Below are 72,089 nucleotides of genomic sequence, written 5' to 3' on the forward strand. Positions count from 1 at the left end.
AAAAGAAAATAAAACTCCATCAAATTTTGAACAAAATGAGTTAGATTCCCGGTGGGCACCAAAAGTTGAGACTTTACTGAGTAATCTCGATGGGCAATTTGGAGGGGGTGGTGGTAGGGAATCCAAAGGAAAAATCTCTGAAAAAATGTGAGAAAAATGTTTCAAAGTTCATGGTGTTAGTAATTAGTTATGTTGCGGAATTTGCTGATTATTGAGAACTAAAGTATTTATTGAGAGATCACTAGTTATTCTCATTGTTGAGCCCACTTGCTGTTCGAAAACTACTTTATCAGGGGTTTATGCTTCCAGCAATGAGGAATTCCTCCAGCTAACACTTCAGGAATTTTTACTCAGCTGCAGCTCCATAGAGACACAAAGAGCAGCCATTTAAAATTATAGACAGAAAAGGAAAGGAGGAGGAGGGAGACAGAGGTGGAATTAACAGACGTCTAGCTTCCTATATCCGGAGCTATTGCAGCCAAGTTGCAACATCGGGCAAAGCATTGCTTCACTGATAACAGTAAAGAGAGGAATAATAATGCTGGAGATACCGAGTTCTGAATTGTTACACCGCAGAAGGAGGCCATTTGGCCCATTGCGTCTGCACCAACTCTCTGAATAAGAATGATGATTGGGTACCATTGTCTCGCCTTTTTTCCATAACCTCCTTGCTTCTAATTAAACACTTATCTCTGGACAGCAGTTTGGCTATCTATTTGTTTTCAGAGTCACAAGAAACATGCTGTCAGTATGCAATGGGTTAATGTGGTTAGTTAACTTGAACTTTGGCAAGTCCAACCCACAAAGTAGTTTCACTCTCATAATATTGATTAAAATACAGAATAATTGGGCCATGTACAGCAGTAAAGATTCATTTCCTCATTGTGTTGGGTTGGCTGATCTGTAATAAAATGTGATGTTTGACCTCTCTGTAGTGGATTGGAAAGGAAAACAATCTGACTCTGGGCTGTTATTATGCATGAGATGAAAGCAAAATGCTTCTGATGCTGCAAATCTGAAAGAAAACACCAAAAGTGTCGAAGGAAAAAGGCAGGCCTGGCAGCATCTGTGGAGAGTGAAACAGAGTTAATGGTTCAAATCCAGTCTGACTCTTCTTTGAAGAAGATCCTAATCCTAACTCATTGGTGATATAATTTGGTGTTTGAAATAAATTGAAGAAATCCTGTTAATTTGCATGAATTTTCTCTGTATTCTTTCCTCTACAATAAAAGATAAAGTCACCACAGTACCACTGGACCATAGATTGTGTTCTCATTAGAGAAAGACAACTGGTAGTGGTTTAACCTGAGGGTCACCATGTCTTTGGTTAAAAGGGGAAATGCTGAGATGGAGAATCCGTCATGGTAACTGCAGTCAGTGCAGAAATTGAACTCGTTCTATTGGCATCATTTTGCATAACAGACCAGCCATCCAGCCGACCGAACGAACTGACTTCCTCCTCTACAATACATGCTCTACAGAAATATTGGTATCTCAGTCACAAGCTTAACAAATTAATTGCCTCTGTTGCTAAATACACTCTGGGTATATTTAGTGTTACAGACTGAATGCTCTCTGATGGATATGGTTAGTGTTACAGACTGAATACCCTCTGATGGATATGGTTAGTGTTACAGACTGAATTCCCTCTGATGGATATGGTCAGTGTTACAGACTGAATTCCCTCTGATGGATATGGTTAGTATTACAGCCTGAATTCCCTGTGATGGATATGGTTAGTGTTGCAGACTGAATACCATCTGATGGATATGGTTAGTGTTACAGACTGAATACCATCTGATGGATATGGTTAGTGTTGCAGACTGAATACCATCTGATGGGTATGGTTAGTGTTGCAGACTGAATACCATCTGATGGATATGGTTAGTGTTACAGACTGAATACCCTCTGATGGATATGGTTAGTGTTGCAGACTGAATACCATCTGATGGATATGGTTAGTGTTACAGACTGAATTCCCTCTGACGGATATGGTTAGTGTTACTGGATGTGCAATTCTATCATGTGATGATCACTCTTGCGTAAAGGATCCTTTACTATAAGCTCATTATTGCTACAACGTGATGAAACTCAAAATGTTTCCATCACTTTATAAAAGTAAACACCATTAGTCTTTGCAAGCTGCCTTGGAGATAAAGATCCCAGTGGTCCATTAAGAATTCCCTCTAATGGATATAGTTAGTGTTACAGACTGAAAGAGTAGTTTCATTGGACTATGTGGCCAATGCAAAGCCCTCCAATGTTATGTACAGAATTACACAGGTAGAACTTCAAGCTAGTGGTAAGTACAAAACAAGCAGCATTGCTTCAGTGGCCTGCTCAAAGTCTTACTCAATATTCAGTTCCATTCATTTTCATCTGAAGTTCTCTTCCAGAAGCTTCAGCATATAATCCAGGCAGGGGCTTCAATTGACAGCTCTGGGGAAGTGATCCCATAGTCAGCTGGTCAATTCTGAACTGTTGAGTCTGATAGGAAAATGATGTTCCTCGAGCATTCCCATTTAATATAGATTTAAGGTGAGAGGTAGAAGGCTCAGGGGAAGAGTTGAGAAGAATGGTTTTTGACTCTGAGGGTGGTGGGAGTCTGGAACTCACTTCCTGACAGAGAAACCTTTGTAACATTTAGGCAGCATTTAGATATTCACTTACATTGCCATCCAGCCTCTCTTTACAACTTAAACCCTTCATTCTCAGCAACATTTTTGTAAATATTTTCTGAACCCTCAAAGACCGATGCCACAGCTAGAGGTCCACAAGCTTAATGGGGAATGTGCAGGGAGCATCAACCACTCCGACATCAGAGGGCTCTAGGGTCTGCACTTAGGACAACATGAGGGAAATAGTGGATGGATCTTCTTCAACACCGCAGCCTCAATCTCGCCAGCCAAAGCAAGTGCCATTGATTGTCAAGCAACCTATATTAACAGGATCCTAATGGAATGAAAATCTTCATAATACAAATCATTCAATAGTATTTTGAGTTTTTTAAACTGATACAATGGTATAAAAGAACTTGCCATTAAGTTAAATTCCATCTTCACTGGCTTGCTATACCCTCTGCACATGTAGCATGCTTAGGGTTGTTTTTCTTATTTCTTTCTGTGCCTATGGACAGCTCAACAACTGGAATACCATCCTGAACATTCAAGCCTACTTTGAGGAGTATTGTTGTTTGTATATGCTTGTGATAGGTTCGTTTTGCTGCACACTAGCCTTCATGTTCTAACAAGCATCTCAATTCGGCACGGTTAACTGCAAGGTCTATTGTGGATATGGTTGCTTGTTGTCTATCGTTCTTAATGGACCACTGGGATCTTTATCTCCAAGGCAGCTTGTAAAGTTTAATGGTGTTTACTTTTATAAAGTGATGGAAAAAGTTTGAGTTTCATCACGTTGTAGCAATAATGAGCTTATAGTAAAGGATCCTTTACACAAGAGTGATCATCACATGATAGAATTGCACATCCAGTTTGAGGGTCAGAAACATGGGTCTAACATTAATGCCTTAAGATCAAATAAGAGAAATGATCGCAAAATTTGTTTTAACAAGCACTTGACAAGGTTCCTTATGGTAGACTGGTTAGCAAGGTTAGATCTCATGGAATACAGGAAGAACTAGCCATTTGGATATAGAACTGGCTCGAAGGTAGAAGACAGAGAGTGAAGGTGGAGGGTTGCTCTTCAGACTGGAGGCCTGTGACCGGTGTTATGCCACAAGGATCAGTGTTGGGTCCAATGCTTTTCTTCATTTATATAAGTGATTTGGATGTGAACATAGGAGGTACAGTTAGTGATTTTGCAGATGACACCAAAATTGGAGGTGTACTGGACAACGAAGAGTGTTAACTCAGTTTACTACAGGATCTGAACCAGATGGACCAATGGGCCAGGGAGTGACAAGTGAAGTTTAATTTAGGTAAATGTGAGGTGCTGCATTTTGGGAAAGCAAATCCTAGCAGGACTTATACACTTAATGGTAAGGTCCTAAGGGAGTGTTGCTGAACAAAGAGACCTTGGAGTGCAAGTTTATAGCTCTTTCAAAGTGGAGTCACAAGTAGGTAGGATAGTGAAGAAAGCATTTGGCATGCTTTCCTTTATTGGTCAGAGTATTGAGTACAGGAGTTGGGAGGTCATGTTGTGGCTGTGCATGACATTAGTTAGGCCACTTTTGGAATATTGCATGCAATTCTGGTCTCCTTCCTATCGGAAGAATGTTGTGAAACTTGAAAGGGTTCAGAAAAGATTTATAAGTTTGCTGTCAGGGTTGGAGGATTTGAGCTATATGAAGATGCTGAATAAATTGGATCTGTTTTCCCTAGCGCATCAAAGGCTGAGGGGTGACCTTATAGAGGTTTATATATCATGAGGGGCATTGGTAGGGCAAATAGACAAGGTCTCTTCCCTGGGGTGGGGAAGTCCAGAACTAAAGGGCATAGATTTAGGATGAGAGGGGAAAATTTTAAAGGAACCTGAGGGGCAACATTTTCACACAGAAGGTGGTACATGTATGGAATGAGCTGCCAGAGGAAGTGGTGGAGGCTGGTACAATTACAGCATTTATTAGGCATCTGGATGGGTATATGAATAGGAAGGGTTTAGAGGGATATGAGCCAAATGCTGGCAAATGGGACTCGATTAGATTAGGTTAACTGGTTGGCATGGACGAGTTGGACTGAAGGGTCTGTTTCTGTGCTGTATATCTCTATGACTATGAAAAGCTGGAAAATGGGATTAGTGTGGTCAAGCTTTGTGGACCAGCATCGCAAGACTAAATAGCGTCTTTCTGTATTACAAAGATCTATGAGTCTGAGACGTCAGTAAAATGTCTTGATTTCATTCAAAGAAGCAAAAATAGATATTTATGAAATCTTAGTAACAGCTGTGCAATCCAGAATTGCAACAGCTTTAGCATCTTATTGAAACTTTGCTTTCTGCAGGAGTCTCCACTCTTGATTGACAGAGGCTGGCCAATAGCGCGATAGAGAATAGTTTCTGCTCTTAATTTTTCATCCAGCTGAAACTCACTTGTTGGTTTCTTGCTTTGCTTGGTGTGTTTGGTGGCATCAATCCTCTGGCAGATTAAATAAAATTTAATGAGCTGTCATCATGAGGCTATGATAGCATCTGGTAGAAGGTCAATAGGTTAGAGATGTGGACCAAAGCTTCCGGGACAAGTGTTCAAATTCCATCATACTGCAGTGAAGAGTTAACTTCAGACAGTTAATAAATTCAGAATAAAAAGACTAGTCTCAATAAAAATGATAATGAAACCATCATACAGTTATTAAAACACACACCTGGATATCTAATGCCCTTTAGGAAAGCCACATCCAGTTGTGAATACTGATTAACAATTAAACAATTGACTGCAGAAAGAGATTCCGCAAATGTCCCCATCATGAATGCTTAGGATTCCCCACCACAAAAGACAAGGCTTTAACCAGAAGTGCCAAGAGAAAGCATTCTTTCTCTACTCCTTAACTCCCTCACATTACACCAACGTGCCAATCTTTGGTCAATTCAATTCACTCAAAGTGATATCAATAAGTGGTTGCGTGCTTTGAATACAGCAAGCTATGAGCTATGACAAGCTCCCTGCTGTAGTACTGTAGATTTAAAGTCATGGAGTCATAGAATCATGCAGCATGGAATGGACCCATCGGTCCAACCAGTCCATGCTGAATATAATTCCAATCTAAACTACTCTCACCTGCCTGCTCCTGGTCCATTTCCCTCCAAACCTTTCATTTTTTTATGTACTTATCCAAATGTCTTTTTAATATTGTAATTGTACCCACATCCACATGCAAACCACCTTCTGTGTAAAACATTTGCCCCTCATGACTTTTCAAAATCTCTCTCCTCTCACCCTAAAAATGTGCACCCTACCTAGGGAAAAGACAATGACCATTAGCCCGATCCATTTCTCATCAGTATTTTATAAACTTATATAAGGTTACCTCTCAACCTCCTACACTCCAATGAAAAACATCTTGCCTGTCCAGTCTTTCTTGATAGCTCAAACCTTCCATACCCAGCAACATCCTGGTAAAACTCTTCTGAACTCTCTCCAGCTTAATAATATCTTTTCAATAACTGGGCGACCAGAACTAGACAGTGTTTGCCAGACTAAGCCTCACCAATATCCTGTACAACTTCAATATGACTTCCCAACTCCTATACTCAAACGACTGAGCACTGAAGGCAAGCTGTTTTTTTAACTAACAGACCATGTGTCCTCCACAGATAGCCATGCTGCTAGCCGTGTAATTCCAGTACACCCACAATTTCAGTAATTACCTAGCAAAGTGTAAAATTACCCCCAAAGCAGGACAAATAAGTCTGGCAGAGTACTTGCCCATCTTTCTATTTTATTCTTTGTAGGCACTGCTGGCTGGTCCAGCATTTATTGCTCTTCCTGGATTACCATGAGAAGGTGGTGGTGAGCTGCCTTTTTGAACCTCTGCAGTTCACGTGGTACAAGCCCACCCCATAACAGCAACATGATGTCAGCATGGTCATTGCTGAGAGGATGTTTCCCTTCATGTGAGAATTTCGAACCAGAGGGCATAGTCTCAGAATAATGGGATGCTAATTTAAGACTGATGTGAAGATATCGCTGTTGTACTGGGTTGGATAAGGTCACAAATCACAAGACGCCAGGTTATAGTCCAACATTTTAAAATGCTAGCTTTCGGACTACTGCTTCTTTAGCAGGTTACTAGCACCTGATGAAGGAGCAGAGCTCCAAAACCTAATGTTTTCACTAGTTGTGTGTTTTTTGACTGAATGTAAGACTGAAATATGGAGGAATTTCTTCTTTCATAGGGTTGTGAGTCTTTGATCTCCTTGCCACAGAAAGCTGTGGGGCACAGTCCTCATGTACATTTAAGGCAGAGACGATAGATTCTTGATCAGTGAAGGAAATCAAGGGTTATGGGGAAAGGTAGGAAACTGGATGTGAGGGGTGATTCTATTGAATGGTGGATCAGACTTGAGGATTGGAACAGCTTGCTCCTATTTTTATTTCTTAAGGCCTTTTCGTCTTCTGGCAGAGCTATCTGGATCTTATTACCATTTCATTTTGACTGTATATATGGGGACAAAGTATGAAATCCAGGAATGTAAGGTGAGTGATTGTGCTTAACATCAAAGCAACATTTACCCAAGTGGGGCATCATGGAGACTGGACAAATTTCAACCAAGGGCATCTCGCTCCATTGGTTGGGATAAACACAGAAAGTTGTGGCTGTTGGCAGCCAACTATCACATCCCCGGATGTCTCTGCTGGATTTTCTTGAGATATAGCCTAAGCCAAACCATCTTCAGCTATTTCATCAATGACCTTCCCTCTGTCACACAGTGAGAAATAGGATGTTCTGGGTAATCCAAGATGGAGGACAGAAAAAAATTGTTGCTGTTAGAGCTACTCCATTTTGAGGTGTTTTAGGTGTTAGAGGTGATTTCCTTGAATTCCAGGAGCGGCAACTACTGTTTTATAAGTGTTACATTGTTTTAGAACTTTGGGGATAAAAGATCAAAACAATGGCACTTTTAAAAGTAGGAAGTCAGACGAAAGGCAGCGAGCACATGGTCAGTGAAGGGGAGTGAGAAAGAAACCTACATTGCTAACTGACACAGCAGTAAATCTGCACAGTTACTGCCTTTGCTGTTTGAGTTCAAGTATCTCTGGACAGCCGAGTGCGTATAGGAAAATTAACTAACAGTGAAATTCACAGCTGACCTTGGAGGATTCTGCATGGGAGATCTCACAGTACAGGAACAGATAAGTGCATTCTTTGTAAGATGTAACCTTGCTGTTAATCTACAGTAGTGAGGAGAGTGGGATCTTTCTTTATTATATGTTTTACTGAGATCTGCCATTGATCAAATTTTAAAAATATAAACCATAAGTACTACGTTAGCCTGGAGCACTGTTTTTAGAGCAAAAAGACAGTGTGATTTTCTGGGTCTGTAGATTATGAAGCAGCAAAGATAACCCTTTGTAGAGTGATATGCTCTTCCTGTCGGATGTAGGAGTTTAGGGAAAGTTTCCATGTTACTGATGATTATGTCTGCAGGAAGTGTCTTTGGCTGCAAATCCTATCAAATCACATGGATTAGTTGGAGTTGCAGTCAGAGACAATGAGGAATTTACAAGAGCTAGGGGCTGTGATGGATGGCAGTTATGTGAAGGGGAAAAAATAACGAATATACAGTGAGGTAGTTGGATTAACTCCAGGAAGGTATAAGGGGTAGGCAGGTAGTGCAGGAGTCTCTGTGGCTATCCCCATTTCAAACAAGTATGCTGTTTCGAAAAATGTAGGAGGCGATAGACTCTCAGGGGAATGTAGCATGAGCAGCCAAGTTTCTGGTATGGAGACTGGCTCCAATGTAACAGGGGGTATGTCAGGTTCCAAATGATCAGTTGTGATAGGGGACTCTAGTTCGAGGCACAGACAGATGTTTCTGTGGCCAGCAGTGAAAAATCAGAATGGTGTGTTGGCTCCCTGGTGCCAGGATCAAGCATATCTTGGAGCGCGTGCAGAATGTTCTCAAAGGGGAGCAGGACCAGCAGGAGGTCATTGTACACATTGGAACTAATGACATAAGAAGGGAAAAGGATGAGATCCTGAAGGGAGAATATAGACAGTTAGGCTGGAATTTAAAAAGGAGGTTCTCGAGGGTAGTAATATCTGGATTGCTCTTGGTGCTACAAGTGAGTGAGGGTAGGAATAGGAGGATAAAGCAGATGAAGGCATGTCTGAGGAGCTGGTGCAGGGGAGAAGGTTCCATATTTTTGGATCATTGGAATCTCTTCTGGGGTAGAAGTGACCTGTACAAGAAGGTACTCACTCTCTCAGCGGAGCAGGTAACGGCTGTCTGGTGGTGTTTTTTTTAAGTTGTGGGTATAGTCCAGTTTTTGTTTTTTAACGGCTAAAATTTAAAGTTTTTTTTAAGCGCCTAGCGGACCCGGCAGCTGGTGTCGCGCTAGCTTACCTGGGAAGGTTTTTTTTTCTTATATAAGCGCGCAGGCGAAGAACCCGAGGCACTACAGGGGTAGAGCCTCCCGCCCGCCCTCCTCCTCTAACCTAATAATAAGACCTGTTGTGGTAAGCAGGTAAGTGCTGCATTTTGCTTGTTTGTTCCTTTAGATCTAGTTTTTTAAAGTTTACCTTTTAGAGGGATGGCAGCGAAGGCAGTGCAATGTTCCTCTTGCAACATATATGAGGTGAGGGAAGCCATTAGCGCCCCTGCTGATTACACTTGCAAAAAGTGCACCCATCTCCAGCTCCTCCAAGATCGTGTTAGGGAACTGGAGCTGGAGTTGGATGAACTGCGGATCATTCAGGAGGCAGAGGTAGTCATAGATCAGAGCTTTAGGGAAGTAGTTACACCGAAAGTTATAGACAGATGGGTGACAGTGAGGGGGAGTGGGAGGAAGCAGCCAGTGCAGGGACCCCCTGCAGTCATTCCCCTCAAGAACAAGTATACCGTTTTGGATACTTGTGGGGGGGATGATTTACCAGGGGTAAGCAACGAGGTTCAGGCCTCTGGCATGGAGCCTGTCCCCGTTGCTCAGAAGGGAAGGGTGGAGAAAGGTAGAGCGATAGTTATTGGGGACTCAATAATGAGGGGCACAGATAGGCGGTTTTGCAGGGGCGACAGAGACTCACAATTGGTATGTTGCCTCCCAGGTGCAAGGGTACGTGATGTCTCTGATCGTGTTTTCCGGGTCCTTAAGGGGGAGGGGGAGAAGCCCCAGATCGTGGTCCACGTTGGAACCAACGACATAGGTAGGAAGAGGGGTGAGGATGTTAGGCAGGCTTTCAGGGAGCTAGGTTGGAAGATCAGAGCTAGAACGAACAGAGTTGTTGTCTTTGGTTTGTTACCCGTGCCACGTGATAGAGAGTCGAGGAATAGGGAGAGAGAACAGTTAAATGCGTGGCTACAGAGATGGTGCAGGAGGGAGGGATTCCAGTTTCTGCACAACTGGGGTTCTTTCTGGGGAAGGTGGGACCTCTATAAACAGGATGGTCTACACCTGAACCTGAGGGGCACCAGTATCCTTGGGGGGAGGTTTGCTAGTGCTCTTTGGGAGGGTTTAAACTAACTCTGCAGGGGCATGGGAACCTGGACTGTAGCTTTAGGGTGCAGGACCTTGAGTGTAGGGAGGTTAGGAACAAGGCATCGATCTCGAAGGAGGGTGAATGTAAACAGGAAGGTGGCTTGAAGTGTGTATACTTCAATGTCAGAAGTATAAGAAATAAGGTAGGTGAACTTGCAGCGTGGGTTGGTACCTGGGACTTCGATGTTGTGGCCATTACAGAGACGTGGGTAGAACAGGGACAGGAATGGCTGTTGCAGGTTCCAGGGTTTAAAAGTTTTAGCAGGGTCAGAGATGGGGGTAAAAGAGGGGGAGGTGTGGCATTGCTTGTCAAGGATAGTATTACAGCGGTGGAAAGGACGGTGGAGGAAGACTTGCCATCTGAGGTAGTTTGGGCTGAGGTTAGAAATAGGAAAGGTGAGGTCACCCTGTTAGGAGTTTTCTACAGGCCTCCTAATAGTCCGAGAGAAGTAGAGGAAAGTATTGTGAGGATGATTCAGGAGAAGAGTGAAAGTACCAGGGTGGTTGTTATGGGGGACTTTAACTTCCCAGATATTGACTGGGAAAGCTATAGCTCAAGTTCGTTAGATGGGTCGGTGTTTGTCCAATGTCTGCAGGAGGGTTTCCTGACACAATATGTGGACAGGCCAACAAGAGGTGAGGCTATACTGGATTTGGTTCTAGGTAATGAACCAGGCCAGGTGTTAGACTTGGAGGTAGGTGAGCACTTCGGGGACAGTGACCACAACTCGGTGACTTTTACTCTAGTGATGGAGAGGGATAAGTGTGCACTGCAGGGCAAGAGTTATAGCTGGGGGCAGGGAAATTATGATGCGGTGAGGCATGGCTTAGGATGCGTGGATTGGAAAAATAGGCTTCAAGAGAAGAACACAAATGATATGTGGACATTGTTCAAGGAACAGCTAATGCGTGTCCTTGATAAGTATGTACCAGTCAGGCAGGGAGTAAAGGGTCTTGGGAGGGAGCCGTGGTTTAATAAGGAATTGGAATCCCTTGTGAAAGGGAAGAGGGCGGCCTATGTAAAGATGAGGCGTGAAGGTTCAGTTGGGGCGATTGAGAGTTATAAGGTAGCCAGGAAGGATCTAAAGAGAGAGCTAAGAGCAGCGAGAAGGGGACATGAAAAGTCCTTAGTTGGTAGGATTAGGGAAAACCCAAAGGCTTTCTATAGGTATGTCAGGAATAAAAGGATGACTAGGGTAGGTATCGGTCCAGTCAAGGATAGTAGTGGGAAGTTGTGCGTGGAGGCGGAGGAGATTGGAGAGATACTAAATCAATACTTTTCGTCAGTATTCATTCAGGAACAGGACACTGTTGCTGATGTGAATATTGAGTCACAAGTGATTAGAATGGATGACCTTGAGGTATGTAGGGAAGAGGTCTGGGGAATACTGGAAAGGATGAAAATAGATAAGTCCCCTGGGCCTGATGGCATTTATCCTAGGATCCTCTGGGAAGGTAGGGAGGAGATAGCGGAGCCATTGGCCTTGATTTTATGTCGTCATTGTCTACGGGAATAGTGCCAGAAGACTGGAGGATAGCAAATGTGGTCCCCTTGTTCAAGAAGGGGAGTAAGGATAGCCCAAGTAACTATAGGCCAGTGAGTCTCACTTCTGTTGTGGGAAAAGTGTTAGAGAGAATTGTAAGGGATAGGACTTATGAACATCTGGATAGGAATAATGTGATCAAGGATAGTCAGCATGGTTTTGTGAAGGGCAGGTCGTGCCTCACAAACCTTATTGAGTTCTTTGAGAAGGTGACCAAGGAAGTGGACGAGGGTAAAGCAGTAGATGTGGTGTATATGGATTTTAGCAAGGCGTTCGATAAGGTACCCCATGGTAGGCTAATGCAAAAACTACGGAGATATGGCATTGAGGGTGCATTAGAGGTTTGGATTAGGAATTGGCTGGCTGGAAGGAGACAGAGGGTAGTAGTTGATGGTATAGGTTCATCTTGGAGTGCAGTTACTAGTGGTGTTCCACAAGGATCTGTTTTGGGACCATTGCTGTTTGTCATTTTTATAAATGACCTAGAGGAGGGGCTTGAAAGCTGGGTGAGCAAGTTTGCGGATGACACAAAAGTCGGTGGAGTTGTGGACAGCGAAGAAGGATGTGGCAGGTTACAGCGGAATATAGATAAGTTGCAGAGCTGGGCAGAAAGGTGGCAAATGGAGTTCAATGTAGCTAAGTGTGAAGTCATTCACTTTGGTAGGAGTAACAAGAAGATGGATTACTGGGCTAATGGTAGACTACTTGGTAGTGTGGATGAGCAGAGGGATCTTGGTGTCCATGTACACAGATCTCTGAAAGTTGCCACCCAGATAAATAGTGCTGTGAAGAAGGCGTATGGTGTACTGGGCTTTATTGGTAGAGGAATTGAGTTCTGGAGTCCTGAGGTCATGTTGCAGTTGTATAAGACTCTGGTGCGGCCTCATCTGGAGTATTGTGTGCAGTTTTGGTCGCCATACTATAGGAAGGACATGGAGGCATTGGAACGAGTGCAGAGGAGGTTTACCAGGATGTTGCCTGGCATGGTAGGAAGATCTTATGAGGAAAGGCTGAGGCACTTGGGGCTGTTCTCATTGGAGAAAAGAAGGTTTAGGGGAGATTTGATAGAGGTGTATAAGATGATTAGGGGTTTTGATAGGGTTGACAGTGAGAACCTTTTTCCGCTAATAGAGTCAGCTGTTAATAGGGGACACAGCTTTAAATTAAGGGGTGGTAGGTATAGGACAGATGTTAGGGGTAGATTCTTTACTCAGCGGGTTGTGAGTTCATGGAATGCCCTGCCAGTAGCAGTGATGGACTCTCCCTCTTTATGGTCATTTAAGCGGGCATTGGATAGGCATATGGAGGTTATTGGGCTAGTGTAGGTTAGGTAGGCTTTGGTCGGCGCAACATCGAGGGCCGAAGAGCCTGTACTGTGCTGTATTTTTCTATGTTCTATGTTCTATGATAGATTGCACCTAAATTGGAAGGGGACGAATATACTGGCAGGGAGATTTGCTGGAGCTACTCAGGAGGATTTAAACTAGTAAGGTGGGGTGAGTGGGTGGGGAACCCAAGGAAATAGGGAGGTAAGACGTCAATCTGAGACTGGTACAGTTGGGAAAAGCAGAAGTCAAACAGTCAGGGCAGGCAGGAACAAAGCAGAGAACAAGATATGACTGATAAATTAAACTGCATTTATTTCAATGCAAGAGGCCAGACAGGGAAGGCAGATGAACTCAGGGCATAGTTAGGAACATGGGACTGGGATATCATTGCAATTACAAAAAAATGCTCAGGGATGGACAGGACTGGCATCTTAATGTTCCAGGATACAAATGCTATAGGAAGGATAGAAAGGGAGGTAAGAGAGGAGGGGGAGCGGCATTTTTGGTAAGGGATAGCATTACGGCTGTACTTAGGAAGGACATTCCTGGGAATACAGCCAGGGAAACTATTTGTGTGGAATTGAGAAATAAGAAAGGGATGATTACCTTATTGGGATTGTGTTATAGACTCTTCAATAGTCAGTGGGAAATTGGGAGACAAATTTGTAAGCAGATTTCAGTTATCTGTAAGAATAATAGGGTAGTTATGGAAGGGGATTTTAACTTTCCAACCATAGACTGGGACTGCCATAATGTGAAGGGTTTAGATCGAGAGGAATTCATTAAGTGTGTACAAGAAAATTTTATGATTCAGTATATGGATGTATCCACTAGAGGAGGTGCAAAACTTGACCTACTCATGGGAAATAAGGCAGGGCAGGTGACTGAGGTGTCAGTGGGGGAGCACTTTGGGGCCAGAGACCATAATTCTATTAGATTTAAAATAATGGTGGAAAAGGATAGACCAGATCTAAAAGTTGAAGTTCTAAATTGGAGGAAGGCTAATTTTGACAATATTAGGCAAGAACTTTCAAAAGCTGATTGGGGCAGATATTCACAGGTAAAGGGACAGCTGGAAAATGGGAAACCTTCAGAAATGAAATAATGTGAGTACAGAGACAGTATATTCCTGTTAGGGTGAAGGGAAAGGCTGATAGGTACAGGGAATGCTGGACGATTAGAGAAATTGAGGGTTTAGTTAAGAAAAAGAAGGAAGCATATGTCAGGTATAGGATTCCGGATTAGTGGTGCTGGAAGAGCACAGCAGTTCAGGCAGCATCCGAGGAGCAGTAAAATCGATGTTTCAGGCAAAAGCCTATATGTCAGGTATAGACAGGATAGATTGAGTGAATCCTTAGAAGAGTATAAAGGTAGTAGGAGTATACTTAAGAGGGAAATCAGGAGGGCAAAAAGGGGACATGAGATAGCTTTGGCAAATAAAGTTAAGGAGAATCCAAAGAGTTTTTACAAATACATTGAGGACCAAAGGGTAACTAGGGAGAGAACAGGGCAGCCTATGGTGTGGAGCTGCAGGAGATGGAAGTGATACTAAACAAGTATTTTGCATCAGTGTTTACTGTGGATAAGGACATGGAAGATATAGAATGTGGAGAATAGATGGTGATATCTTGAAAAATGTCCATATTACAGAGGGGGAAGTGCTGAATGTCTTGAAATGCATGAAAGTGGATAAATCCCCAGGACCTGATCAGGTGTACCCTAGAACTCTGTGGGAAGTTAGGGAAGTGATTGCTGGGCCCCTTGCTGAGATATTTATATCATCGATAGTCACAGGTGAGCTGCTGGAAGACTGAAGGTTGGCTAACATGGTGTCACTATTTAAGAAAGGTGATAAGGAAAAGCCAGGGAACTATTGGCTGGTTAGCCTGACATCAGTGGTGGGCAAGTTGTCAGACAGAATCCTGAGGGACAGGATTTACATATATTTGGAAAGGCAAGGACTGATTAAGAACAGTCAGTATAGTTTTGTGTGTGGGAAATCATGCCTCACAGAATTGATTGAGTTTGTTGAAGAAATAACAAAGAGGATTGAGGAGGGCAGAGTGGTGGATGAGATCTATCGGGACTTCAGTAAGGCATTTGACAAGATTCCTCATGGGACACTGGTTAGCAAGGTTAGATCTCATGGAGTACAGGGCGAACTAGCCATTTGAATACAGGATTGGCTCCAAAGAAGAAGAAGGTGGTGATGGAGAGTTAATTTTCAGACTGGAGGCTTGTGACCATTGGAGTGCCACAAGGATCGGTGCTGAGTCCACTACTTTTCGTCATTTATATAAATGATGTGAGCATAAGAGTTAGTAAGTTTGCAGATGACACCAAAATTAGAGGTGTAGTGGGCAGCAAAGAAGGCTACCTCAGAGTTCAACAGGATCTTGATATGATGGGCAAATGGGCTGAGGAAGTGGCAAATGTTGTTTAATTTGGATAAATGCGAGGTGCTACATTTTGGAAAAGCAAATCAGAGCATGACCTATACACTTAATGGTAAGGTTGTTGCTGAACAAAGAAACCTTGGAATGCAGGTTCATAGTTCCATGAAAGTAGAGTCACAGGTATGTAGTATACTGAAGACGACATTTGGTATGTTATCTTTTATTCATCAGAATACTGTATATAGGGGTTGGGAGGTCATGTTGTGGCTGTACAGGACATTGGTTAGGCCACTGTTGGAGTATTACATGCAATTCTGGTCTCCTTCCTATTGAAAAGATGTTGTGAAGCTTGAAATGTTTCAGAAAAGATTACAAGGATATTGCCAGGGTTGGAGGTTTTGAGCTATAAGGAGAGGTTGAACAGGCTGGGGCTGTTTTCCCTGGAGTGTCAGAGGCTGAGGGGTGACTTTATAGATGTTTATAACACCATGAGTTGCATGGTTAGGATAAATAGACAGGGTCTTTTCCCTGTGGTGGGCAAATCCAGAAGTAGAGGGCATAGATTTGGGGTGAGAAGGGAAAGATACAAAAGGGGCCTAAACGGCAACATTTTCACGCAGATGTTGGTGCATGTGGAGAATGAGCTGCCATAGGAAATGGTGGAGGTTGGTACAATTACAGCATTTAAAAGGCATCTGCTTGGGTATATGAACAGGAAAGCTTTGGAGGGATATGGGCCAAGTGCTAGCAAATGGGACTAGGTTTGTTTAGCGTTGGACCAAAGGGTCTGTTTCCGTGCTGAGCATCTCTATGATTCTCAGACTCTATGATTGTACAAACCTCAGCACCATTCTTGACTGCTAGAACCAGAAGTCGCCTCTGCCCAAATGCAGCAAGATTTGATTAGGTTTCAGGTGTTGGCTGATAAATGGCAAGTTTACAACAGTAGAGAATTTATCTCCCCTTGGCTTTCAACTTTGTTAACAATGCTGAATTCCTCATTTCATTGTCCAAGGTGTCAATATTGACCAGAAACTGAAGTAGACCAGCTTCTTGAACATGAAGACAACAAGAACAAGCTGCTGAAATTCTACAGAGATTAATTTATATCTTGGACAACCCCATTCCTCCCTAACCTACTGTTGTCTATAGCTTACAAGGCACCTGTCTGGAATTTGGTGGAAAACTCTTCATTCTCTTCCTCACCACCAGTGCAGCAGCAGTGTATACCATTCAGAAGATCCACCAAGGATCTTTCAAACACATCTTCCAAACCTATGACTCCTATCTATAAGAATGAGGGCAGCAGATACATGGGAACACCGTGCCTGCAAGTTGCTCCTGAAGCCACACATCATCCTGACTTGAAAATATATTGCCATTCCTTCACTGTCATGAGCTAAAACCCTGAAACTCTTTTCCTGACAGCACTGTGGGTCTGCCTACATCACTGGGACCAGAGCAGTTCAAATAAACAACTAATTTTGTTTCTCAAGGCAAGGACAAAAATACCAGCAATAGTGACACTGTGTGAATAAATAAAAAATAATAATGAGGAGGCTCAATCAAAAGGTAACATTACCAGAAAGAAGTGAATCTTCCCCTGGAGACTGAATAGGGAAGTTCTGACTAATAGTGCAAATGAGACCTTTCTGGTTTCTTATATGATTGTTGTAATTCTACAAAGTTCATCAAAGGTAATCAGGTACAGTGACTCAAATGTTTATTTCTGGAAAAGTCCCTCCTTCAGCTCAGTTGTTTTTGTTCAGTTGACTGAGACTTCCTTTTTTTTATACCTTGGTTTTAATATTTGGTTGAAGGATTTCTGCGAAGCACGTTATCTCAAATCCAAACTTATTTCCACATAGACCAGCAGAATGAATCAGGGGTGCATCTCTCCCATGTGCTAATCAGCAAAGTGAATGGAAATAAAGATTGTCATCTTCCAAATCTGATGTGGTGGAAATTGAATCTGATCTCTAGTTAATTTTCATCTACTGTCAGTGTTCAGTCAGTGCCAGCACTCTCTCCTCAGCCATACAGTCACTTCTGTTCTGATAAAACTCTGCACAAGTACAGGGAATTCCCAGGGGGGGAAATCTGTTAATGTATTATTATTGAAGCTGAGATAGCAGAGCTGTGGCCCACAGCGATCACAAATGCATCTGAACATCAGACTGGCAATGATTAAAAAAGATAGCCGGCATAAGGTCACATCTGGGGTATGACTTCCCCACAAAAATCTTCCAAAAGAGCTCTTGAAATCACCCTTCAACAACTATTTGCATTCATTTGAGCTTTTGTTCACATCGAGAAATTAACCTGGAGGCTTCTCGGGGGGGATTTTGTTTTCAAAAGGAAAGTATCAGAAGGAGTGGAGAGAAATATAACCAAAAAGGTGGACATTGTGCATGTTTTTGAAATTGAAGAAAGCTGACTTTTTATAAATGCTATGATTGGGAGGTGCCAGTTTTGGACTTGGTGAAAAGTCACACAACATCAGGTTATACTGAAACAGGTTTATTTGGAAGTACTTCAGGCAGAAGATACAGAAGCTCAAACACATGCATCAACAGGTTCAAGACAGCTTCTTCCCTGCTGTTATTAAACTAATGAATGGAACTTCCTAATTTCAAATCTAATGTTGATCTTGCGTTTTGTCCACCTGCTTTGCAGCCATAACTTTGTATTCCTCACTCTATTGTCTCACCCAATGATCTTGACATTATTACCTGCCTGTGCTGTTCACCAAGCAAAACTTTTCACTGTACTTAGGTATATATGACAATAATAAATCAAATCAAACCAAATCAAATCAATGAATTAGTCCTCATGGCTTTCTCTGTCAATCTAATTATCCCAATCTACAGGATAGTTTAAGATGGCCACAATTAATGTGAGATGCCCTCAGTATTTTCGGATTTATTCCTGTCCCACTCCATAGCTACTCATGGAGGCTTATAGAATATTCCCAACAATGTCTTCTTTCCCTTTAATTCTTGGCACCACTGATGTGGAGATCCTGAATTTGTTTGTGTCTTTCTCAATAAGAACTTCCTATAAGAGGTGCATGAATACAGCAATGCATATCTTTGTTCACGGTTCATCGCTAGATGTGTTGCTCATGTGGGGTTTGGGGTGGGTGCACCATTTTGCCTTGTCATCTGTTTTTAATAGTCATTGAAAATAGATTTTGCTCAAACTGCTGAGATTATATTTTCCCTCTGAGCTTTATGAAATTAGGGCTGAATGTTTAAAGCTAATTAGCTGGAATTGAAATGGAACCTGATCTTCAACATGACAAATGCAATATTGAAATAATATAAATGTTCACTATTTAGAAGAGTAGAAGATGACTAAAGTTCTAAAATTTCACATTTTTAAATACATTTATGATGGAATTCCTTCTCCCTGTTCTGAATTTTCCATATTCTATTCCATCTTTCCCTCTGTGTTTCTCATATCACCTTTCCCACTGTTCATTTCTTAAATCTTCTCTCCCCTCTATTCTACTCCCACCTTACTCTCTGACCTTGCTCTCCCTCAATCCTTACCCTTTGATGGCAACAGATACACATGCACAGACTTATAACATTACATTGTCAAGCCTGCTGTTTTTGAGTGGACAGCGCACATCCGATACCTTAATTGCGAAATTCTCTTTTGGAATAACAAGCTTGATAAACAAGGATTACGTAAAGATGCAGGTGTATTGTTGAAAAACTAACTGCACCATGCCAATGTCTTCTTACTCTATCCATCTCTCTCTCTGCCTCTTGCACCACCTTTTTTTTATTATCTCTCCCAGGGCAGCCACTCTTATGGAATATGTTTTTGTTGGGAATAATGTTCTTTATGAACTCTAGCAAAGTGAATGGGGTAGATCATGTAGCGTTGTATGGAAAGGGCACTTCAATTCTAGCCTTTCTGATTGGACCCTTCCCTGTCTGTAGTCTTCCCTGGGGATGGTGCCATCTTTGTCTGAAGCATTCTCTTCTGAAGTCTTCCTTCTATGGGATTTTCACCATTTGGAGCCTTCACTTACTGGAGACTTCCCTTTCTGGGGCAAGCCTAACCTGAAAAATTCATCCTTTGCACCCACCAACAAAGCAGGCCTTCAAACGGGAGAAACCACAAGGTCTGTCAGAAAGCATGATGAAGGCTGAAGGTTTGTTGGCTTGACAGCAATTAAGTCCCAAGAGATTGTAGGCCCAGTTATTTCTCCCTGCAGGCTCTCCTCGAGGCTATTTGGCCAAACATGCAATGCCTTTTCCACAGGAACAGAAGGAAGAGATCTCCAGCCTTCCCTCCGATTCTACCTACAGAGGTCACTGTGGAGGTCAGCAACTACCAGATCATCTGGAGAGCTTGGCCAAGTGCCACAAGAACGGTGAAGAATATTGTTTGTCCAGCCAAAGTGAGTACCCCCACACCTCGGTCTCTTTAAGGATGAATGAATGGGCACTTATGAAGGGTGCAGCTGCTTGGAAACAAGGGCATAGCTAGTCAGTGAATGGCAATAGGCCCAGGCCATGTCACCACCTGGAACACGAATGGACACATCTCAAAGAACAGGTGTCGCCTGTCAATGGATATCATTGCAAAGTAACTGTCAAGTGGCTGAATGCAGTACACATTTGAGTGCCCCAAAATAGACAGTTAGGATGCTATCCAATCAGAAATTGTGCCTGTTCTTGTGATGCAGCTAATGTTTGTCTACTTATAAACATATGAACAAGGAATGAGAGTATGCTAATTGAGCCTGCTCTGCCATTTATGAATGATCTGATTTTAACCTACATTCTTGTACATCCCTGATGATTGTCCATTGCCTTGGTAACCAAGACTCCATCTAACTTCCCTTAAAAATATTTAAATAAGGGCCCAGGCTTGTGGTGGGACTTTATGTCTCCAATTCCTCAGCACCATGAAAGACGATACCCTCAGGGTGGCTAATCCATCAGAGACAGAGATACAGAGGAGTCAGTCCAAGAGGCTGAGTGTCCTCATAACTGGACAGAATGGAGCCTTGGGAGAAACCAAGGGACTTCTGTATTCTCAGCTGCAGATACATCGATCAGAACACCAGTCAGTTTTGGAATACGATGTTTGGAGGGCAAAACCCTTTGTCCATCTGTTCTCTGGCCAAGTTCATCTGCAGGAACAGAGAGTCACCATCTCTGGGAAGAGTACGTCAAAAGGTGCACTATCTCATCATTCCCTACAACCTCCACCAACCACAGATACTTCAACCTGGTGGCTATCTGCTGCATTTAGATTGCCCTCACTGTGATTATTCTGAGCATCACATGTTCCTGACCAGTTACCAGGGTCTGAGGCAGCTCAGGCCCCTGACACTGAGTGGTGTGGAGGAGATATGGATGAGAATAAGCCCTGGGCTACTGAATGCGTTTGGAATCAGCGGTGAGACAATGTAGGTCATGAAGACCTGGCGGAGAATCTGGAGAGAATGTGAATACGGCTCAAAGACTAGGGGAGATCATTCAGGCCATGAGCACTGCAATCTCCCTCTCATTTATATGTATGGCCTTGTCTTTTGACAGATTGGTGGCCTTTGAGGGCCACCTAAGATTAACCAGCAGTAGACTCCTGAGATGTACACAGTGCAGCATGTACTTTCACCTTGCCTAGGAGTTCAATGCAGTTGTGTTGAGGAGAGAGGGGGATGATGGAACCTCCAACAGTTCCTGATCTTTCTGAGATTAGAAGGGAGGTACAAATTAACCTTGTGAGAAGAAGTGGTTGGCTTCCATATTAGAGTTATCCTTTCAGCTTATTCCACTTCCTCAATCCCTCTGTCAGTTAAACCAATGCCTCAAGTTAGCACAGTGACACTTGAGGCACCTGTACATGTGCAGGGATCCACTGCAGCCAGTCAGAATGCAGACAGCCAGAGGGGTGTCATCAAGCCAACTAATTGAATGGAGATGAGGTCAATGGCGCCCCTTTGCAGCAACAGAAAGGAGAAGCATTATGGACGAGCACTCATAAGAGAATTAAGGAAACATGTGATGTACACTTATGTTTAATAGGCAAGGAGGTAGCTAAGGAGGCACAAGCTCTAAAAACAGCTTCTCATTTTCTGCATGGGAACCCTGGATCAATAACAGTCAATCATTTTAGAGCCCAATTCCTGATGTACTGAGTTTCTCCAGGAAGTTCTGGTTTTGTTTCAGGTTTCTAGCATTCTCCATTCTTTATTTTGCTTTAGTTAAGGAGTTATTGCTTGTTTCTGCCATGTTTGTAATAAAGGTATTTTCTTTTTCCTTTGGTAACATTTCCATGGTTTATTGAAGGACCTCTGGAAGTGAAGGAGAGCCATGATTCACCCCAAATACTTTGGAGAGATAGATTATCTTGAGCAACCAATAGTGCCTGCTGTCACTAGGGGCAGGAGCCTGGGATGAGCCTGAAATAAAGGGCAACAGTGGAGGATGAAGGTGGGCTTTCTTATGACTAGGAGGATGTCGTGGGAAGGGATGTATTCAACATATGGAAGTGGGAGCTCCTTGAACCTCTGACTCACTGTGCCTTCCTTGCAGCCCTTCATAACTCTCAGATTCTTGCAGCTAGGCTCATGTTCATCATCCTGTTCATCTGAGGATGCCTTGCACTACAGCATTGTAACACCAGTGAGGGCTTCTCCTCCCGCAGCCCACCATGCTGGGGCGTATTGAAGTGTGCCACCAGATTGGTGCAGTCTCCTGACTCTCATGTCCAGCTGACCTATGGTCTACCTGATGGCGATTTGTATCTTCACAGGGCTGATGTAAAATTTCTTCTCTGCCTCTAGTCTTTGGCCCCTTGCTGAAATTAGTAGCCGCCTAGTAATCTGTCATTTCCAGGAATCCAGCCAGTAAGTACTCAAGGAGATAAAATGAGAAGGGTCTGTGGTTGTGGAAGTGAAAAGCTCAGGCTACCCGAGTTCGTAGACATTGTACTATTTCTATGAACACACCTTCAGGGTGTATTAACAGAAACGTTGGGAATGGAATTCCTTGTAGTTGGTGGATCTCTCTAACTGACCTGTGGGAGACTTGATGACCACATTTCTACATCCAATTGTGTCTTGCATGTGGGGTGACTCACTGATGCTATGAATCTTATGACTGTCGCAGACTAACTCTCTTGACCGGTATGATTCAGTATGTTGCGACTGGCCCTCCTGAGAAGGATGTTGGTCACCACCAATGATAAGACCACAAGACATAGATTCCTCCCTCATATCAGTTATCAGCCGAATGAACCTTCTCTGGACTATCTCCAATGCCAGTACAGATCATTCTTCTATAGCACGTATTCGTTAAAGCGCATTCACTGTAACATGATTGACGAATTCGGGCCACTGCTTCTAAAGCATGAACTTTTAAAGCTTATATGGGTAATAACGCAATTCCAGTTCCATTGGTTTAAATAGTGCTGCAATTATGCGATTTTCTTATAACATTGCGTTGCACAAGAATGGAACTACCGCATTATACCTTTCCTTCGATAAGGGGACCAAAACTGTGCACAGAATTCCAAATGCGATCTAATTAGTGCCTTGAATAGATTGAGCAAAACCTGCCTACTTCAATATTCCCATTCCCTATAAAATAAAGGACACCATTTGCTTTTCATGTTAGCCATTGCACTCAAATATCAGCTTTTTGTGATTTGTGGAAGAGAACACAAATCCCTCTGTACCGTAGCTTTCTGCTTTTAATTAATATTCAATTTGTCTATTCTTCCTGTCAAAGTGCATCACCTCACATTTTCCCACATTATATTCCATCTTCAATTTTGTGCCATTCATTTAACCTGCCTGTATCTCTCTGTGTCACCCTAACAACTTGCCTTTCTGGTATTTTGTGTCACCTGCAAACTTGGCCATAGTACATTCCCTTTGGTCATCCAAGTTATTAATATTTTGAAAATAATTGTGCTCCAGCACTGATCCCTATGTCACACTGCTAGTTACAGTTGCCATCCTGAAAATGTCTCCTTTATCCCAATTAAGTAGTCTACTAATTATTCAATCGTGTACCCATGTTAATATATACTCTCCAACACCATGGGCTCTTATCTTATTAAGTAGTCCAATGTGTGGTAGCAAATGCCTTTTGGAAATCCAAATATATGACAACCACAGGTCCCCTTTGTCTATGCTGCTTGCTACCTCTTCAAAGAATTCTGAAAGATTAATCGGGCAATACTTCCCCTTCATGAGGCCATACTGACTCTGCTTGGTTTGAATATGTTTTTCTAAAGGCTTTGCTGTTACATTTTTCATAATGGACGTTAACATGTTCCCAATGGCATTTGGGAAACTATTTGGCCTAGAATCATCTATATTTGTCTTCCTCCCTTTTTAAATCAGTTTGATATATTGGCAGTTTTCCAATTGTCTTTGACTTTTTCCAGAATCAAGGAATGTATCACTGACTGAGAGATACCACACATATCTCCAGTGGGACAGCAGAATGAACAAAGTCAATGACATTTAGGTCACGGTGAACTTTACTATTACTGGCTTTGGTGGTAACAAGGATTTAGCCTGTCTATCATCAGAGACAGGGCCTTGGGAGTGCAGCAGCTTTTAGTGACACTGTTGCTCTGAAATCTGGAAGTAGGACCCTTGTTTTACACACACGTGTATCGGCATGTTCCTGGTGTCCTCGGCAGCTTTCTGTCTCTTCCTCATCCCACAGTTGCCCCTGCAGGTGACCATGAAGTTGCTATTGCCCAGATCTCTGCACTGCAGCTCCCTCTCCCTCAGGTTTCCTGCTTCACTGGCGATTCCCCTTCAGAATAAGTGTGCCATGATATTCTCAAGTACCAGTCCCCCAGATGTTTCCAGCAAACGATCCAACCACCTTCTCAGCCCCTTTTCAATCAACTTAAAAACTGCCAGTCAGACCTTAGATACCTGGATTTCGAGATCCACCTACAGAGTGCGCTGACTTTCCTGGGATCGCACAATCCCTCCCCAATAGCTGCCAAATCCAACAATCACAGCATCACAGAATCCCTACAGTGCGGAATGAGACCAAGCAGCCCATTGTACTTGCCCTGGAGCTGGAATGACCAGGACTACCACCTCACGGTCATCCTGCCAAGGCACTGACTCTCTGTGACCCCTGTGAACTTGCCGGAAAATTCAAACAGGTCCAGAACATCATTGTCAATTGAAGTTTTAATCACACTTTTTATCAGAACTACACATCATCCAGCTTCTGTAACTTTGATACCTGATGTGATTATGTTTCCCCACCCCCCAGGCAAATTTAAGTTACTGACCTCCCGCTGCCAAGGTCTAGGAGGCCAATAAAATCTTGACTTGCTTTGCAATGAATTTGACCCAGTTGCTACCAATTATTTTTCCATGGAACCATCTGAGTAGTTCACTCATGCTGTCCGTACCATACTGCTAAATAGACTCTTATTTTTGTCTATATATTCCCATTTGAGTGAAAGCATTCTGGACGGCTCCCATGACCCTCTGGTGGCAGAGGTTAAATGGTCTCGGCTCCATGTATACTGGTTTGTTTATGGAAACCAGATGTTTCCTGTGAACACGACAGTGCTGGGAGAAAGCCAAAGCAGTTTTGCATTATCATTTCTGAAAGACTGCGCAAGTGCTTAAAAAGTGTCCTAAAGGTAAACCAGGAAGGATGTGGCCCTAGCTTAAACACAATTTTCATAAAAGTACTGTTGGGGCTAAGAACCATTGTGGTTACACTGGGTTGGACTGTTGTTGTGTCAATGTTTTGTAGAGTCGAATCTAATTGAGCAATTTTTGTTGCACTGGCTATGTATGGTTGGTTAGGAAAATCTTCTTCAGGTCAGATTCAATGTACAGTGAAAGTTACTAACAAATTATCTAATAACATTCAAAATCTCAAATGATAGAATGTTTGAGACGAAGCAGAGCACTATGGTAGTGTACAGAGCTATAAGAAACTATTCAGATCATCAACTCCATCAAGTTCATTTCTGGATTAATCCAAACTTTTCTCACAGTTCTATAGTTTCTCTACTTAAAATAATTGTCCAATTTTTCACTTTAAAGGTTCAGTCATGCTCCATGACAGTCTCTCATTATGGAATGGAATGGAATGGAATGGAATGGGTTGTGGGCATCACTGCTAAGTCCAGCCTCTGTTGCATAGCTCTACTTGCACTTGAATTGAGTGACTTGAATGGCCATTTCAGAGGTGGTTCAGACTGTGATCTGGAGTCACCATGTAGGGTGGGCCAGGTAAGGGTGGTAGATTTGCTTCACTAAAGGACATAATGGGTTTTTAACAATGATTGTTTAATGGTCACCATTACACAGAACAGCTTTCAATTCCAGATTTTATTGATTGACTTCATATTTCAGCAGCTTGCATTGTGGGATTTGAGCCCATTTCCCAGGACATTCGCCTGGTTTCTGGATTGCCAGTCCAGCGACAATCTTACCCTGCAATAAAATATTCCCTGCTCTAAAAACCTATGCATAGAAATATTACTCAGAAAAAAAATGTCATTGTCACTAATTCCCCAAATAAAGAAGATAGCCTGTTAAGTTCCATTATAAACAAAAACAGAAAGTGCGGGAAGAGCTCTGCAGGTCCAGCAACACTTGTGGGGAGAAATCAGAGTTAACGTTTCGGGTCAAGCGACCCTTCATCAGTTCTATTCTTAGTTTCAAAGAGAAATATGGCTGGAAATGTATCACAAATACAGAAAATGCTGGAGAACTCAGCAGGTCTGGCAGCATTTTCTCAAATGGTATCAGATTTAAAACATTAACACTGTTTCTCTCGCCACAGATATGGCCAGCCCTCTGGTGGTTCTCCAGCAATTTTGTGTTTTTAGATTACTTACAGTGTGGAAACAGGCCCTTCGGCCCACCAAGTCCACACCAACCCGCTGAAGCGCAACCCACCCAGAACCATTCCCCTACATTTATCCCTTCACCTAATACTATGGGCAATTTAGCACGGCCAATTCACCTAACCTGCACATCTTTTGGACTGTGGGAGGAAACCGGAGCACCCAGAGGAAACCCACGCAGACACAGGGAGAATGTGCAAACTCCACACAGTCAGTCGCCTGAGGTGGGAATTGAACTCGGGTCTCTGGCGCTGTGAGGCAGCAGTGCTAACCCGTGTTTCATTGCTTGCTTGCTTGTTACCTTATGTTTCCCTGAAGTCTTTTACAGTGCTGTTGTTTCCCATTCCAGGTACTTTTGAGGTTGTATTGTGGATACCCAAAACCAGGTCATAAACAGAACTCAGTTCTCAGCTCCTGGATGTGAAATCAGGCTTGACAGTGCTTATTCTTGAGTAAGAAGCTGAAAATGAGTTGCTGGAAAAGCGCAGCAGGTCAGGCAGCATCCAAGGAGCAGGAGAATCGACGTTTCAGGCATGAGCCCTTCTTCAGGATTCCTGATTCCTGAAGAAGGGCTCATACCCGAAACGTCGACTCTTCTGCTCCTTGGATGCTGCCTGACCTACTGCGCTTTTCCAGCAACACATTTTCAGCTCTGATCTCCAGTATCTGCAGTCCTCACTTTCTCCTTATTCTTGAGTAATACTTGTGCTATTCAGGTATCAAACACACACGCGTACACACAAACCTCTGCTCTGAATCATGTTATACATTGGGACCAAATTACTGCAGATGCTATATTGAAAACCACAAATGCTGGAGATCAAAGTAGGTCAGACAGAATCCATGGAGAGACGGCAAGCTCATGTTTCGAGTCTAGATGACTCTCCATCAGAGCTGAAGTGAAGCGTGAAGAGGACAGCATTTCTGTTATCATTTGTAGGGGAGCAGTGGAGATGGTGGGTGTAGGGCGCTGGTGGAGAAAAGATGTTGATAGTTCAGATTAAGTGATCGGAATGTGAAAATGACAGAACAGTGGTGTGTCTCCTGCCAAACTGGAAAGGACAGCCAGTAATCCTGGGATGGGGAGAGGGGAGAGAGGACATGATAACAGAGTATAACAAGCTAAAAGAAAGGGAAGAAATGCCAGTTGATTCACAATTTAAAGATGTTGAACTCAATATTAAGTCCAGAAGGCTATAAAGTGCCTAGTTAGAAGATGAGATGTTGTTCCTCCACAGGAACAATACGTGATTCACTGGAACACTGCAGCATGCCAAGGACAGACACGTGGGCATGCAGGCAGGATGCTGTGTTAAAATGACCAGCTACAGGAAGGTCAGGGTCCTGCTTGCAAACAGACTGAAGGTATTCTGCAATGCAGTCACCCAGTCTGCATATGGTTTCTCTAATGTAGTGTTAGCCCCATTGGGTCTGGCGAATATAATACACAAGACTGGAGGAGCTGCTTCATCTGGAAAGACTATTTAGGCTGTTGGATGGTGAGCAGGGAGGAAGTGAAGGGCCATTACATGGGAAGGTGCTGTCGGTGGGGGGAGGGTGGGGGGGGCTGCTGTTTGGGGCTATGGAATGGAGAAGGGTGTCCCAGAGGGAAGGGAATGATTGCTGCGAAATACGGATGGGAGTGAGGGGAAGATGTGTGTGCTGGTGATGTTTTTGCTGGCGTTGTCTGCACGTTATACACTATATTGGTAAGGTCGTGAGCACTCACAGCCATTATCTGGCAGACGTTTGCAAAGTGTGAAGACCATGATGTCACCCAGTGTGTAATGTTAATTCGATACTAGCTGTGTGAACCTGGGGTTTCTCACTCCAGGCGACACCCTCTATTAACTTCACACAACGGAAAATGTATTCAACGTCAGGAAGGACCTCCACCACCAGCATTATTTAAAGTGATCAGCAATTACATACAGCGCAATTGCACAGACCAGTGCATTTTTCCTGGATGTTTTTGGTACTTTTCCTAGCTCTGTTGAATTGCAAAGTTCTACACTGAATGATGAGACTGCTCTTGAAGGACCTTTCCTTAGCCTCTGCCTAAAACAGCTGCAGTAATAGTATGTCTATTAGAATGTACTGTGCTTGGGAAACTGAACAGAGATCTCACAGAACAGGACAAACTTCAGGAAAGGGGAGAAGGATGAGGATAGGGGAGAAAGGCTCTCATCAGGAGGCCATATTCCCCACAATGTGTTCAGGAAGCAAATCTGCCACTTGCGTCTCAGGAACAACAAATGTTTGAGATATTTGTACTCCACTGGGGACATACTCAATGAAATTGGTCATTTTCTGCAACTACAACTGCAAACTTAGAACAGGACCAATATTACATGGTCCATTGCTGTGAAGGTCCACAAGAGGGTGGCCTGGTGGCTCAGTGGTTAGCATGGCAGCTTCACAGTGCCAGGGACCCAGGTTTGATCCCAGCCGTGGGTTTGCATGTTCTCCCTGTGTCTGCGTGGGCTTCCTCCCACGGTCCAAATATATGTAGGTCAGGTGATTTGGCCATCTTATTAATTGAGAAAGAGAAATAATTACAAGAAAATCAAAAATAAGGTGTAATTATCTTTCTTCCTCAATTAACTGGATCATAGGTCATTCCTTCTCCTGCTATTCAGCTGTTGACACTTTACTCACAGCGTTTGACACGTATGATCACCAGCAAAAACTTGTTATTCAGCCTGTCGACATTCCACTCATACCATTTGTCCTATCTTTTGACACTCTTAATTATCTCGAATTATCTTGCAATGATCTCTCTGCCTACAAATCCTGTTTTAGAGATGCCGGTGTTGGACTGGGGTGTACAAAGTTAAAAATCACACAACACTAGGTTATAGTCCAACAGGTTTAATTGGAAGCACTAGCTTTCAGAGTGCTGCTCCTTCATCAGGTGGTTGTACACAGATACAAATCCTGTGCCTGTGCACATCCCTCCACTTCACCTGATGAAGGAGCAGTGTTCCAAAGGCTTGATATTGTATAAACTTGTTGGACTATAACCTGTGTGACTTCTGACTTTATCTTAGAGTAGAACTGGAAGTTCTCATGTCTATTAAGTTTTGGTGACTCCCCATAAACTTAAGGATAAGTTATTTAAAGAGGTAAACTGAAGTGATCCAAACAGTTTGAGAGAGCTTGGAGTTTATTCTGAGGTACTAGATAAGAGACAATTAATTTTGCCACATTGCAGTATTGGAATTCAAGGGATTCTTGCAGATGGATTGTCACACACGCTGCAAAATTGAATTTGATTTTTTTTCAGCCTCTTTCACCCTATAGCCATGGCTACCTAGATTAATCACATTTGCATTAAGTCGTATTTCTACAGCATAATGTTACTCAGAGATAATTGTTTCTGAATTCCAGCCAAAAGAGGCAGGAGTTGCAGGAGGAACTATAAGCAAACTAAGCATGTTGCGCATATGGCCTGACTGATGCACCTAAGGGTATGTTTTCTCTCAGTGAGATCTATTTCATTGAAAATAAGCCATTTTTAAGCAAAAGTAGGTCTGCCAATGTTTTATTGCTATCATAAAGGAAAACCTACAGGCGTCGTTTTGATGCTTGCAGGTAATTGCGTAAAGGCTGATTTGATACAATGAAAAGTATTGGCTTACGTACTATCCAAACTGCTGGCTCAGTGGTTAGCAATGCTGCCTCACAGCACCAGGGACCTGGGTTCAATTCCCACCTCAGAATATTCCTGACTCCTCATCTGATTTCCCTCATGGCTTCCGAAATCTCTTAGCTGATGGATTTTCCAATGGTTTTAATACTCAGCCAACCTAAGTTTGCACCTTCTCCCCGTATCTGCATGGGTTTCCTCCTACAATCCAAAGATGTGCAGGTCAGGTGAACTGGCCATGCTAAATTGCCCATAGTGTTCTGTGCATTAGTCAGGAGTAAATATAGGGTAGAGGAATGCGTCTGGGTGGGTTACTCTTCAGAGAGGGTGGGTGTGGACTTGTTGAGCCAAAGGGCCTGCTTCCATGCTGCAGGTAATCTAATCTAAATCATTTTCAGAGAATCCCTACAGTGTGGCAGGATGCCATTCAGCCCATCACGTCCTCACCAACCCTCTGAAGAACATTCCTCCCAGACCCAGCCTTCTACCCTATCCCCCCTAACCCAGTATTAAGCATGTTAATCCAGCTAGCCTGCACACCCCTGGACACAATGGACAACTTCACATAGCCAATCTACCTAACATGCACATCTTTGGACTGTGGGAGGAAACCCGTACAGACACAGGAAGAATGAGCAAACTCTACACAAAATGTCACCTGAGACTGGAATCGAACCTGGGTCCCTGGCTCTGTGAGGCAGCAGTGCTAACCACTGAGCTACCCCAAAATTAGAGACAAACAATTAGGGGTCATCTGACATTTGAACCCAAGACCTCTGCAATGTACAATCCCCAAAGAAAGAATCACGTCTTTACACCAATAAGCCATTGCATATCCTTAGACCAATGAGAAACATATCAAGTTCATAGAACAGAAGGTAGAATATACTGTAACAGCGACAGAGAAGATGCAGAAAGATCAACTCTAATTTATAAGAATCTGTTCATAAGTTCATAAATGAAATTTGAGGGAAGTTTTATTGTTAAGATTAGAGTTGAATTTAAATTGGAGATTGTGCTTTGTGGGAACTTTAAAAGATATTGGTTTAGATGTTAAGTAAAATAAGATAACTCTAAACAGCCTGGCTCATCCATGGTACGACATCATCAAAATCTAACTACAGATGGATGTGAACATAGGAGGTAGGATTGGTAAGTTTGCAGATGACACCAAAATTGGAGGTATAGTGGACAGCAAAGAAGGTTATCTCAGATTGCAACAAGATCTTGATCAGATGGACAAATGGGCCAAGGTGTGGCAGATGCAGTTTAATTTAGATAAATGTGAGGTGTGCATTTTGATAAAGCAAAACCAAGAGGCTCTGTGGTGCATTGAACCTCTAGTCAAAAGCATTTGAAGGTTGTGGGTTCAAGTCCCACCAGAGTTGGGTTTTAAGCTGCATTCTGGGGGGTGCGGGGCTATTTTGGGTGGCACGGTGGCTCAGCAGTTAGCACTGCTGCTTCACAGCACCAGGATCCGAGGTTCGATTCCAGCTTTGGGTGACTGTCTATGTGGAATTTGCACATTCTCCCCGGGTTTGCTCTGGTTTCCTCCCACAGTCCAATGACGTACAGGTCAGGTGAATTGACCATGCTAAATTGCCCATAGTGTTAGCTGTATTAGTCAGAGGGAATGGGTCAGGGTAGGTTACTCTTCGGACGGTCGATGTGGATTTGTTGGGCTGAAGGGCCTGTTTCCACACTGTAGGGAATCTAATCTAAAAAACAATCAGGGCAGGATTTATATACTAAATAGGAAGGTCCTGGGGACTGTTGATGAACAAAGAGACCTTGGAGTGCAGGTTCATAGTTCCTTGAAAGTAGAGTCACAGGTAGACAGGATAGTGAAGGTGGCTTTTGGCATGCCTTCTTTTATTGGTCAGAGTATTGAGTATAGCGGTTGGGAGGTCATGGTGTGGCTGTACAGGACATTGGTTGGGCCACTTTTGGAATTACGCATGCAATTCTGGTCTTCCTACTATAGGAAGGATGTTATAGAATCATAGAGTCATAGAGATATACAGCACAGAAACAGAGCCCTCAGTTCAGCTCGTCCATACCGACCAGATATTCCAAATAAATCTCGTCCCATTGCTATATCCCTCTAAACCATTTCTATTCATACACCCATCCAGTTGACTTTTAAAAGTTGGAATTGTACCAGCCTCCACCACTTCCCTTGGCAGCTCATTCTATACACAATCCTGGCAACATCCTTGTAAGTCTTTTATGAACCCTTTCAAATTTCATTACATAATTCCTAAAGCAGGGAGACCAGAAGATCTACAAGATTGTTGCCAGAGTTGGAGAGGTGAGCCGTAGGGAAAGGCTGAATCCACTGGGGCTAGATTATTGGGCCATTGGAGACTGAGAGTTGACCTTATAGATTTTGAGGGGCTTTGATAGGGTGAATCGCCAAGGTCTTTTCCCCATAGTGGGGGAGTCCAGAACTAGAGGGCATAGGTTTAAGGTGAGAGGGGAAAGATATAAAAGGGACTTAAGGGGCAATGTTTTCACACAGAGGGTGGTGCATGTATGGAATGAGCTGTCAGAGGAAGTGGTGGAGGCTGGTACAATCACAGCATTTAAAGGGCATCTGGATGGGTTAATGAATAGGAAGGGTTCAGAGGGATATGGGCCAAATGTTGGCGGGACTAGACTAATTTAGGACATCTGATTGGCAAGGACGAGTTGGACTGAAGAATCTAGTTCCGTGCTGTACATCTCTATGACTCTATGACTTTAAAAGATTTTAGCTTGCTGAGACACAGATTTGTTTTGATTCTATTTGCCAAGTATTGTAAATGAGAATTGTACAATAAGCATACTAAAGCTGGTATACTTATTGAATGCTGCATACATTACTGATTCTTTTTGTGGGATAATGTACACTATTAAAAATCTGAGAGAGAGAAGTTTATGTTGCTGGCTTGAAACAGTTCCAGAGAGGAATACAATCTCTAAAATTAAACGGATGATGCATGCCATGAATTATTGGCTTGCTTTACACATATGAAGAAATTTGAAAAGTCCTCAAGCGGGGGATGAATCACAACATAATATTTTGGACAGCACATTGTTGCCTTGGGTTTAATCTGTTTTGAAACTTTGCTTACCCACTGTAGTGATTGGAACCAGGTGGACCTTGTTGATTACAAGGTTCTTGACTGGGGTTGTTAACCGGGACCAATCAGGAAGGCCTTGACTGACCGACATAACCAGGAGAACCTGAACACAAACAACATGGGTGCTGGGGAAAATACAAGCACTACCACTGTTCGGCAATAGTGTGGGGAAAAATATAAACAAGACTATAACCAGGAGATTAGTATCTCCTTAGCTCAGGGAACTGACTCTGAGCTGGCTAGCTATAGCCAGCGTACTGTGCGCAAGTGAATAAAGGGTGATTTGGTGACAGAATACCAGCCTCTAAGCAGTTACTTCAGTAACAAATATGACTTCATTCATTCAGAATTGCCACCTATCTGGCTTCACTTAGAAAGAAAAAAAAGAAAAGGAAAGAAAAAAAAACGCGGAGAGTATTTGGTCACAGACAATGTACTGTACACTAGTAAATAAAGGGTGACTTGGTAAGGGTACCAGGCCTTTGCACAGTTATTTCACTCACATAAAGTGTAACTTTTATTTAAAGAGAGAATATGGTGAATGATAGTTGTATAATAATTGTATTTAACCATATGCAGATAGTGGTCAGTAGAGTAATAGAAATGTACAGCATGGAAACAGACCATTCGGTCCAACCCGTCCATGCCGACTAGATATCCCAACCCAATCTAGTCTCACCTGCCAGCACCCAGCCCATATCCCTCCAAACCCTTCCTATTAATAAACCCATCCAGATGCCTTTTAAATGTTGCAATTGTACTAACCTCCATCACTTCTTCTGGCAGTTCATTCCATACACGTACCACCCTCTCTGTGTAAACGTTGCCCCTTAGATCTCTTTTATGCCTTCCCATTCTCACCCCAAACCTATGCCCTCTAGTTCTGGACTCCCCCACCCCAGGGAAAAGACTTTTGTCTATTTATCCTAACCGTACCCCTCATGATTTTATAAACCTCTATAAGGACACCCCTCAGCCTCCAATGCTGCAGGAAAAATAACCCTCACCTATTCAGTCTCTCCCTATAGCTCAAATCCTCCAACCCTGGCAACATGCTTGTAAATCTTTTCTGAACCCTTTCAAGTTTCACAACATTTTTACAATAGGAAGGAGACCCAAATTGCACGCAATATTCCAACAACTGGCAATTTGCTTTATGTCCCTATAAATAGATACTTAAATCGTGATTGTTGGGTGAGGACTTGCTTATTTGAAATATCCTGTTCGAGGCTATTAATGCTTAAAGAAATCTAAATACCTGTGACTAACTGATAGAACAATACTAAAAGATTTGGTGTTTTATAGAAATGCAAATGTTATTGTATATAAAAATAATTAAGCAAATTGAATATGATTAAAACTATACTGTAATTCATAACTACATGTGCTATGGACTCAATTCTATATGTTACTTCCTCTCTAGAGTTCTTAAGAAGAGTTCTAGAATCTTGATGATTCATTCGCCTATTTGGAGACTAACAAAAGGTAAAACATAGTCCTGTGGTATTCACTTTAACCCTCTTTAGTGTCCCAGCTCTTCATTGCAGGAATATATTTTTATGGAGATCCTTCAATTAGCTTTTGACTGTAATTAACTCCAGACTAGTTTGAATTGTAATCACTTGCGATGCATGTTAGTTCCTCAATCGTTTCCATTTATTTATCTTTAACTCTTAAATTCTTACAACTATGTTATATTCTCAAACATGCATGTTATGCACTAAATATTAACAACATATAAAGAAATGCACAATGACTGGCCTCGATTCTATCCATCAACACCTGAGTTTCTGAAATATAACAGCACTGACATCAAGTGAATATTCCCCACTGATTGGCATTGCGTCTTCTCTGCATGTCTCTGTGGACCCAGCACACTGAACCTAGCAAATCTACATGGACACATCAGGCTTCAATTTGGAATATTATGGGGCCTTGTAATAACCAATTTTACCCCTGAAGCTTATAATTAGAGACTGTTTTTATTGAATCTCTGTGCACGATGATGTCTCCTAGTAAGAAGTCAGTGTGATTGCAGGTATGAAACAAGTCAAGTGCGCAAGTTAAAGGTCAGCAACCTGGAACACTAACTCTTCTTTTCACACTTGACCTGCTGAGTATAAAACCATAGAATCATACAGCTGTATAGTATGGAAACAAACCCTTTAGTCCAACTAACCCATGCTGACCAGATATCCAAACTTAATCTAGACCCATTTGGCCCATATCCTTCAAAACACTTCCTATTCAATATACCCATGCAGATGCCTTTTAAATATTGTAATTGTACCAGCTTCCACCACTTCCTCTGGCAGCTCATTCCATATGTGCACCACCTTCTGTATGAAAAGGTTGCCCCTCAGTTCCCTTTTAAGTCTTTCTCCTCTCACCTTAAACCTGTGCCTTTAGTTTTGGACTCCTCCACTCTGGGTAAAAGATCATATCCATTTACCGTATCCATGCCCCTCATGATTTTATAAACCTTTATAATGTAACCCCTCAGCCTCCAATGCTGTAGAGAAAACAGCCCCAGCCTATTCAGCCTGTCCCTATAACTCAAACCCTCCTACTCTGGAAACATCCTTTGTAGATCTTTTCTGAACCCTTTCAAGTTTCACAACATCCTTCTTATAGCAAGGAGACCAGAATTGAATACAGTATTCCAAAAGTAGCCTAACCAATGTCCTGTACAGCCACAATATGACTCCTCTCCTCAATGTATTGTACGAAACACCTTCCTGTCTATCTGGGACTCGATTTTCAAGGAAGTATGGACCTGCCTCCAAGGTCTCTTTGTTCAGCAATACTTCCCTTACCATTAAGTGTATAAGTCCTGCCCTGATTTGCCTTTCCAAAATGCAGCACCTCACTTTTATCTAAATTAAAATCCATCTGCCACTCCTTGTCCCATTGGTCAATCTGACCAAGGTCCCATTGTCCTCTGAGGTAACTTTCTTCACTGTCCACTATAACTCCAATTTTTGAGTATTTCCAACATTGGTGGTTTTATTACAAATTTCCAATATCAATAGTATTTAGCTTCTGTTTTGTAATTAACACTGGCGCTGTTTGTAAAGCAGCCAGTTCATGTTTCTCATGGGTTGCATGAGGATACAGACTTTAGTTGCCTACTCAAGGGGGTACATCAGTCACATAGATCATTGTAAAAAAAGAAAGGTATTCTGCATAACACCCAAATAAATGATGCACATTATACACGAATAATACACTGGAATACCACAATCGTGCAGTATACAGAGGGAATTGTTTTCACTGCAATTTAAATTGTTGAAGTTCAGTGATTGCATTTGAAGTGTGTGCGGCATACACACGAGCAATGAAACATGGCCTTTGTACAAGAATTCATTCTTTAACCCTAGTCTTTATGTCTCTTATTAACAGTGGAATTTCTGATATGCATGACTTCTGATTCCTTTTTACAGCACAGTATAACGGAGAATTTGTCGATCAGCAGTGTGTGAATGTTACCATTTAAGATAACAAGTCGATGATCTCATCCCACAAACTGAAACCACTTCCTATGATACTTTATGTCATGAAAAGTTCTGTGACATAAAGACAACTAGGTGTTTTCCAGCTGTGCAAATATTCACTGAATGGATTATGTTGCAACTTTCTTAGGAGCTCCACTCTGCTTTCTGGAATACTTTTGATAACACTAATTCTTACCACATGGTTAACAGGCAGAATTTAAGCAGATTCCTTCAGTAGATTCGAAAGGTCAAGCCAATTTTCCATTTTGTTCTGCCCCTATTTTCTTCATTCAGGAACACTTACTTTTTCAGCTGCAAATCCTTTTGCGTCACTTCCTTCTGCATTTTCACCAGATTTCTATTACAGAGGGAAAATGTGCAGAAACTGAGAGAGGGAAACCATTGCTCTTGATCCCTGCCCATTTCGTAATCAGCTTACATTCCACCGAAATGTCAGCAAGTGCCTATCCAAAAACAAGATGAGGGGCTGCAAATTTGCTAGGCCCTGAACAGCACTGGCAACGGGGAGTCAGTCTGAATATGTGGTGAGAATGAAAAAATGAGGTTCTCAATGAGAATGATATGAGTGGGCAGCACAGTGGCTCAGTGGTTAGCACTGCTGCCTCACAGCACCAGAGAACCAGGTTTGATTCCCAGCTTGGGCAACTGCCTGTGTGGAGTTTGCATGTCCTTCCTGTGTCTGCGTGTGTTTCCTCCAGATGCTCCGGTTTCTTCCCACAATCTAAAGATGTGCAGGTCAGGTGAACTGGCTATGCTAAATTGCCCGTAGTGTTAGGTGCATTTGTCAGGGGTAGATATGGAGTAGGGGAATGGGTCTGCATGGGTTACTCTTCAGAGGGTCAGTGTGGACTTGTTGGGCCGGAGGGCAGTTTCAATATTGTAGGGAATCTAATCTAATCTAAGTCCTCTTTTCTACCCAATGTTTTAACAAGAAAATGGGAATCTTGCTGCTGAGCAGTGAGATGTCTATCTGCATGCATTAGCCTCTAATTATTATCTATTCTCACCTCCTTTATAAGCAGTTTGATATTTTCCCGAACAGTAGAGAGAAAAATATATATCCACAATTCCGGACCTGGAATTCTGAGTGGATAACTGTACTTGCATCACATTATGTCCTCTCCATATATATAGCTTGATTCAAAATTCCTGAAAGCCTCCATTGGCAGGCAGTGACCGGCTGTACCCTCTAACGTTGGAGATTTGCAGCAGCCTCACCACACCCTCACGGTTCATTGGGGCTCACTTTTAGTATCGTTCAGCACTTTGATATGGTATTTTGGATCCTGGAATCCTCACTATCTCCTACTTTGGATTTCACCAACACTTTACATTACAGGGCTGGTGCTAGGTTCCCTTGCACATCATGGCGAAAGTGAGGACTGCAGATGCTGGAGATCAGAGTCGAAGAATATGGTGCTGGAAAAGCGCAGCAGGTCAGGCAGCATCCGAGGAGCAGGAGAGTTCCCATTCAGGAATGAGGCTGCAAGCGGTTAGATAAATGGGAGGGGGTAGGGCTGGGGGGGACGGTAGCTGGGAATGCAAAAGCTTGATAGAGATGGGGTAATGATACTAGGTCAGAGAGGAGAGTGGAGCAGATAGGTGGGAAGGAAGATGAACAGGTAGGATAGGTCATGAGGCCGGTGCCGAGTTGGAGGGTTGGATCTGGGATAAGGTGGGGGGAGGGGAAAGTGAGGAAACTGGTGAAATCCACATTGATGCCATGGGGTTGGAGGGTCCCGAGGTGGAAGATGAGGCGTTCTTCCTCCAGGCATCGGGGGTTTTGGGAGAGACAATAGAAGAGGCCCAGGACCTGCATGTCCTCGGTGGAATTGGAGGGGGAGTTGAAGTATTCAGCCTCAGGGCGTGGATTGGTTGGTGCTGGTATCCCGGAGATGTTCTCTTAAGCGTTCTGTGAGTAGGCATCCTGTCTCCCCATTGTAGAGAAGACTGCATCGGGAGCAATGGATACAGTAAATGACATGTGTAGAAGTGCAGATGAAACTTTGATGGCTACGCAAGGGTCCTTTGGGACCTTAGACAGAGGTGAGGGGGGGGCAGGTGTGAGCTCAGGCTTTGCAATTCCCACGGTGTCGGGGAAAGTGCCGGGTGGGGAATGTGGGTTGGTGGGGCATGGACCTATCGAGGGAGTCACAGAGGGAACAGTCTTTATGGAAAGTGGATAGGGGTGGGGAGGGAAAGGGGTTTTGCCTGAAACATCGATTCTCCTGCTCCTCAGATGCTGCCTGACCTGCAGTGCTTTTCCAACACGCTCTCCCTTGCACATCTCTCATGCATCAGAACAACGTGACCTTCAAAGTTCTTAGCTTGCTCTCTTAGTGCTTTTTTACATATGTACTTGCTTAGATGTTCACAGCATCTCTGCCTTGTCTGGTTGTACTGTTAGTGAGCATGAGGTAGCGGAGAGAAAGAGAAGATGGTAGCACTCACCCTTGCAGATTGCAGAAAATGATACCACCTCTTGCAATATTGCTGAATGTTCCTGTGGATAGTGGATACCTCATTTCAGACCAAGCCACTAGTCATTGACATAGTGCACAGCTGAGGTTTAAAAATGGTGGTGTGGATACCAAGAGATCCCAGAACCAGCAAGCATTCTGTCACTGCTAATGTGAGAGAGGGACCATAGGGTGTGGTACACTCTTAATGAAGTGAGCAGTAGAAAATTTTATGAGATAACTCACTAGACCTTAGAGATAGAATCCCCCATGAAATTCCCCAAATTGACACTGAACTAACATTTGGTCAAATTTAGCTTAGTGTGTTAAAATTTTCCATTTTCCAACATTACAGATTTACTTAGGCTGGATCCTGTTAACAATAGCATTGCTTAGTCAAACACAGTACTATAAGCTACTTAAATGGTCAAAGCAGGATTGGGAATAATTCAAAGTAAAAATTATATTTACAGGGTTAGTTTTAAGATCTCAGGACCTCCCAAAGCATGTTACAGCCAAATGGGATCACTGTTGTGATGTAGAAACCATACCAACCGATGTGCACACAGCAAACTCTCACAAATGCCCATGACATATTGATCAATAATATATGTTAATCTCATTTGTTCACAGACAAATATTAGCAAGATTAATCACTCAGATCTCTGCAGAAATCATTTGCTGAATCTTCAGAGGTTCAGGCCTGAATACTGATAAAGGTCATGGTTCATTGAGGCGGCACAGCCAGAGTCAAATCCAATACACCACAGGATGCTCAGCTCTGTGGGGTGGGGAGTCAGGGGGGATTGGTGGTGGGGAAGAGGCAAGAACTGGAAGAGCTATCGTCATAAAGTGACTGAATAGGCAGGAACACAGATAGGCCCTTCTGCAGCCATTGGCACTAATCCAGAATGGTAATTGCCTACTTTCTGGCACAAGGTTAATGATGTGACTGGGTGGCTGCACAGCACTCGAAGGGGAGGGTCCACAGACAGCAGTTGTGATCACTTTGGTACCAAAAATAAAGACAGAAAGAGGGATCTGGTCTTCCAGATGGAATTTTGGGAGCTAAGTAGGATATTAGCAAGCGAGACCTCAAACTTATAAACCTCTGAATTACTCCCAGAACCATATGCATATGGGTCCCGAACTAGAATGATAAAGCAGATGAATGCATAGCTGGAAAGATAGTGTACAAAGGAGGGCTTCAGATAGGACTATTACTTGAATAGTGAAAAAATTGAGCATGCTGTGTGCGGAGGGACCTGGATGTCCTTGTGCATTCATCACAGAAGTTTGATCTGCAGGCGAAACAGGTAATTAAGAAGGCAAATGGAATTTTGTCCTTCATTGCTAAAGTGATTGAGTTTAAAAGCAGAGAGGTTATGTTACAGCTGTATAGGGTGCTGGTGAGGCCACACTGAGTGCAGTTTCGGTTTCCTTACTTGAGAAATGATGTACTGGCACTGAAGGGGGTGCAGAGGAGGTTCACTGGGTTGATTCCGGGGTTGAGGGGGTTGGCTTATGAGGAGAGACTGAGTAGACTGGGATTAGATTCATTGGAACTCAGAAGAATGGGGATGGGGATGGGGGGGGTGGATGGGGGGATCCTATAGAAACATATAAAATGAAGGCAATAAATAAGATAGAAGTGAAGAGGATGTTTCCACTGGCAGGTGAAACTAAGACAAAAGGGCATAGCTTCCAAATTAGGGGGAACAGATTTAGGATTGAATTGAGGAGGAACTTTTTCACCCATAGGATTGTGAATCTGTGGAATTCCCTGTTTAGTAAAGGGTTACGACACGGGGTAAACCCCTCTGCTAATTTAAATCAGCCACACAGAAAAAGCCCACCTCACACCACAATCTGTTAAAATTCAAGAAGCAAGAATTATCCCAGAGGTCACTATTTAAAGTAAAAATTAACAATTTTATTCTTTAAGTCCAACAGAGAATCTTAAATTACAACTCCTTTCTCTTAAATCTATATTTTACCTCCCGCTCTACAATATTGGTCTGATAAAAACTCCCGATTAAGGTTTAAAATAAAAAAAAATCACATTTCAAAAAAATCAGTCAACTTTGTCTACTCTCCTTGGTATATTTTCTCTAGGTCGGTTTCACTGTTCTGCTGCATATACTTCTTATTGACGGGTACCTTTCAGAGAACTCTTCAAATAGCAGTTTGTATTTATGAATATCCTTGGCAGTTCTCCCTCTAACTGTTCAAAACATCCAGTTTTATATCCCAAAACGTTGAAGATCTGATCCCCCAATGGGGTTTCTTCATTCCGCCATCAGTCAATAAACAATCGCAATCGATCTTGTCCTTTAAGACATCATTCTTTATTCCTTCATACAGCGGACATAGATCATCCAGAAACATAGAGGTTATACACTTCCATGTTCCTCAGAGGAGCTGCACACATGGCTTAAAGCAAAGACATTTTTATACTTTTCTTAAAGAAAGTTACAGGCTATGATCACATAGTACATTCGGACAATTACCAATCAATATATGATATTGCTTTATTTGGCAGTTACTTGGTCCAATGATATTTCCTGGGAACCAACTTTGATTTCCAACACTCAGGCCACCCTCGTCTCACTAACTGAGCTATTGCACCTGTATTTGAAGGTCAGTTTGGATGGCCAGTAATGTCTTATCTAGTCTAGTTATTTCTATGCTGTAAAGGAAGCATTGTCTGCTAATCGCTATTGAAGCAGACTGTGGTTATCAATTATGCAGCCATAGCAAAATTAAAAGCCGTTTTATGCAGCTTTTAGCAGAATTGTCAATTTGCAGCCTAGAAGCCATTTGTCATATTATTTGCATTGAGAAACCATTTTATTGCCACCTAAGTTATTAAGAACATCTGTTAAGCGGTTGTTCCTGACAACAACTAGTTACCTCAGCCTGTATTCAAGTTTCAGATCCTCAACATCGGATTGTTTCATTAGTTTTAATATTATCAAAACACTAAATTCAAACTTGATTGGATTTTGGTACCTTGGGGCATAACTTAAACGGATTGTCTGAATTTGAATTTGTTTTTGTTTCATGGCAACTCATCTGAAGCTGTATTTGTTTCACCAAGTGTTACATTCTTACTTTGTTCAAGACTCTCTGTGCTTTGTCAGTCTTTGCTAGCTTTTCAATTCTTTTAAAGGTAATAGTACACCTCTACACCTTCAAAACAGACCTAGTTGAGGCTTCCTCAGTAAATGCTTTCAAACCCAAGATAGGTAAAGTTTTGAACAGTAATTAAGGGCTATGGTGAGAGAGTGAGTAAGTGGAGCTGAGGCCATGAAAAGATCTTGTTGAATAGTGGAGCAGGCGTAAAGGGTCAGATGGCCTACTTCTGCTCCTAGTTCTTATGTTCGTATGTTCAGTTCTTTGGGACTGAAATAATTGCAGAAGCTGGTATCCTGTTACCAAGTCAGTCTTTATTTGCTGGTGCACAGTACATTGCCTCTGGCCAGCTGGCTCAAAGTCAACCGTCAATTCAGGGGATTCTAATCTCGTGTTTTTTTTAAACAGTAATGTCTTATTATAATAAAAGAGGTATACTATTTCACTGTTCTAACTTATTTGCATTTCGCTCCCTTTGTGGTTCTCCGGGTTATATTGGTTAGCCAAGGCTTTCCTGATTGGCCCAGGTTAAAGACCTCAATCAAGAACTCTGTAGTCAACAAAGTCCACCTGGTTCCAATCATTACAACCTCATTGGGACCAGGTGGTGGAGATGGAACTCATATTGGCAAGAGAATTTGTACCAACTAGAACAAGAACTGAGTTCCTTCCTGTGCTATCAGGGAAGATTGAGACTAAACCAGTAGATATCTGGGAACCAGACAACATCAGAGAGGAACTGGGGAAAGTGAGGACTGCAGATGCTGGAGACCAGAGTTGAAAAGTGTGGTGCTGGAAAAACACAGCAGGCCAGGCAGAATCCGAGGAGCAGGAGAATCGACGTTTTGGGCATAAAGGCTTATGTCCGAAACGTCGATTCTCCTGCTCCTCGGATGCTGCTTGGCCTGCTGTGTTTTTCCAGCACTACACTTTTCAACACCAGAGAGGAATTATAGTTGCAAGAATAGTAGTAATCTTCCAGGATCCATAGATTCTGGAAAAGAACCAGGGGATTGGAAAAGTGCCAATGTAACACCTTTATTCAAAAACTGAAGGAACAAAGAAGTTAGCTAAGCATTTGTTATTGGGAAAATGTTAGCATCTATTTTAAAGAATGCAATAGCAGAGTGTTTAGAAATGCATAACATGATCAAACAGAGTCAGGACTGTTTCCTCTGGGATGTATTGGTCCACTCCACCTTTGCTCCCAACACATCCCCATACCTAATTGCACCATCCCTTGCAATCACAGAAGGTATAATATTGCCCGCTTGCATCCCGCTCCCCCCCCCCCCCCCCCCCCCCCACCCCGACTCCTCAGTTTCCAAGGTCCCAGGTGAAATAGTGATTTCCCTGCACTTCACACAATCTAATTTACTGTATTTGCTAATCACAGTGGTTTCCTCTACATTGGGGAAATGAAATGCAGACTGGGTGACGGCTTTGCAGAACACCTGCATTCTGTCCATAAAAAAGACCCTGAGCTTCCAGTTGCCTGCCACTTTAACACAATACCCTGTTCCCTGACCAACATCTCTGCCTCAGGGTTGCTGCAGGGCTCCAGTTAAGCTCAGTGCAAGCTGGAAGAACAGCAGTTAACTTCCTCCTCACCTCACTCCTAGCTCTCTTGCTGACAATTTTAAAATTGTGACCCCTAGTTACTGACATACTGAGTGGAAATAGAATATTCTTCTGCTATATAAAACTTTAGTTGGGCTACATTTGGATTATTATGTGAAGTTCTGGTTGCCACAGTATAAGAAGGGTGTAGAGGCTTTGGAAGGTGCAAAAGAAGTTTCCCTGGATGTTGCCTGGATTGGAGTGTATTAGCTATAAGAAGGGGTTGGATAAACGTGGATTGTTTTTGTTAAAGCATTAGAGGTTGAGGGGCAACCTGATAAAGTATATCAAATTTTGAGAAGCATTGATAATGTGGATAGTCAGAGTACTTTTCCCAAGTTGGTAATGTTGGTGCAGTGGTTTAAGGTGGGACTGGGAAAGTTTAAAGGAGATGTGTGAAGCAGGGTTTTTATGCAGAGGATATTAGGTGCCTGGAACACACTGCCAGGGGAGGTCTATAAGCAGATATGATAGCAATGTTTATGAGGCATTTAGACAGAGGCATGAAACAGGCAGGAAATAGAGGGATACAGGTCAAGTGCAGACAGATGGGGTTCATTTAGAATGGTATCATGGCTGGCACAGAAATGGTGGCTGAAAGGGTCCATTCCTGTGTTTTACTGTTCTATGTTCTATATCACAAGTTCTTTACTCTGTTAATATCGTCCATGATTTTGAATAAGTCAAATTCTAAAGGGAGTTGAGAGAACCATTCAAAAGGGTCCCTAAGTCTTGATCAGTTCCAAGACCATTTCAGGTAGACAAGTTGCAAAAACTTTATAATGTTCAACGTAATAATTACAAAAGAATAATACTCAATAAAAGCAGTTATTTTTAGTTAATCCATTTCCAAACATGATCTGACCATTTCTGGTTGACTGCGTGTATGTCTCATGTTCTTTCCTGTTGACTGCTTCTGCTTTTTATTCTTACTGAGTGTGCACTGCTTAGAGTTATGGCTAATAACGCCTTGCTATCTAACAGCGCCTGACCAAGCTTGAGCGCGTCCTGAACTCTAATCCGTCTGACAATGTATGAATACCTCATGATCAATCTCAGACTGGCTAGGAAGTATGTGCCCACATTATGATTGGTATCTTGCAAATAATATCTTTGCAAATATCTTGCAAAAAGGTGATGTCCATCTTGCAAATATCACTTTTTGTTATCCCACATAAGAGACTGCTAGCTAAGGTAGAAGCCTGAGGAAACAAGAGCAAATTACTGACATGGTTGGGGAATTGGTTGAGTGCCAAGTGACGGAAAGTAGGGATAATGGGTAGGTACTCAAATTAGTAGGATGTGAAGCCTGGTGTTAGGGTCGCAGTTATTCATATTATTTATGGACAACTTGGATAATAGCATAAAAGTCATGTATCCAAACTTGCTGATGACAAAAGCTAGGCAGTGTTGTAGACAGTATAGATATCAGCATAAAATTACAAAGAGATATTGATCGATGAGATGAAAGGGAAAGCTGTGGCAGATGGAGTTCATTGTAAGCAAGTCTGAGGTTATCCATTAGTTAAATACAATGGATGTCCAAAGAGATTTTGGGATTCAGCCGCATTGGTCTTTAAAATGTCATGAACAGGTGCAAAATAATAGTCAAGAAAGCTAATGAAACAGATCATAGAACAGTACAGCACAGTACAGGCCCTTCAGCCCACAATATTGTGCCGAACTTTTATCTTACTCTAAGATCAACCTAACCTACATATCCCTCAATTTACTGCCATCCATTTAATTGTCCAGCAGTCGCTTAAATGTCCTAATGTGTCTGACTCTACTACCACCACTGGCAATGCATTCCACACACCCACCACTCTCTGTGTAAAGAACCTACCTCTAACATCTCCCCTACACCTTTTTCCAATCACTTCAAAATTATGACAACTCGTGACAGCCATTTCTTCCCTGGGGAAATGTCTCTGGCTATCTACTCGATCTCTGCCTCTCATTACATTGTACACCTCTATCAAGTCGCCTCTGTTCCTTCTTCTCTCCTGTGTGAAAAGCCCTAGCTCACTCAACCTCTCTTCATAAGATAAGCCCTCCAATCCAGGCAGCATCCTGGTAAGTCTCCTCTAAACCCTCTCTAAAGCATCTATATCCTTCCTATAATGAGGCAACCAGAACGGGACACAATATTCCAAGTGTGATCTAACCAGCGTTTTAAAGAGCTGCAGCAAAACCTCATGGCTCTTAAACTCAATCCTCCTGTTAATGAAAACCAAAACACTGTACGCCTTCTTAACAACCCTATCCACTTGGGTGGCAACTTTGAAGGATTTATGTACGTGGACCCCAAGATCCCGCTGTTCCTCCAAGAATCCTGCCTTTAACACTGTATTCAGCATTCAAATTCAACATTCCAAAATGAATCACTTCACATTTATCTAGGTTGAACTCTATCTGTCACTTCTCAGACCATCTTTGCATCCTATCAATGTCTTGTTGTAGCCTGCAGCAGCCCTCGACACTATCTACAACACCATCAACCTTTGTGTCATCGGCAAACTTACTAACCCACCCTTGCACTTCTTCATCCAAGTCATTTATAAAAACTACAAAGAGCAGAGGCCCACAAGCAGATCCTTGCAGGACACACTGATCACCAATCTCCAGGCAGAGTACTTTCCATCCACGATCACTTGCTGTCTTCTTTGGCCAGCCAATTCTGTATCCAGACAGCCAAATTTCCCTGTTTCCCATACCTGCTAACTTTCTGAATGAACTTACAATGGGGAACCTTACCAAATGCCTGATTGAAATCCATCTTCACGATATCCACTGCTCGACCTTTATCAACTTGTCTCATCACATCCTCAAAGAACTCAATAAGGTTTGTGAGGCGTGACCTGCCCCTCACAAAGCCATGCTGACTCTCTTTAATCATACTATGTTTTTCCAAATAGTCATTAATCCTATCTCTCAGAATCCTTCCTTGTACCTTGCTTACCATAGACATAAGACCGATTGGTTTGTAATTTCCAGGGATTTCCCTATTTCCTTTCTTGAACTGAGGAACAACATTTGCCTCTCTCCAATCATCCGGTAGTACTCCCATGGACAACGCGGATGTAAAGATCATTGCCAGAGGCGCAGCAATCTCATTCCTCACTTCCCATAGTAACTAGCTCTGGCGACCTATCTATCTTGATGCTTCCCAAAATTTCCAGCACATCCACTTTCTTAATACCAACCTGTTCAAGCCTATTAACCTGGTCCATGATGTTCTCACTGTTAACAAGGTCCCTCTCTCTAGTGAATACTGAAGCAAAAAACCCATTTAGGGCCTCCCCTATATCTTCAGACTCCATGTATCTAGAGAGCTGATGTTCAAGGATGGAAAAGGCATTCTGCAATTATACAAAATCCTTGTTAGACCACTTAGAAGGGATATATTGGCCTTGGAGCAAGTACAAGAATACAAGGTGTACCAGAATAATACCTGGACTTCAGGAGTTAAGTAATGAGGATAGAATGTACAAATTAGGCCTGTTTTCTCTAGAATTCAGAAGGTTTAGAGGTGATCTGATCGAAGTCTTCCAGTTATTAACATAAAAAGGCAGGGTGAATAAAGATAAATAATTGCCACTGGTTGGGGATTCTGGAACTAGGGATCATAGTCTGAGATATAGGGTCAGACTATTTAGGAGAGAGCTTAGGATGCATTTGGGCACATAAAGAGTAGCAGAGGTTTGGAACTTCCTTCCACAATTGACAGTTGATGTTCAGCAATTATTAGTTTTAAATTTGACATAGTTATGTTTTGTTAATCAAAGATATTAAGAGATATGAACCAAACATAGTTATGTTAAGTTAGGCCACAGACCAGACACATTGAGGGGCATGGATAGGGTGAATAGCTAAGGTCTTTTCCCCAGGATAGGGAATCCAAACCTAGAGGGCATAGGTTTAAGGTGAGAGGGGAAACATTTATAAAGGATCTAAGGGGCTACATTTTCCTGCAGAGCATGGTGTACATATGGGATGGGCTGCCGGAGGAAGTGATGGAGGCTGGGATAATTACAACATTTAAATGCCCCTGGATGGTTAAGTGAATAGGACGGATTCAGAGGGATATGGGCCAAATATTGGCAAATGGGACTTGATTAATTGAGGACATCTGGTCGACATGGACGCGTTAGACCGAAGGGTCCGTTTCCATGCTATATAGTAATCTAAGATGGAGGACAGGAAAAATTTCTGGCTGTAAGAGCTGCTCCGCTTTTTGAGATATTTTAGGTGTTGAAGGTGATTTCCTTGAATTGATGTTCAGCAATTACTGCTTCAAATGCTGTTGCATTGTTTTGGAACCTCGGAGAAAAAAAGTCAAAACAACAGCAGTTTTAAAAAGGGAGAGGGACAGACAAAGGAAGCACATGGTGAGGTCAGTGCAGGAGAGAGAGAGAGAGAGAGAGAGAGAAACTGACACCACAGTCAACCTGCACAGTCACTGCCTTTGCTGTTTGAATTCACAAATTGCTGGACATCGGAATGTTTCTGAGAAAATTAACGAACAGTGCAATTCACAACTGATCTTGGAGGAACTGTTTGGGCGAAGTCTCAGCACAGAAACAGATAAGTGAATAGTTTTAAGTGTGGCCTAAGAAAGTCTGCAGTAGTGAGTAGAATGGGTTCTTTTTTGATTATATGTTTTTTGAAATATGTCTTTTGATTAAACTTAAAATGTAAGTCATAACTATTAATTTACGCTGGAGCAGTGTTTTGTAAAAGAATAAGACGGTGTTATTTTCTGGGTCTGTAGATTGTGAAGGAGCAAAATTGACCTTTAGTAGAATGTATGTGCTTCTTGTCAGATGTGGGAGTTAAAGGAGAGTTTACGGTTTACTGGATTATATCTGCAATAAATGATGTTCGTTGTGAATCCTATCAGATCGAATGGATCGGTTGTAGAGACAGTTACAAGCAATGAGGAATTTGCAACAGCAGCGGTTTGTGATGGCTGGCAGTTACAGGAAGGAGAAAAGTCGCAGAAACAGTCACATGGATGGGTTAACTCCAGGAAAGGTAAGAGAGGTAGTTAGTGCAGGAATCTTCTGTGGCTATCCCCATTTCAAACAAGTATGTTGTTTTGGAAAATGTAGGGGGTGATCGATTCACAGGGAAACGTAGGACGAACAGCCAAGTTTCTGGTATTGAGACTAGCTCTCATGCAACGAGGGGTACATCGGGTTCCAAAAGATCAATTATGTTAGGGGACTCTCTGTGGCCAGCAGCAAAAATCAGAATGGTGTGTTGCTTCCCTGGTGCTAGGATCATGGATGTCTCAGAAAGGGTGCAGAATGTTCTCAAGGGGGAGAAGGGCCAGCAAGAAGTTATTGTCCACATTGGAACCAATAACATAGGAAGGGAAAAGGTTGAGATTCTGAAGGGAGATTACAGAGAGTTAGACAGGAATTTAAAAAGAAGGTCATAGAGTCATAAAGTCATAGAGATATACAACATGGAATCAGAGCCTTCGGTCCAACCCGTCCAGGCCAACCAGATATCCCAACCCAATCTAGTCCCACCTGCCAGCACCCGGCCCATATCCCTCCAAACCCTTCCTATTCATATACCCATCAAATGTTTTTTAATGTTGCAATTGTATTACACTCCACCACTTCCTCTGGCAGCTCATTCCATGCACGTACCACCCTCTGCATGAAAATGTTGCCCCATAGGTTTCTTTTATATCTTTCCCCTCTCATCTTAAACCTACGCACTCTAGTTCTGGACTCCACCACTTCAGGGAAAAGACTTTGTCTATTTATCCTATCCATCCCCCTTATAATTTTGTAAACCTCTACAAGGTCACCCCTCAGCCTCCAACACTCCAGGGAAAACAGCCCCAGCCTGTAGAGCTTCTCCCTGTAGCTCAAATCCTCCAACCCTGGCAACATCCTTATAAAGATTTGCTAGAGATTTGCTAGAGCTGCGCAGCAGGATTTAAACTAGTAAGGTGGGGGGGGACCCAGGGAGATAGTGAGGAAAGAGATCCATCTGAGACTGGTACAGTTGAGAACAGAAGCAAGTCAAACAGCGCTGGCAGGGACAACATAGAGCGAATAAATTAAATGCATTTATTTCAATGCAAGGGGTATAACAGGGAAGGCAGATGAACTCAGGACATGGTTAGGAACATGGAACTGGGATATCATAGCAATTACAGAAATATGGCTCAGGGATGGGCAGGACTGGCAGCTTAATGTTCCAGGATTCAAATGCTACAGGAAGGATAGAAAGGGAGGCAAGAGAGGAGGGGGAGTGGCATTTTTGATAAGGGATAGCATTACAGCTGTGCTGAGGGAGGATATTCCCAGAAATACATTCAGGGAAATTGTTTGGGTGGAAGTGAGAAATAAGAAAGGGATGATCACCTTATTAGGATCGTATTATAGACCTCTTAATAGTCAGAGGGAAATTGAGAAACAAATTTGTAAGGAGATCTCAGCTATCTGTAAAAATAATAGGGTAGTTATAATAGGGGATTTTAACTTTCCAAACATCGACTGGGACTGCCATAGTGTTAAGGGTTTAGATAGGGAGGAATTTGTTAAGTGTGCACAAGAACATTTTCTGATTCAGTATGTGTCTCACTTCTGTTGTGGGCAAAGTCTTAGAGAGAATTGTAAGGGATAGGATTTATGAACATCTGGATAGGAATAATGTGATCAAGGATAGTCAGCATGGTTTTGTGAAGGGCAGGTCGTGCCTCACAAATCTTATTGAGTTCTTTGAGAAGGTGACCAAGGAAGTGGACGAGGGTAAAGCAGTAGATTTGGTGTATATGGATTTTAGCAAGGCATTCGATAAGGTACCCCATGGCAGGCTATTGCAAAAACTACGGAGGTATGGCATTGAGGGTGCATTAGAGGTTTGGATTAGGAATTGGCTGGCTGGAAGGAGACAGAGGGTAGTAGTTGATGGTATAGGTTCATCTTGGAGCGCAGTTACTAGCGGTGTTCCACAAGGATCTGTTTTGGGACCATTGCTGTTTGTCATTTTTATAAATGACCTGGAAGAGGGGCTTGAAGGCTGGGTGAGCAAGTTTGCGGATGACACGAAAGTCGGTGGAGTTGTGGACAGCGAAGAAGGATGTGGCAGGTTACAGCGGGATATAGATAAGTTGCAGAGCTGGGCAGAAAGGTGGCAAATGGAGTTCAATGTAGCTAAGTGTGAAGTCATTCACTTTGGTAGGAGTAACAAGAAGATGGATTACTGGCTAATGGTAGACTACTTGGTAGTGTGGATGAGCAGAGGGATCTTGGTGTCCATGTACACAGATCTCTGAAAGTTGCCACCCAGATAAATAGTGCTGTGAAGAAGGCATATGGTGTACTGGGCTTTATTGTTAGAGGAATTGAGTTCTGGAGTCCTGAGGTCATGGTGCAGTTGTATAAGACTCTGGTGCGGCCCCATCTGGAGTATTGTGTGCAGTTTTGGCCGCCATACTATAGGAAGGACGTGGAGGCATTGGAACGAGTGCAGAGGAGGTTTACCAGGATGTTGCCTGGCATGGTAGGAAGATCGTATGAGGAAAGGCTGAGGCACTTGGGGCTGTTCTCATTGGAGAAAAGAAGGTTTAGGGGAGATTTGATAGAGGTGTACAAGATGATTAGGGGTTTTGATAGGGTTGACAGTGAGAACCTTTTTCCGCTAATGGAGTCAGCTGTTACTAGGGAACACAGCTTTAAATTAAGGGGTGGTAGGTATAGGACAGATGTTAGGGGTAGATTTTTTACTCAGTGGGTTGTGAGTTCATGGAATGCCCTGCCAGTAGCAGTGGTGGACTCTCCCTCTTTATGGTCACTTAAGCGGGCATTGGATAAGCATATGGAGGTTATTGGGCTAGTGTAGGTTAGGTAGCTTCGATCGGTGCAACATCGAGGGCCGAAGGGCCTGTACTGCGCTGTATTTTTCTATGTTCTATGTTCTATGTGGACGTACCTCCGAGAGAAGGTGCAACTCTTGACCTACTCTTGGGAAATAAGGCAGGACAGGTGACTGAGGTGTCAGTGGGGGAGCACTTTGGGGCCAGTGACCATAATTCTATTAGTTTTACAATAGTGATGGAAAAGGATAGACCAGATCTAAAAGTTGAAGTTCTAAATTGGAGAAAGGCCAATTTTGACGGTGTTAGACAAAAACTTTCAAAAGCTGATGGGGCGCAGATGTTCGTAGGTAAAGGGATGGTTGGAAAGTGGGAAACCTTCAGAAATGAGCTAACAAGAGTCGTGAGACAGATTTTAGGAAGGGCTTCTAGGTATAGGGATGCTGGATGACTCAAGAAATTGAGGTTTTGGCTAAGAAAAAGAAGGAAGGTCTCAACAGGATAGATCGAGTGAATCCTGAGAAGAGCATAAAGGCAGTAGTATACTCAAGAGGAAAATCAGGAGGGCAAAAAGGGGACAAGAGATAGGTTTGGCAAGTAAAATTAAGGAGAATCCAAAGGGTTTTTACAAATACATTAAGAACAAAAGCATTGTGAGGGAGGGAACAGGGCCCCTCAAAGATTAGCAAGGCAGCCTTTGTATGGAACTGCAGAAAATGGGGGAGATTATAAATGAGTATATTGCATCAGTATTTACTGTGGAAAAGGACGTGGAAGATACAGAATGTAGGGAAATAGATGGTGCCATCTTGAAAAATTTACATACTACAGAGGAGAAAGTGCTGGATGTCTTGAAATGCAAATAGGTGGATAAATCCCCAGCACCTGATCAGGTGTACCCTAGAACTCTGTGGAAGCTAGGGAAGTGATTGCTGGGCCTCATGCTAAGATATTTGTATCATCGAAAGTCACAGGTGAGGTGCCAGAATACTACAGGTTGGCTAACATGGTGCCACTCTTTAAGAAGGGTGGTAAGGACAAGCCAGGGAACTATAGACCAGTGAACCTGACATCTGTGGTGGGCAAGTTGTTGGACGAAATCCTGAGGGATGAGATGTACATGTATTTGGAAAGGGAAGGGCTGATTAGGGATAGTCAACATGGTTTTGTGTGTGGGAAATCATGTCTCACAAACTTGATTGAGTTTTTTGAAGATATGACTCTAAGTAACAAGGAGGATTGATGAGGGCAGACCGGTAGAAGTGATCTATTTGGACTTCAGTAAGGCGTTCAACAAGATTCCCGATGGGAGACTGGTTAGTAAGGTTAGATCTCACGGAATACAGGGAGAACTAGCCATTTGGATACAGAAATGGCTCAAAGGTAGAAGACAGAGGGTGGTGATGGAGTGTTGTTTTTAAGACTGGAGGCCTGTAACCAGTGGAGTGCCCCAAGGATCGGTGCTGGATCCACTACTTTTCGTCATTTATAGAAATGATTTGGATGTGAGCATAAGAGGTACAGTTAGTAAGTTTGCAGATGACACCAAAAGTAAAGATATAGTGGTCAGTGAAGAAGGTTAGCTCAGATTATAACAGGATCTTGACCAGATGGGCCAATGGGCTGAGGAATGGCAGATGGAGTTTATTTCAGATAAATGCGAGATGCTGCATTTTGGGAAAATAAATCTTTGCAGGGCTTATACACTTAATGGTAAGTTCCTAGGGGGTGTTGCTGAACAAAGAGACCTTGGAATGCAAGTTCATAGCTCTTTGAAAATGGAGTCGCAGGTAGATAGGATAGTAAAGATGGTGTTTGGATGCTTTCTTTTATTGTTCAGAATATTGAGTACAGGAGTTGGGAGGTCATGTTGCGTCTATTCAGGACATTGGTTCGGAATATTGGGATATTGCATCAATTCTGGTCTCCTTCCAATCGCAAAGATGTTGTGAAATTTGAAAGGATTCAGAAAAGATTTACAATGATGTTGCCAGGGTTGGAGGATCTGAGCTATAGGGAGAGGCTCTACAGGCTGGGGCTGTTTTCCCTGGAGCGTCGGAGGCTGAGGGGTGACCTTATAGAGGTTTACAAAATTATGAGGGGCATGGATAGGATAAATAGACAAAGTCTTTTCCCGGAGGTCAGGGAGTCCTGAACTAGAGGGCAGAGGTTTAGGGTGAGAGGGGAAAGATATAAGGGGCAACATTTTCACACAGCGGGTGGTACATGTATGGAATGAGCCATCAGAGGAAGTGGTGGAGGCTAGTACAATTGCAACATTTAAAAGGCATTTGGAGGGTATGTGAATATGAAGGGTTTGGAGGGATATGAGACAGGTGCTGGCAGGTGGAACTAGATTGTGTTGGGATATCTGGTCAGCTTGAATGGGTTGGACCGAAGAGTCTGTTTCCATGCTGTACATCTCTATGACTCTCTGACTCTAATATATATATATATACATGGCTGTCTCTCATTAAATGGCAAAACAGGCTCAAGGGGCTGAATGGCCTACTCCTGCTCCTACATTCCTATGTTCCGTGACTTGTGCCCTGAGATGTCAGTCATTTTTTTGGATCGCCCTTTTAATTACGATCTGTTCCTTTTCAGTTCAGGAACTTTATAACAGCATCCGCAATACTGAGGCATCAATTACTATCAATCAACTATGTGGTGCTGGCCACATGTCTGTATGCCTGACGCAAGACTTCCAAAATAAACTTGCTACTCAGTGACAAGGGATAACCAAAGAAGAAAGCATTAGCTTTATAAATCTGCAGTAAGATTATGAGGCACTGTCAGAGTAATTTGTGAGTCTGTTTGAGATTATATACTGTCATACCCCAGTGATTAATATCATGTCAAATATCCCAACTGATGCATCCCAGTATTCTGGAAAATCCCAAAGCCAAATGATATCTTTTAGTTAAAGGAACCACCTTTGACTCCATAGTAACTGTTGCGTGCTTGAAACAAGTAAAGTAAAGGTATTTGGAAAGACCATAAGGGCTTCCTTTGTTCTCCAAGTGAAATAGGACACAGGTAGCATAAACACACCCTATCACCATTTTGAAGAATGTAAAGACCGAAGCAACAAAATATTGTCACAAAATGTAGCAAAACTCATAAATTACAGCAAAATACAGAAATTACAGCAAAATACATAAATTACAGCAAAATACAGAAATTACAGCAAAATAAATGAATTTTAAAATATCAATACAAAACCATTATATGCACTCCTGTTGCACATTTTTAAGTTACAAATTTAAAATATAGTTGTGCATTAAGTAAGCATTTTTTTTAACTTTAAAGCATTTATTATCCTGGGTTTACATTAGCTCAGGTCATAAAAGACAGCCCTAAAACATTAAAGCCATGACTTTACTTTGCCCTGACCAGTTAACTGTATTCCCTTGCAGAAAATGTTTTACAATTAAATGCAATAAAGCAGAACATAATTTAATCCATTACTTCCTCAATCATGCTAAAATTATTTTTAAAAATCTCTTCAATCTTACAGGCTTTCCTGACCTTTAAAGCCAGGCACAAGTTTGTCATTCACTGTGTGTCATGAATACTCATGAACACCTCAGCCTGAAGGAATTGCATTCAGATGAGCAATCTCCGAAGCCAAAACTAGGAATCACATGGGTTCACAATTCTAACTGTACAGCTGAGGCATGTACTTGGCAGTGTAGACTACTTCCTCCAAGCTTATGTGTGTACAAACTTCTTCAGTTATTTGACTCCTTCATAACCAATGTGTTTCTTTGCCTCAATCTTTACAGTGTTAGAGTGAAGCCTCTCCAGGTTGATCAGCTCACTCTCTGGCTTTGTAATTGTTAAATGCGTATTGCTAGTGCTGAAGCCTCTCTAAACCAATAAACGTGGCAGCCACACTGGCTGATACCAGCAAACCTGACCAAGGCAGACAAGCAGGGCTGAAATCTAAAGGGGATCCACTCAATACAGTCACCATTTGTGAGTGTGTCCCTGTCCCATGCAAACCTTCTAATGAAAAGCTCTCCAATGTGCTCCTTGGTGTGGTGAAAGGTTCAGTGATGGTGCTGATGGTGTATGAACTGCTGAGTGTTTTATGTTTTTCTGTACTAAGTGTATGGCAGATATTTATGAAGCAGTGCCACTGTGGTGTCCATAATGCTACACTGGTAGCTGCACTGAAGTGATGGGCATTGATTGGACATGATGTGATGGCATACCTGACACCCATCCTCCTATGCGACAGTCCTGTGCAATGCCTACTTTACAATGCCAACTCACACTCATAGGAGCACTGAGCAAACATGGTACACACACTGGCAGAGCTACAGACCAATAATCCTCTTGTGACACTGGAGTCAGACTCTCCTAAGCTGCCTTCAGGCTCTGATCTCTGCAGCCACCTCTGACCAGGCTAGATTCATTAGCCAGGATGGTCCATTGTTGGCATCCATGGGAAAAAGAGCATTCCTTTTCTCCTAGCGTATAGACTTCAGGAGAATGTTGTTAGAGGCATTGCTGAAGCGCAATGCTTTTACCTGGTCCCTGATATCTCCAGTGGTGGGTGGAGATGATGAGCAGAGGGTGAACAATGGTTTATCAGGTTGGTTCCTGGAATGACAGGACTGAAGAATGAAGAGAGACTGGATCAGTTAGGACAATATTCACTAGAGTTCAGAGGAATGAGGGTCAATCTCATAGACACTTGTAAAATCCGAACAGGGCTAGATGGGGTAAATGCTGGAAGGATGTTCTCAATGACCAAAGAGTCCAAAACGAGGAGTCACAGTCTAAGGATATGAGTTTGGCTATTTAGGATAGAAATGAGGAGAAATATCTTCACTCAGAGAGTGGTAAGCCTATGAGATGCTACAGAAAGTGGTTGAAGCTCAAACATTGAATGTTATCAAGAAGGTGTTAGATATAGTTCTTAGGATTAAAGAGATCAAAGAGTACAGGAGAAAATGGGATTATAAAAGTGCAACTGAAGTGGCGTGAAAGATTTTCCTTGCAGCCCACATTTCCACAGCAAAGCAGAGCAGTAAGCGGGTCAGAAAACTATTATGTACAATGAATGACTGTGGAGATGATATCACTGCCAGGTGTGGGAATTATTGAAGATACAAATATGCAAACACTCAAATTAGCAACACGAGTAGGCCATTCAGCCCTTTGAGCTTGCTTGACCCTTCATTACGGTCACGCTAATCTCATTGTAACCTCAAATCCTCTTCCTGTCTATCCTGATCACCTTTGATCACCTTGCTTAATACAAATCCGTCCACCTGAAAATGTTCAAGGGCTGTGCTTCCACCATTGTTTAAGGAAAACCATTCCAGAGACTTACCACCCCTTGAGTAAAGAAAGTTATCTCCTTTCTTGTTTAAATGGGTGAGCCCTGATTCTTAAACAATAACCTCTAGCTCTAAACCTTTTATACATCTCCCCTATGAAGGCCCCTCAGAATCTTGTGTATTTCAATAAAATTACCTCTTAATCTTCTGAGCTTCAGCTGATATTAGCCAGCCTTCCCAATCTTCCTTCATAAGAGGACACCACAATTCCAGTAAGTCTAGTAAACATTCTTTGAGCTTATCTCCAATGATTTGGAGATGCTGGTGTTGACTGGGGTGTACAAAGTTAAAAATCACACAACACCAGGTTATACTCCAACAGATTTGTGGGTGGCACAGTGGTTAGCACTGCTGCCTCACAGCGCCAGAAACCTGGGTTCAATTCCTGCCTCAGGCAACTGCTGTATGGAGTTTGCACATTCTCCCTGTGTCTGCGTGGGCTTCCTCTCACAGTCCAAAAATGTGCAGGCCAAGTGAATTGGCCATGCTAAATTGCCTGTAATGTTAGGTGTAGGGGAATCTGTTTGTCTGGGTGGTGGGTCGGTGTGGACTTATTGGGCCGAAGGGCCTGTTTCCACACTGTAAGTAATCTAATCAGGTTTATTTGGAAGCACTGGCTTTCAGAGTGCTGCTCCTTCATCAGTTTAAGATTGTAAGACTCAGAATTTAAAGCAAACGTTTACAGTGTGATGCAACTGAAATTATATATTGAGAAAGACCTGGATTATTTGTTCAGTCTCTCATCTTTTAGAATGACCATGTTGGTTTCAGCTTTTCATATGTAAATCCCAGAACCTTTTCTGAAGTTAGATTCTCAAGTGAACTTTAAAAATAGGTGTCATGTCAGTTCAGGTTGAAGGTGTGAGGTTAGAGCCTGTCTATCTCTGCCCCAATGCTCAGGCTGATTCTATTTCTAAAAGAGGGATTTACAGAATCTTACTGGATTCATGCAGTTTTTGAGCAAAATAAAATGTAATTCTGCAAGTACAAATTCACCCCTCAAACTTATGTGTCTGTGTGCATGTGAGTGTTTGTGAGAGAGAGTGTGTATGTGAAAGTGTGTGAGTGTGAGGGGGTATAAGTCTGTGAGAAGGTGTGTGTGTTTGTTTGTGTGGGATTGTATGTGTGAGAGTATGAGAGGGAGCTTGTGTATGAGAGAGGGAGTGTGTGAGTGTATGAGTCTGTAGAAGGTGTGTTTGTGTGCGCGTGTGTGTCTGTCTGTCTGTCTGTGTGTCTGTCTGTGTGTGTGCGTGCATGTGTATGTGCCTGTCTCTGTGTGTGTGTAGTACAGTGGGGTCACCTGCAGTGTGACATGAATTCAAGGTCCCAATTGAGGCCATCCCCATGGGTACTGAACTTGGCTATCAGCCTTCGCTCAGCCACTTTACATTGTTCCGAAGTCTGCCTTGGAGGATGGTCACCCAAAAGCAAAAGAGATGGACAACTTCGGTTGAGTCATCTGAATACCTGCCACGTGCATGATGGGAGGTGTTCCCATGCGTAATGGTAGTATCTGTGCCAACACTCTGACATGTCTTGCAGCATCTGCTGTGACAAGGTCGTATGGTGTTGTCCTGAAGGCCAGACAGTTTGCTGCAAACAATGATCCGTTTGAGGTTTGGTGATTGTTTAAAGGCAAGCAGTGGAGCTGTAGGGAAGGTCTTGGCGAGGTGCTCATCTTCATTGATAATGTGTTGCAGGCTGTGATTAACATGGTGTAATTTTTCGGCTCCTGGGAAGTACTGGACTGTCGGTTGCAGCTCGTGTCTGTCTCCTGAGGAGGTCATTACGGTTCATTGCTATGGCACATCAGAACTGGCAGTCGATGAGGTGAGCATCATACCCCGTTCTTATGAGGGCGCGCACACACACACACACACACAACAGACCCATACCATCATGCACTCCCTCTCTCATACACAAGCTCTCTCTCATACTCTCACATATACAGTCCCACACACACATGCACACACCCTCTCACAGACTTATACCCCCTCACACTCATACACTTACACATACACACACTCTCTCACAAACACTCACATGCACACAGACACACATAAGTTTGCGGGGTGAGTTTGTACTTGCAGAATTACATTTCATTTTGCTCAAAAACTGCATGAATCCATGTAAGATTCTGTAAATCCCTCTTTTAGAAATAGAATCAGTCTGAACATTGAGGCACAGGCAGGCAGACTTTAACCTCACACCTTCAATGCATTATCTGAGCTGACATGGCACCTATTTTTAAAGTTCACTTGAGAATGTAACTTCAAAAGATATTTTGGGATTTACATATAAAAGAACTGAAACCAACATGGTCATTCTAAAAGATGTGAGACTTAACAAACAATCCAAGTCTTTTCAATATATAATTTCAATTGTATCACACAGTAAACTTTTGCTATACGATCTTATACTCCACAACCACCTGATAAAGGAGCAGCACTCCAAAAGCTAGTGCTTCCAAATAAACCTGTTGGACTATCACCTGGTGTTGTGTGGTTTTTAACTTATCTCCAATGCTTCCCTCAGTAAGAAGACCTATTTTATGCACAGTGCAAAAGTTTTCACTGTACCTGGGTATATGTGACAATAATGAATGAAATTTAGAAAAAAAATTAAAATGTGCTCTCAGATCTAGTGCTCTGCATATCGGAAGCATGACCTCCATACTTTAGTATTCAGTTCCTTTTGTGATAAATGATAAAATTTGATTATCTTTTCTATTCAGATGTATCTGCATACTAGCCTTTTGCGATTCATGCACAAAGACACCAGATACCTTTGTACCTCAAAGTTTCACAATCTCTCACCATTTGGATCAGATGGTCCTTTTTTATTCTTTCCGCCAAAATGAACAATTTCACATTTACCGACATTATAGTCCACATTTTGTCACCTCTTCATGTCCTCTTCACACTTTGTATCTTACCTCCCTTTGTGTAAAAGGTTATCTATGACAAAGTAAAAAAAACAACCGAAGCCTACTTCAATATACAAAAAAAATCTTTATTCAGCAGATTTAATTTCATATGCATACCCTGTAACTGTGGGAAATTATTTATGTTTTCCTTATTGATGTGTATAGACTTGCAGAGACTGTATATTAGCTTAAAAGTGGAGCCTCAAAAGAAGAATTATGGATAGAATGGTTGCTAGTGTTTTATGTGAAACACTGCCAGACAATTTGTGGTCAAGAGAAGAATTCACATTGACAAAGTCAATATCATTGAGCAGACATGCTGAGGTCAAGAAAAAAGGGTCAGTCAGTGACTCTGGATGACCACAGAGTCAAAGTGATGTAGAGCATGGAAACAGACCCTTTGGTCCAACTTGTCCATGCCAACTAGATATCTTAAATTAGTCCGGTCCTATTTGCCAGCATTTGGCCTTTATTGGGCTCCAAACCCTTCTTATTCATGTACACATCCAGATGCCTTTGTGGGCGGCACGGTGGCACAGTGGTTAGCCCTGCTGCCTCACAGCGCCTGAGACCCGGGTTCAATTCCTGACTCAGGTGACTGACTGTGTGGAGTTTGCACGTTCTCCCCGTGTCTGCGTGGGTTTCCTCCAGGTGCTCCGGTTTCCTCCCACAGTCCAAAGATGTGCAGGTTAGGTGAATTGGCCATGCTAAATTGCCCGTAGTGTTAGGTAAGGGGTAAATGTAGGGGAATGGGTGGTTTGCGCTTCAGGGGGTCGGTGTGGACTTGTTGGGCCGAAGGGCCTGTTTCCACACTGTAAGTAGCCTTTACCACTTCTTCTGGCAGCTCATTCCATTCACGCACCACCCTTTGTGTGAAAAAGGTGCCCCTTAGTTCCTTCATAAATCTTTCTCATCTCGCCGTAAAACTATGCCCTCTTGTTTTGGATTCCGCTACCCTGGGGAAAAGACCTTGACTATTCACCAGGAGAAGCAGCTCCCAAAAACAACTGACTCAGTGGAGTGGGTGGATTAAAAACAGAGAGAGGGCCATAGGAAAGCACGTGAGGTAAGAGTGGGTGGATCGGTTTCCCCATTTAACTAGGCAGGCAAAAACCCAGGTACCACAAGAGTCCTGTCAAAGAGAATGAAAGCTTTGAAGAGTGACAGCAAGAAGCTTCTATGTTTTAGACTAAAAGAAATATCCTCAAAAGATGATGAAATAGAAAGTAGCTATGATATGGGAAGATGCCTTCCCTTTGTGTGACCAAGCAACTATTACCAAAATGTGAATATCTAGGGAGAGAGAAACAAGCTATCATTTAAGTTCAACACATTTACAGTAGTTTGATTCTTTCTGATATTCAACTGTGGTTGGAGACGATTCTCTTCAGCCATCACCAATGAAACTATTTGGGCCAGGGGCTAGAGAATTCAGGTTCAAAGGATAACTAAATGTTCAAAGGCAGACCACCTGGACTCAAACAAAGTGCCAGAAATGACAATAACAAACATAGCCCTGATAACCATACAAAGTTCTCCTTATTAATATCTGGGGGCTCATGCCAAAACTGGAAGCGCTCTCGCACAGACTAGTCAAGCAATAGCCTGACATAGTCATGCTCATGGAATTGTATTTTCAATGTCCCAAACAACACCATCACCATGACTGATCTCCACTAACCATGTCAGTCTGTCTATGTACCAGATATGTCTCCAACTAGCAGAGAGGTTTCCCCCAATTCCCATTAAATCCAATTTTGCTACAGCTTCCGATGCTACACTTGATCAAGCACTTGACGTCCAGTTCAGTTACTCTCATCTCAGTGTTGTAACTGTATTGGACAGCTTGGCTAGGGATGTGGCAGGTTCCAGACTACATGTCTTCAGTGCAATTCCTGGAATGTTGTCAGGGTCCATAACCTTTGCAGTAACCACTGCCTCCAACCATAGATTCTTAGAATCATCATAGAATCTCTACAGTGTGGAAACAGACCATTCGGCCCAACAAGTTCACATCGACCTCGGCAGCGAAATATCAGAATGGTGTGTTGCTTCCCTGGTGCCAGGATCAAGGATGTCTCAGAGAGGGTGCAGAATGTTCTCATGGAGGAGAGGGGTCAGCAAGAGGTCATTGTCCACATTGGAACCAACAAAATAGGAAGGGGAAAGGTTGAGATTTTGAAGGGAGATTACAGAGATTTAGGCAGGAATTTAAAAAGGAGGTCCTTGAGACCAATAATATCTGGATTACTCCCGGTGCTACGAGCTAGTGAGGGCAGGAATAAGAGGATAGAGCAGATGAATGCATGGCTGAGGAGCTGGTGTATGAGAGAAGGATTCACATTTTTGGATCATTGGAATCTGAATTCTCTAGCCCCTGGCCCAAATAGTTTGGGGTGGAAGTTACCTATACAAGAAGGACGGATTGCACCTATATTGGAAGGGACTAATATACTGGCAGGGAAATTTGCTAGAGCTGCTCGGGTGGATTTAAACTAGTAAGGTTGGGGGAGGGGACCCAGGGAGACAGTGAGGAAAGGAATCGATCTGAGACTGGTACAGTTGAGAACAGAAGCGGGTCAACAGTCAGGGCAGGCAGGGACAAGATAGGATAATAAATTAAACTGCATTTATTTCAATGCAAGGGGCCTAATGGGGAAGGCAGATAAACTCAGGGCATGGTTAGGAACATGGGACTGGGATATCATAGCAATTATGGAAACATGGCTCAGGGATGGAGAGGACTGGCAGCTTAATGTTCCAGGATACAAATGCTACAGGAAGGATAGAAAGGGAGGCAAGAGAGGAGGGGGAGTGGCGTTTTTGATAAGGGATAGCATTACAGCTGTACTGAGGGAGGATATTCCTGGAAATACATCCAGGGAAGTTATTTGGGTGGAACTGAGAAATAAGAAAGGGATGATCACCTTTTGGGATTGTATTATAGACCCCCCAATAGTAAAAGGGAAATTGAGAAACAAATTTGTAAGGAAATCTCAGCTATCTGTAAAAATAATAGGGTGGTTATGGTAGGGGATTTTAAACAAACATGGGCTGTGACTTCCATAGTGTTAAAGGTTTAGATGGCGAGGAATTTGTTAAGTGTGTACAAGAACATTTTCTGATTTAGTATGTGGATGTACCTACGAGAGAAGGTGCAAAACGTGATCTACTCTTGGGAAATAAGGCAGGGCTGGTGACTGAGGCGTCAGTGGGTGAGCATTTTGGGGCCAGTGACAGTAATTCTATTAGATTTAAAATAGTGATGGTAAAGGATAGAGCAAATCTAAAAGTTGAATCCAGAGAAAGTACATTCCTGTCAGGTTGAAAGGAAAGGCTGGTCAGTATAGGGAATGCTGGATGACTAAAGAAATTGAGGGTTTGGTTAAGAAAAAGAAGGAAGCATATGTCAGGTATAGACAGGATAGATTGAGTGAATCCTTAGAAGAGCATAAAGGTAGTAGGAGTATACTTAAGAGGGAAATCAGGAGGGCAAAAAGGGGACATGAGATAGCTTTGACAAATAAAATTAAGGAGAATCCAAAGTGTTTTTACAAATACATTAAGGACAAAAGGGTAACTAGGGAGGGAGTAGGGCCCCTCAAAGATCAGCAAGGCAGTCTTTGTGTGGAGCCGTAGAAAATGGAGGAGATACTAAATGAGTATTTTACATCAGTATTTACTGTGGAAAAGGACATGGAAGATACAGAATGTAGGGAAATAGATGGTGACATCTTGAAAAATGTACATATTACAGAGGAGGAAGTGCTGGATGTCTTGAAATGCATAAAGGTGGATAAATCCCCAGCACCTAATTAGGTGTACCCTAGAACTCTGTGTGAAGCTAGGAAAGTGATTGCTGGGCCTCTTGCTGAGATATTTGTATCATCGAAAGTCACAGGTGAGGTGCCGGAAGACTGGAAGTTGGCTAACGTGGTGCCACTGTTTAAGAAGGTTGGTAAGGACAAGACAGAGAACTATAGGCCAGTGAGCCTGACATCGGTGGTAGGCAAGTTGTTGGAGGGAATCCTGAGGGACAGGATGTACATGTATTTGGAAAGGCAAGGACTGATTAGGGATAGTCAACATGGCTTTGTGCATGGGAAATCATGTCTCACAAACTTGATTGAGTTTTTTGAAGAAGTAACAGAGATGATTGATGAGGGCAGAGTAGTAGATGTGGTCTATGTGGATTTCAGTAAGGCATTCGACAAGGTTCCCCATGGGAGACTGGTTAGCAAGGTTAGATCTCACGGAAGAACTAACCATTTGGATACAGAACTGGCTCAAAGGTAGAAAACAGAGGGTGGTGGTGGAGGGTTGTTTTTCAGACTGGAGGCCTGTGGCCAGTGGAGTGCCACAAGGATCGGTGCTGGGTCCACTACTTTTTGGCATTTACATAAATGATTTAGATGTGAGCATAAGGGGTACAGTGAGTAAGTTTGCAGATGACACCAAAATTGGAGGTGTAGTGGACAGCAAAGAAGATTACCTCTGATTACAACAGGATCTTGACCAGATGGGCCAATGGGCTGAGAAGTGGCAGAAGGAGTTTAATTAGATAAATGCGAGGTGCTGCATTTTGGGAAAGCAAATCTTAGCAGGACTTATACACTTAATGGTAAGGTCCTAGGGAGTATTGCTGAACAAAGAGACCTCGGAGTCTAGGTTCATAGCTCCTTGAAAGTGGATAGTGAAGAAGTGCTTGGTATGCTTTCTTTTATTGGTCAGAGTATTGAGTACATGAGTTGGGAGGTCATATTGCGGCTGTACAGGACATTGGTTAGGCCACTGTTGGAATATTGCGTGAAATTCTGGTCTCCTTCCTAACGGAAAGATGTTGTGAAACTTGAAAGGGTTCAGAAAAGATTTACAAGGATATTGTCAGAGTTGGAGGATTTGAGCTACAGGAAGAGGCTGAACAGGCTGGGGTTGTTTTCCCTGGAGTGTCAGAGGCTGAAGCGTGACCTTGTAGAGATTTACAAAATTAAGAGGGGCATGGATAGGATAAATCGAGTCCAGAACTAGAGGGCACAGGTTTAGGGTGAGAAGGGAAAGATATAAAAGAGACCTACGGGGCAACATTTTCATGCAGAGGATGATACATGTATGGAATGAGCTACTAGAGGAAGTGGTGGAGGCTAGTATAATTGCAACATTTAAGACGCATTTGGATGGGTATATGAATAGGAAGGGTTTGGAGGGATATGGGCCAGGTGCTGGCAGGTGGAACTAGATTGGGTTGGGATATCTGGTTGGCATGGACGTGTTGGACTGAAGGGTCTGTTTCCATGCTGTGACTCTATGACCCTCCGAAGAGTATCCCATCCAGACCCATTTCCCTACTTTTCCCATGACTAATACACCTAACCTACACACACCTGAACAGTATGGGCAATTTAGCATGGCCAATTCACCTAACCTGCACATCTTTGGACTGTGGGAGGAAACCGGGGCACCTGAAGGAAACCCACATAGACACGGGGAGAATGTGCAAACTCCACACAGACAGTCGTCCGAGGCTGGAATCAAACCTGGGGCCCTGGTGCCATGAGGCAACTGGGCAAAACCACTGAGCAAAAGCGAAGCCTGCAGATGCTAACCACTGATCTACCGTACCACCTTTGATCTCATGTTGAGTGATTTGAATTGGCTGACGACTGTAATGCTGACAATGTTTGGATGAGACCAAGGTGAACCATCCACTCCTCATCTCATTGAAGATTATTGCAAATGTTCAGCTTTATCTTTTGCATAAATATGTTGTGTTCCCCAATTATTGAGGATGGGGATATTTGTAGAGTCTTCCCCCGCAGTGAATTGTTTCATTTCCACCACCATTGTTGACTGTGTGTGGTAGAGTTCAGATCTGATTTGTTTGCTGTGGGATTTCTTATCTCTGTCTATCACTTGCTTCTTATGTTGTTTAGCATGCATGTAGTCCTGTGTTGTGTCTTCACCAAGTTAGTACCTAACTTTTAGGAATGCCTGGTACTGCTCCTGGCATGCCCTCCTGCACTCTATGTTGAACCAGGGTTGATTCCTAGTTCGATAGTAATGGTAAAGTGTAGAATATGACAGGCCATGATGTTGTAGATTTGAGAATGTGGAGGTGGAAAAGCACAACAAGTCAGGCAGCATCCGGGGAGCAGGAGAGTCGAAGTTTCAGGCATAAGCCCTTCATCAGGCTTCCTGGTGAAGAACTTATGCCTGAAACATCGATTCTCCTGTTCCCTGGATGCTACCTGACCAGCTGTGCTTTTCCACCACCACATTCTGAACTCTGATCTCCAGCTTTGTAGTCCTCACTTTCTCCTCCATGATGTTGTAGATTATATGCTCCTAGTGGGCCATAACTCCTCATGAATGCACAGTCTTGAGTTGCGAGATCTGTTTGAAATCTATATCATTTAGCATGGTGATGCTGCCACACGACACAATGGGGGCAGGGGGAGGTGTTCTCAATGTGAAGGCAGGACTTCATCTCCACAAGGACCGTGCGGTATTCACTGTTAGCAATACTGTTATGGACAGATGTACCTGCAGTTGACAGTTAGGTGAGGGTGAGGCAAAGAATGCTTTCCCTCTTGTTGATTCTTTCACAACCTGCTGCAGCACCCTGACTCAAAACATTGACCTTCAAAACTCAACCAACTCTGTCAGTGGTGCTGCTGCTGAGCCATTCTTAGTGGTGGACATTGAAATGCCTCCACCCAGAGTGCTTTGCTACCCTTAGTGCTTCCTTCAAGTGTTTTTGGCATGGAGGAGCATTAAATCATCTGCCAGGAGTTGGGATGTGGTAATTCACAGGTAGATTCCTTGTCCAAGTTTGACCTGATGCCATGAGACCTCATGGTGCCCAGAATCCATGTTGATGACTCTTGGAGAATTGTGTACTACTATGCTACAATCTCTGCTGGGTCTTGCTGTCGGTGAAACAGGACATATCCAGGGAGTTCCTCAGGGTGGTGTTCCAGACCCAGCCATCTTCAGCTGCTTCATCAATGACCGTCCCTCCAACATAAAGTCAGAAGTGGGGATGTTCATTGACGATTGTGCTTTTTCACTCCTCAGATATTGAAACAGTCCGTATCCAAATGCAGCGAGACCGAGACAATATCCAGGTTTAAGTTGACAAGTGGCAAGTAACATTTAATTAGATTCCCTACAGTATGGAAACAGGCCCTTTGACCCAACAAGTCCACACCGACCTTCTGGACAGCAACCCACCCAGACCCATTCCCCATATTTACTCCTGACTAACACATCTAACACGATGGGCAATTTAGCATGGCCAATTCACCTGACCTACAAAGCTTTGGATTGTGGGAGGAAACCGGAGCAAACCCACACAGACACAGGGAGAATGTGCAAACTCCACACAGACAGTCACCCAAGGTGGGAATCAAACCCAGGTCCCTAGTACTGTGAGGCAGCAGTGCTAACCACTGAGCCACCATGCCACCCAAAATAGCCCTGCACCCCCATGAATGCAGCTTAAAACCCGACTCTGCCCAGTGGCTTATCACAGAGGTCAGTGCCAGGTCTCTTATGGTTTGTAATATACATAAATATTGTGGATGAGAAAATCAGGGGTAATGTTAATAAAGTTTGTGGATAACACATAGATTGGAGGATGGTTAATAGTGAGGTTACAGTATGATAAGGATGGGTTAGTCTGATGGGCAGATCAGTGGTGGGTCAAATTTAACACAGAAAAGTGTAAGGTGATGCACTTTGGAAGAAGAAAGAACCCAATGAATGGCAGGATGCCTGGAAGCTCAGAGGAACAGAGGGATCGTGAGATCCACAGGTTTGTCCACAAATTCCTGAAGGATTTGTGGCAGGGCAAGTTAATAGAGTCTTTAAGACGGAATATTTAATAACACTGCCTTTATGCTGGAGCCATACCAAACTGGAGACCTATCTGCATTTCTAGTCACCACACTGCAGGAAGACTATGATTGCATTGGAGAGGGTGCAGAGGACATTCATTGGGATGTTTCCTGGTTTGGAACATTTCAGCAATGAAGAGAGGCTGGGTAAGCTGGGGTTGTTTCCTTGAGAACAGAGAAGGCTGAGGGGTGAGTGATTGAGGCGTTTAAGATTATGAAGGGAATGGGCAGTGTGGATAGGAAGCAGTTGTACACCTTAATTAAAGGCTGAATAATAAGGTGCCATAATTTTAAAATGAAAGGCAGGGCAATTGGAGTTGAGGGAAGTCACTTTCACCCAGAGGGTAGTGGGAATCTGAAATGCACTGCCTGGGAGGGCAGGAGAGATGGGAAACCTCACAACCTTTAAAGAAATGAGCACTTAAACTGTCACAACGTTCAAGGCTATGGTCAAAGTGCTGGAAAGTGGGATTAAAATAGATAGGTTGGCACAGACTTGATGGGTTCAAGGGCCTTTTCTATGCTATATGACCCTATAACTCTATGACTCTATATCTGAATCAAATCCCAAGTACTGGTGTCCTTGAACTGCTTCCCCAATTTTCGTTATCCTCCACCCATAACACCAATTTTTTGTTTTGCCTTTTTTTGTCTGTCTGAATACGTGTATAAGGGTGGTTTAGAAAGGGTTAGAGTTTTAACCACTAGAGATACATGACATAGGAATATAGGAACAAGAGTAGGCAATCAGTGCCTTCAGGAGAAAGTGAGGACTGCAGATACTGAAGATTAGAACTGAAAATGTGTTGCTGGAAAAGCGCAGCAGGTCAGGCAGCATCCAAGGAGCGGGAGAATCGACGTTTTGGGCATGAGCTCTTCTTCAGGCTCATGCCCGAAATGTCGATTCTCCTGATCCTTGGATGCTGCCTGACCTGCTGCGCTTTTCCAGCAACACATTTTCAGCTCTAATCTCCAGCATCTGCAGTCCTCACTTTCTCCTGAAGGCACTGATTGCCTACTCTTGTTCCTATATTCCTATGTCATGTATCTCTAGTGGTTCAGCATCAGTGCCTTCCACCTGTTCCAGTATTCAATGAGGTCACGGCTGAACTGTGCCAACTCCATGCACCTGCCTTTAGCCCATATCCCAGAATGCTTTTGCTGAACAAAAATGTATCTATCTCAGATTTAAAATTAATAATAATCACGTCTGGAAGAGAATTTCAAACCAGTACCACTCTTTGTGTTCAGAAGTGCTTCCTAACATCTCTCCTGAATGGTCTGGCCCTAATTCACAAACTATTCCCCTAGTTCCAGAATCCCCAACCAGTATAGATTGTTTATCTAAACTACCTTTTCTTATTGACAGATCATAGTTGCTTTCCTGTGGTTACATTCTATTTATTTATAATAAATAGTTGTTTTTGGTAAGTACATTAACTTGTTCCATATCTTCTGTTAACTGGTCCATCTAACAAGTAAACTGGGGACTTTGTGTACTTTGATAGAATTCTTTTGGGACAACTCCAGGAATAACAGGGCTTCATTTCCAGTGCGGAAGCCAGTGAGGCATGACAAAGGCAACAAAAGTAAATTAATAATATAATTAAATAACTAATGAAAACTCATTAAAGATCACAGCACAGATGATTACATTGCAATGTTTGCAGCAAGTTTTTGACATCCAAGTTGCTTCCATTCAGAATTTATGTGCTGGAGACCGGACTTCAGAAACAGAAACATATCAGGGAGGGGAAAATCTTACTCAAATTCTTTGTACCAAGATGTAGTTCATGTAGGTCGGTGCAACATTGAGGGCTGAAGAACCTATGTTGTGCTGTGATTTCCTAAGTTCTATGAAGTTCACTACTTAGAATAGGGTCTACTGATTTGGTCAGTGGTCAATAACAGAAGATGTGACTGCAAGGGAGGTAGATAGGGCAAACCACAGGGCATCATTATAGGAGTGTCAGTTCTTCAGTTGCTTGAAATGTCTGAGGTTCTTTCATGCTCATTTGGATAAGAGCAGGGGCTGTAGGCTGGATGAGCAAGTTGACTATGTCACCATGGTACAGGAGTCATGGAGATGTACAGTGCGGGAACAGACCCTTCAGTCCAAAAGGGACAAAAGCGCCAAGGACTACCATGTTAATACGGATAGTATACTGAGTAGGATTGGCACCATTCACAGGAGCAAACAGTACAGTCAAAACAGCTGTGTTGCCTCCAGGTGCCAGTGTTCCAGAAATCTACTCAGGATTGGAAAAAAAGCTTACAGAGGAGGAAGAGAATCCAATGGTCATATTCCTTGTAGGTAGCAAAAATTTACTTAGAAGCACAGTGGCTCAGTGGTTAGCACTGCTGCCTCACAGCACCAAGATCCTAGGTTTGATTCCAGCCTCAGGCTGTAACTGAGTGTGTGTATTATTTATGGCAAAGTAAACAATTCAATTGTGCAAACTCTGTGTGGAGTTTGCACATTCTCCTCGTGTCTGCATGGGTTTCCTTTGGGTGCTCCGGTTTCCGCCCACAGTCCAAAGATGTGCTGGTCAGGTGACTTGGCCATGCTAAATTGCCCGTAGTGTTTGGTGCATTAGTCAGAGGGAAATGGGTCTGGGTGGGTTACTCTTTGGAGGGTTGGTGTTGGACTTGTTGGGCTGCAGGGAATCTAACCTAATCTAAAAACTAGGAAAGAGTTCTACTTAGATTCAAAGGAGTGAGGAACTGTGTTAAAAAGCAGAACCTCAGAGGTCATCATCTCTGGAATATTACCTGAGACACATGCAAGTTGGTACATAGTACATCAACTTAGAGAGATGGATAAATGACTGAAAGACTGCTGTGGGCAAAGTGGCATCCAATTTATGGGCCAGTGGCATTGTTAGTGAGATAATGGGGTGGGGGTGTATTGTTGGAATGTCCACACCTGAACTGTGCTGAAGCCAGTATACCTGTGAACTACTACACCAGAGAAATAGACAGGGCTTTAAACTAAATAAGGACCAAATATGGAAAGATGTGTTATATTAAAAAATAAAGACAAAGTAAAAGAGGAATATAGTAATATAGGATGTGACAGTCAGGGAATGGCAGGCTGGGACAGAAACATAAAGAATGCACCTGCAATCAAAACTTGATGTTTTAACAGATAATAAAAAGACACAACTAAAGGCTCTGTATCTGAATGTGTGTATTATTTATGACAAAATAAACAATTCGATTGTGCAAATTGGAATAAATGCGGAGATGTATCTTGGATGAGAATCACTTCTTGTCCTGCTGTTGCCTGAAGACGGTGATAAATGTAGAAGCCAGAAACCTGATCTGAATTTTTGAAAACAGAAGCAAAGCCTTCTCTGCACACAGCACTACCAACTGCAGAGTTTCGGAATTTAAGAGACTATAACATTCAAGAGAAAAAGAAAGCTTTGAGAAAAAGGAAAGATATCACGTTACTCAATCTTTGCATTGATTCCATTGTTAGTAATGTCCTTGGTTCAGGTGATTAGGATATAGAATCAATTTGGGTGGGGATGAGGAATAAAAGGGGAAAGAAATCATTAGTGGGCATAGTCTACAGGCCCCTTAACAGTGAACACTATATGGGTCAAGGAATTTAAAAAAAGAAATATTGGATGCTTGTAATTAAGGAATAGCATAAATATATTAACTGGGAAATCAGATTGGCACTGTTTCTGAAATCATGTGGAATGAACTATTTTGAACAGAAAACTGGCTTCAGTCATACCAAGGAGTTGAGGAGGAGGCTGAGGTGAATGCTGTTACACTCTCTTGTATAATGAGGATTTGTGGTGCGTTCAGTGGAACATCACCACATGAGGAACTCATGGCTGACCTGGGCAGAGAAGGGATGTTCTGGCTGCCTTCTCCCTTTCTCCTGCCCCACCCCATCCTTCTTGTGCTGTGTCTTTTCCTTCCCCCTTTTTCTCCTCCTCAGTTGCTCATTATAACCCTGGTGACAGGGTTTGTACCCACATGTCAGCGGGGTTCTGGGGGACAACTAGAACTTCCAGAATCGGGCTAGATGCTGCAGTGAATATGGTCAGCTTACTGCAAAACCGTGAGGCAGTGGACCCAGTGCTTCTGCCTCACAAAGTCCTGTGTCTGTTGCTTTGTGGGGCTGTATGGATCTCAATACGTCCACATGCTGTTAACGTGGATGCAGTTGTCAGGTTAGTCAGTGTCAGCTGGTCAGCTCTTGTGGGCCTTGTCTATATTACCCAGCAGTCTGCTCAGAGTCCTTCTCCC

This window comes from Hemiscyllium ocellatum, chromosome 5 (assembly GCF_020745735.1).
Source record: "Hemiscyllium ocellatum isolate sHemOce1 chromosome 5, sHemOce1.pat.X.cur, whole genome shotgun sequence".
Taxonomy (NCBI): Eukaryota; Metazoa; Chordata; class Chondrichthyes; order Orectolobiformes; family Hemiscylliidae; genus Hemiscyllium; species Hemiscyllium ocellatum.